Source organism: Archocentrus centrarchus, chromosome 13, assembly GCF_007364275.1.
Source record: "Archocentrus centrarchus isolate MPI-CPG fArcCen1 chromosome 13, fArcCen1, whole genome shotgun sequence".
NCBI lineage: Eukaryota > Metazoa > Chordata > Actinopteri > Cichliformes > Cichlidae > Archocentrus > Archocentrus centrarchus.
This window is the reverse complement of record NC_044358.1, coordinates 2,717,721-2,789,809: the sequence shown is the minus strand read 5'-3', so window position 1 is coordinate 2,789,809 and position 72,089 is coordinate 2,717,721. Positions and strand designations below refer to the sequence as shown.

General features: G+C 42.9%; 1 protein-coding gene across 4 annotated transcripts; it reads right to left on the bottom strand.

The window, feature by feature from the left end:
- Positions 1 to 23,572: 23,572 nt before the first annotated feature.
- Positions 23,573 to 32,452, bottom strand: LOC115791264 (uncharacterized). 4 transcript variants are annotated; one of them, XM_030745441.1, is made up of 8 exons: positions 32,293 to 32,448; positions 31,444 to 31,477; positions 30,011 to 30,087; positions 28,752 to 28,857; positions 27,660 to 28,643; positions 26,827 to 26,979; positions 25,945 to 26,037; positions 23,573 to 24,664 (listed from the first exon to the last, which is right to left on the bottom strand). In XM_030745441.1, exons 5-8 carry the CDS (start codon positions 28,641 to 28,643, stop codon positions 24,344 to 24,346), a joined length of 1,551 nt encoding a protein of 516 aa, XP_030601301.1. In that variant the 5' UTR covers positions 28,752 to 28,857; positions 30,011 to 30,087; positions 31,444 to 31,477; positions 32,293 to 32,448; the 3' UTR covers positions 23,573 to 24,343. The 4 variants fall into 4 exon arrangements, with proteins under 4 accessions (XP_030601301.1, XP_030601298.1, XP_030601299.1 ...); XM_030745438.1 differs by lacking the exon at positions 28,752 to 28,857 and having other exon boundaries at positions 32,293 to 32,452; XM_030745439.1 differs by lacking the exons at positions 28,752 to 28,857; positions 32,293 to 32,448 and adding an exon at positions 31,657 to 32,271.
- Between the last annotated feature and the right edge of the window lie 39,637 nt (positions 32,453 to 72,089).

The following is a 72,089-nucleotide window of genomic DNA, read 5'->3' as shown; positions in this document are numbered from 1 at the left end:
AGAGCAATGTACATATATCTTTGTGTTTGCCTCTGTGTTCTATTGGTTCAGTCCTGCCAATATTCCAACTGTGAGTGAGTACATCTGACTAATATACATCAGCTACAATCATAGATACCCCTGACACACACACACACACACACACACACCCAACCAAAACACACACATGTGCACATGTACACAAAATGCTTCTTTCTGCATGCTGCTCCTGCCTCAGTTGCATTATTGATTGTGTAACAGAGAATTACATACATTATTATTATATATATTACACACACATGCCTGCAACTTTGGTAAAGGGAACACATGTACATGTCTTTTTAGAGCAGTACTGTGTAACTGTAGGTATCATTGGCCTTAAAAAGCTGCAATAAAAGGCTAAATTTGACTTAAATGCCCAAGATAGTTGATCAGTTTCATTTTCACTAAATATCACAAAAAGAAAAAATCCCCAAACCCTGTCACCAAACATTTCTGGAGAAAGATCGTTTGATTTTCTTGTGGAACTGATTCCCATTGCATTTCCAAAAGTTGTTGTAATTTCATCAACCAGTGTCTTGTTAATGAAAAGGGTGATTTTCTTAGTGATTTCATATCATGGCAGATTCTCCATTATGGGTAGTTTCCAGGCAGATAAACTGGTCACCAAAACATTTCTTATCAAAATGGAAGGTCAGTATGTGCTTTTCAACCATCAAAGTTTTTAACCATAACCAAAATTGCTGAAGCTTTGTAAGGCACAGAGAAATTTAGATATTCTGCTAGTAGTTTTGTAATAGAGAACAGTATTCATTCAATAGTACGTATAAATATTATTTGTTGTGTTAGTTGTGCCTTTACATCTCCATCTGTGGTGTGTGACTTCTCATAGATGACATAAATGCTAGCTGGCGATCGTATTTTATAATAGCTGTTTTGAACATATACATTTGTTGATTCATTTTTACAAACTCAACCAACTTGCAAACACTTCAGTTTAAATCATAAACCAGCAACCACTTTTTAAATATAAATAACATTTCTTCTTATTATTATTACTATTCAGTATTAGTTCCTACTAACTATACTGAGAATAGTTAATGATTGGAAGTGACAAACACTTTCCAATCACTAACTCTTGCGTTTTTTGTTTTTTTTTTCCAAGGCTAGGAAATTACTGACTTTTTACATAAATATCTTGCTCCTGTTGGTCTGTATGCATGATCTTGTTTACAAGTGTATGTGTATGCAAATGCAAGTCAGCATATGTGATAATCTGTAACGATAACAATATTTCTATTTGACCTAAAAAAAAAAAAAAAGCTTAAAATATGATCAGATCTTTAATGCATTGCAGTGTTTGAATGAAATAACATTTTTCATTCTCACATCATTATGAAGTGTATCACATGAAATAAGGACATCAAAAAGAGATTTGTTGTCTGATTTCCATCTTTCACACTTTTCCCAAATCGCACTCCCTTCTGTCTTCACTCCCAGGTCTTTTTAATCATGCCCCTTTTGTCCTGATTGAATATTTATTGGCTTATTTATTCTTAATCACAGACAGCCGCATGTCTGTCCTATCAAATTCAAAAGGCCCCAACCCTCCAGAAGGGAATGTACACACATCTTCACATATGCACACACACACACACACACACACACACACGCACACACACACACACACACACACACACACACACACTTGTCCACACGTGCTCACATACACACTGTTAAATGCACAGCTGAACCCCTCTTCTTAGGTGCCCCTGGCAATCTCTCAGTGGGCAAGTCAGTAAGTCAGGAAGTGGCAGTCAGTCAGTGAATGAGTCAGTCTGTTAGCTAATCAGCTCTCAGTCAGTGTGCCTTTCAGTATGTCATAGTTTGCACATGTCAGTCTGCTTTAAAAAGTAATTTATTAATTAATTAAAAAAAAAACTTTATTACCAAATTATATTAAAAGAGTTGTTTTTTTCTTTTTTTTGAAAAGGGACAACTGAAGGATCTTGGTCTTGAAAGTATCTAGCAAGCAATTTGTAACACTTTTAATTTTAATTTTTTCTAGCATATTTTAGGTTAGTTTACAAAGTTTTTGTTTGTTTGTTTTTTTGGTTCTGTTTGTTTGTAGTTGTTTCATGGTACTGTTTGTGTAGGTATTTGCGACAAGAAGGATTTTAAACCTATGTGAATGTTCTCTCACCGAGTCCTCCAAAAACCCAATAACACATAGTCTGATATAGATGACGCTGTTCAAAGGTCAAATGCTGATTGGTTGTCTGCTAGAAGGGAAAGGAGTTACAAGGGAGTTAACTGGGAATGGGAGAGCGCAAAAACCCATCAAAGATAAAAAAATAAATAAATACAAATACAGCAAGAAAAGCACAGAGAGTGGCTGAAGCAGACACTTTAAATTGCTCTTAACAGTCGGTTTCACTTCAGCTCTTTGAATTTTGAAAACTTCTCTCTTCTTCACCGCTGGCTGAAGGAACAACAGCAGCAAAGTAAGACTACAGTAGTTCACAGACCAGTTGTAACATATACTTTGGACACTGCCTCCATCTGGCAGCAAACCCTCTCTACATGTCAGGCAGTCCCTAGCTCCCTATGGTGTCCCAGCACTGCCAACAGAGAACATGTTCAACCCGTTAATTTGAAATTCCCCAATATTTTTTAGTAAGAATCACACTTAGAAATTTCTCAGAATGTTTGTGAATATTGACTCAGATTTGTAAGGAGACTGCTACTAATAAAATACTTTAAATGAAAGCTTTAAATTGTAATAGTGAACAAAAGACATTTTTTTTAAGCTGGAAACTGCAAGATCCTATTTAGCTGCTTCATTACATTATGCCTTGATCAGATATGGTATGAATTTAAACCTCTATGAACAGTGTGTGTCTATTCTTATAGATTTCATTTACACATTTTAGCCTCCCTTACAGTAGCTCTTCTGACATGCCCAGAGAACATTATCCCACAAAAAAAGAAAGTGTGTCTGTCGGGTCCTGTTTTCTCCCAACTAGAATAACACCACCTAAATGACACTCTAACTACACTCATTGTGTCCCCTCTCTAACAGCCTGTCTTTTCCTCATGCTGTCCTGCTCTAATTGAATTACCATAGTCTCAGTGTATCAATTCTAACTTTGCTATTGAGATTTAATCGGGTGTGCAGGAGACCGGCTTGGCGGGCCAAAGGGTCCTTTTGTGAGAGGCCCATCTGTTAGTGACACAAGGGCTCTAGATTCTGCCTGGCCCAGAAACAGAGTGGGGGGTGTGGGATGGATGACACGAAGGAAGGATGGACTGCTTCTCTTGGTGCAATAAATATATGAATAAATAAATACTCCCACCCCATGATTCCTGGATGTCTGTCTAGACTTCTGGGTTTTCACCTTGGTTGTCTTATGTTTGTGGCCTTGTGGGGTTTTTGGTTTTTGTTTTTGTTTTGTTTTGTTTTCAGTAATCACATGACTTTATAAAACTTTCAAGCAATTACCTTGAATCATTTAAAAATAAATAAAACAATGGGGTAATAAATGAAATACAGTAAAAACTACATGAAACACAAAAAAGGCACAAGTACAGTTACTGTATTATGTTTGTGGAATCATTGTTTATTATTTAATGTTCTATTTTGCTCTTAGGTTGATTATCACATTTAATATCTTGTGTCTCAACTTGTTTTGGTCAGTGGTTATTTTTGTTAGTATTCTGCATTAGGATTATTTGGTATAGTCTTCTTATTTTCATAGCCTTTTCCCTGTATCCTTCTTTGTCAACTTTGTTGGTATTTATCTCTTTGTGTAGTCACTTCCAGTTTTATTTTGGTAGTCTTTTATCCCATGTGCTTTATATTTAATTTTAATTCCCTTGTTTTGACTTCCTAGATTAGTTTAAGCTGTGTTCCCCACCTGTTTCCTCTTTCCTCATTACATCTTGTATCTATTGTCCCAGTCTTCTTTCTCCTTTGTTGTTGAGTTGTCCCTCTAGCTGTGGATTACCTAGCTCTGCATTCTCCTGTGATTGTAGTCCAGGGGTCTATTCCAGGAAGCAGGTTTAGCTATAACTCTGGGTTTGTTTTAGGGTTACTAAAATGAGGGAAACTCGGGTTTTCAGTTCCAGAAAGAGAGCTAACTCCAACTCTGAGTCAGTTAACAGGTAACAGACTCTGTGAACCTGCTCGCTGGCAGGTTTTATCCAACAAACTCTGAGTGTCTCTCTGACTCCTCCCCTCCTGCTGCACCTGAACCACCTGTCTGACACTCCCATTCATTTCCTCATTCATAAAGTCACTGCAAAGCGATCAAAGGAGCAAATTCATCTGCAGATGTTTATATTTTTACAAGCACTGAAATCCCAGTTAGATGTTAGTTCATTATTTTTGTACGTAACAGTTGTTCACTCGTCAACAGGCTGTAAGGACGGCGACAGCGATGATGTCGCAGATCTATAATGAGGCAGCTGTCAGACTGTCAGTCAGTTCCTCTGAAACATTTACTGTAGCATCACTGTTACATCACACTGATCTGTATGAAGCTTTAGACACAGAACACACTGATCAGTGATCAATGATTGATCATTGGGCATGTTGTAAAAGATCACTGATGAAAAAAATGTCTGGATCCTGGAGATGATGTAAATGTTTGAGTGAAGATGAGGCTGAAAGGATTTAAGACTTGAAAACTGAACTAAATGGATTTAAAGTGACTTAAATCGACATTTGCCCTGCCCTGCATGTTTTCAGCTAAATATGAAACTATGACTGAACTCTGACCTTTAACAGTAACTCAGTGAAACATCTCTGCTGTGGCTGTCAGAGAGCCGTCATCTATCAGTGGAGCTGGTCTTAGATCAGATTAAAACGGTTAAACTGGAAACATTAAAATGTTTTTTCTGTAAATCTAATTTCTCATTTTTATCCAGTAATGGCACAAATAATGAAATTCTCCATAAAAAAATTAATAAAATGAGGGTGTTATTCCATCAACAGACTCCATGTTTACTGAATAACTATTTAAAAAATTAAATGGTCATAAAATGAACTGTCATAAACTGCAGTAAAAACAGTTTTTATTAAGTAACAAACTGACCTGAGGTCAGCTCCGCCCCCGGGGCCTGCTGCTGTCAGTCTCTAACACGGAGGTCGGTCAGTAAACTCAGTCTGAGCTGTTTCTCCACATTTTTATCTTCACTTTCTGTCTCCTGCAGTTTGTCCATCAGGCTGAATAATTAGATTTGATAAATCAAATGTAAAATTAGGATTCAGCTTCATCTGATGGAGATTCAAGTTGTGTAAATGATGACAGCAGACATCTTAAAAGCAATGATATATTTTATAACAAACTTTTATTCTGTCTATGATGCTGACAGAGTGGGTCAGGCTGATTACAGTGACTCATCATGCTCCACGCGTGCGATCCTCCATCCATCGGATTAAAATGGAGGCTCCGCTCTTTATTTACCCGTGGCCGTGGTGAATCCTGGCCCCTGACCTGTGAGACATAGTTTGATAACATTGCCAACTGCTGTTTAACTTGCAGAGGTGCTGATTGGTGGAAATGTTTTTTAGGAAGTGGCCACTGATGCAGCACCACTTTTTTACTCACAAGAATAGTAGGTTGGTGTTTCAGCAGTTTGGAGCCTGACATTGTGGAAGCACAAGGGGATGATGATGGTGATTATGGCGGTGATGGGGAATAGGGTTACATTTAAGTCAGTGGTAAAATTATAGTAGTGACATTAGTGACAGTAAAAGTGATCGAGTTTAATTTTACTGAACATGCTAATTATGTTCATGATATGCACTGAATCTAATTTGGGTAACTGAGTTACTGTTTTTATTGTTTATTTCTCTGTGCAAAGATCTTTGATGGTCTGAAAGCATTTCTTACATCACTAAACAGTTTCCCAATAACAACAACCGTGCACACACTACAACTTAGCATAATGCACAGGCAGGGCACCTCAGCTGGCCTCCACACCCCAGTTGACACAGACCTGACCTCTGTTTTGTGTGTTTGTGTGTGTCCAGCCGGCTGGCTACGCTTAGGGTGAGCTGTCACTCTACTCACCTCTTACTGCCAACAACAGAGGAGAGGGGAGAGTTGTGGGGGTGGTCTGGCATGGCTTAAAGACAGAAAGGGAGGATGTCTGGAGAGCCACGTGAGGGTGTGTGTGTGCTTGTCCTTGCCTCCTGGAGTCACTTGGTCAATTAAATTTGCACTGAGGATAAATGATTTGCAAATGATATACAATCAAGTGAGTTTCCCATCCATATGTGGTTGTCAGAGGTTCAGAATTAAAATATACAGGCACGGGCCAGAGATTTCCATTCTGAAAAGAATATTTAGAGAAGAAGAAATTTAGCCAAAAACAAACAAACAAATGTAACACAACTGTTACAAAATACCTTTCCTGCTTTCAAGGTCTCACTTTAGAGGTCACCACAACAGATCATCTAACTCCATCTGACCCAAACCCTGGCATTATCTTCTGTCATTTTTTAGCATCATGTATTAAAAATGGCCATCATAGTCATAGGTTTGTTGTGCAAGTTATGTGTTTTTATGATTATTTAATGTCACAGCTTGACAAATTCTGGGGAAAAGTGCTTAAAAAGTATCCAAATGTTTGTAGAGTATAATCTAAAGCCCTTAAAAAAATCTTTTTATTTATTAAACTGTACTGTTGGTTTTAAATCTCATCATTTCATGGCAATTCAATCTAAAACAGAGATTTGTCAGAGATAAATATGTTCTTTAGTAAATTACTCATCAGCACTCTGTAGACTAATTTGAAAAGTCTGCCACTGTTATTGTTTATGTGCAGGTAGGGGGATCATAAATCTGGAAGTAGGTTGCTTCAGCCCTCTAGCACTGACAAGTGCTTTTACAACATAAACCTAAGATTATAATACAAAGAGATGTTGTGGAAACTTGAATGTAAATCTGTTGTAAAACTTTATTCCTTTAATAGGTAACTGTATGACATAACTAAAATCAAGGGCGTAGGTTTGGTATAAACCTTGGTAAGGACATGGGCCAAATCAAGGTCCATTACAGCAGTAATTACAGCCACATAGCACACAGTGTGGTGGTATCAGAAATATTGGTAGGGACATAACAGCCATCATTTCCCCATCTCTGTGTAATTCTATGCCTCTGACTACAATACATCATTATCCCTCCAGCACCAGTGACATAAATATATATACACATATATCTGAATATACTGTAGAATTGCTACATTTTGTAATTCCTGGACCATGTGATCCTTTGGCACTACTGATCCTATGCATTTGTTCCTGTATTGTATGGTGTTGTATATTATCAATATAAAAAAAAACTGTGGCCTGCTAGCATGCATTTACATTACTTTGATGTCATACACAGCCCATGTTCATGAATACATCTTTAGTGTCAAATCTGTGGAAAAAGTCAACTTAAAAATAATCAGTGATTATAATGTGCATCCACTTTTATGCACAACCATTTCTAGAGTTCAAAGAGAATGGTTAAAAAAGAGAGCATAACCACTAAGCAGCAGTTCTCTGGGTAAAAGTTCTAATAAACTTGGAGACAACACCAAGTTTAATATATGTAGATGGTTATGTAAATGTATGAATTGTCAAGACAAAGGTCTTGAACCACCCATCATTTATTTATATCTTGTGCTTCCAAAATGGGCTTGAGCAATAATTGTCTTTGGACATTTGCGGCTTTCTCATTCATTTTCATTCCATTCCTTGTACATGACCATTTTCAGAAGAACAATTTGCTCCTTTTTCTTTTGTTAAATCTTCAAAAAAGAAATGTCAAAGAAAAAATGTAGAGAAGACAGACAAGCTGAAGATGGAAGAAGAATGGCAAGCTTGAAAGTATACTATAATAGATGAACAGTAAATTCATGTCCTCAATAAATAGGAAAACATCCAGCAAAGACCTGTGTGTGTGTGTGTGTGTGTGTGTGTGTGTGAGAGAGAGAGAGAGAGAGAGAGAGAGAGAGAGAGAGAGAGAGAGAGCGAAAGAGAGAGAATGAGAGTTAGAGCATCGGGCATAGAGGAGATCCCCTTCTGGCTATCCTCTAAGGGGTTGATGATACTAAAGACACTGGAGAGTGCCCCGGCTGTGACCCATCCCACCTACCCACACACACACACATACACACACACACACACACACACACACACCAACCCTCCAACCATTCTGTTCTCTTTACAACTTTACAAAATAGGCTTTTAATTTAGCTGGGCGGCCGGGGCGTGTGGGGCCCGCCAGCATCAATCATCATGAGGAGGTTGAGGAGACTAGGCCATCCCCTGGGCCCTCTCACTGATGAGGACATCCCTGCAAACACACACACACACACACACACACACACACACACACACACACACACACACACACACACACACACACACACACCCAAGCCCAAGAATATAACCATCTTCCTTCTGCTCTTTTATACAGACACTCATTCTTGAGACCCCAAAACCTTATCATTCTCTCAAACACACACAAGCTCATGCTCGTGGACACACATACACACACACACACAGACAGACCCTCTGTTCCCTCCAGGCTTTAGATGATTAAACCAGAATAAACACAGATGGGGAAATTGAGGGAATATGTGGAAATAAACATTGCTTGTTCTAATCTTTTATTTTATTTAATCATTAACAAAACCAGACTAAACCATTTGACAATACATGTACGTGTGTTCATTTTGCATGCAGCCCAATCCAAGCCTGTTTTCTAGATCATATTTTATTTTTCTTTCTCTTTTTGTCATCTTTTTGGAATCCTTTGTACAATCATGTTCTCCTCTAAGCCAATTTGTATTTGCATTGCAAACATTCATTTCCATTTTGGGTTCATGTGCCTACCTTCTTTGTTAATTGGATTTGGATCATTTCCAAATGTTCAGTGTGTACCCAGTAATAATTATATTCCAGAAGAGATCTGTATGAATTTTGTCACAGACTTTGATGGCTTGTCAGCACATCACCAACATGACATTGATATTTCATTGCATGTGAACGATGCCTAACGTGTAGCAAAATGTCACCAGGACATTATTTTTGAGAGAGAATTTATTCCTTCATTTATGCTTTACACTGAGGCTTTCTATTAGTATAATGCAGACTGCAGAGTCTGCATTTAATAAAATACTGCACCTAAATTACATTTTTAGGTGCTGTTGACTTGTTTTATTATGTTATTTATTCTTACGCAACTGATATATTTCAGAGCTATACTTAAATCTGCTACATTAAAGCTACAGTAAAAACCTGTGCATCAAACACCAGTGTATTATGACTTCTGCTACCTGATACTACCTCTCTATATCTGTGTGCGATTGTAAAGATGTTGGTGACATATGTTAATGCATCGTAGCACCTTCCCAGGCTTTGGCATTTGTAAGAAAACTTTATAATTATTGCCATCGTTAGTACTAATGTCAATGTTGGTGTCTTTAACAATAATTTAAATATAAATTAAAAATACAAAAAGCAAAAGTTTATGAGTCTCCATCAGCTGATAGTCTTTCATTTGGTAGATAAAAGAACAGTGAAGGTGCTCTGGACCTTTAAGATTCAGTACAGTGTTACCTAAAATGTATAGTTTGCTTACATGAAATCTGATAAATTTGCTAAATCCAGTTATCATTCATCATAAAGCATTTGCAAAACCTTTTCTTTTTAAAAGTCTGAATCTATATCCATTGACCTCTTGGTCGTGGCAGATGACTGCCCCTCCCTGAGCCTGGTTCTGTCGGAGGTTTCTTCCTGTTAAAAAGGAGTTTTTCCTTCCCACTGTTGCCATTTTGTCTGCTGCGTTTTCTCTGTAATTATTAAGGCCAATACAGTGCGCCTAGAGGCAACTATTTGTTGTGATTTGGCGCTATATAAATAAAATTTACATTTAATTGAAACAACTACCACGAACAAAGAAATGCTACATAGCACTTACTAATGTACCTTTGACTGAATATGGAATATCAACCTTACAAATGTTCACACTAGGCCCAACTTGATGATTTGGCAGTTGGCTAAGGTCTATTAGTTTCTCTTCAAAATATTCCCCCATTATTGTGGTGATCAAAAATAGCTGGAAAAAGGATGGGTAGAAGGAAAGAATTCAAGGTAGCAAGGACAAATTTGCATAAATAATAGTTAAACACAAGTCTGGCATGGCATACTGGGCTTTGGTAGCTAATGTGACTTTGTTGCATAACATCTTGTATATTCTCGACAGCGTGCAGTTAATGAGAGTGGAGTTTGGAATGAGTTTGTCAGCTCTTACATTAATGAGCGAGCAAAGGTAGTTTTGCACATTACCACTATTAATGGCTCAAACACATAAAGCAAATACAAACTCTATTTAAGCCCACATCATAACCAATTTTTCCACCCAATTTCTGATCTTGAAGAAAGTAAGGAAGCAAAATTTGACCAAGCTGGAAAATCACCACCAATCAATCTACTATATGCTATGTGCATATATATCTACATCTCTCACCCTTTCTTTATCCCTCTCATCTCTGTCTCTCACTACCTCGTCATGTGTAATCAGATAAACTGAGCCGAGAGGTGCGATAAGAAAGGGGCTCCCTGGGGTGCTATGTCGCTCCCTCCTACACCCCTCCCTTTCCCCCACCCCTCATCCCACCCCGTCACTATACCCCACCCATACACCCCTGTAGCTCTATCTTTGCTGCCAGTGGTGATGGTGGTTTTAGTATGCATAGAGCTGAGCTATCTGCTCCACTGCACCTTGACTCCCCCCCTACACACACACACACACACACACACACACACACACACACACACACACACACACACACACACACACACACGCAGTATTCACCCATGCACACACACAGACTCACCCCTATTTTAACACAATGCATACAGCATGTCACACATGCTGCTATTAACGATACTTGGAGAAGGTTGCTCATAGCACTTATAACAAAGTGTCAAAACACACAAAGACAAGCACATACACAATAGATTTACCTCAAAAACTTGTATTTTAAGTCACAGCTGTGATCTATCACTTAAATGGATCTGGTAGGGAGTGGCAGTAAAGTGGCAGAGACTCCTTTACATGTCAGAGGACTGCCCGGTGATGTTGAAAAGAGAGGCAGTTTGCATCTGTCTTTCTCTCCATCTTTCCTTCTGGATATTCCACCTCTTCTTTGTCACTGCATGCTACAGGGGTTGGACAATGAAACTGAAACACCTAGTTTTAGACCACAATAATTTATTAGTATGGTGTGGGGCCTCCTTTTGCGGCCAATACAGCGTCAATTCGTCTTGGGAATGACATATACAAGTCCTGCACAGTGGTCAGAGGGATTTTAAGCCATTCTTCTTGCAGGATAGTGGCCAGGTTACGACGTGATGCTGGTGGAGGAAAACGTTTCCTGACTCGCTCCTCCAAAACACCCCAAAGTGGCTCAATAATATTTAGATCTGGTGACTGTGCAGGCCATGGGAGATGTTCAACTTCACTTTCATGTTCATCAAACCAATCTTTCACCAGTCTTGCTGTGTGTAATGGTGCATTGTCATCCTGATACACGGCACTGCCTTCAGGATACAATGTTTGAACCATTGGATGCACATGGTCCTCCAGAATGGTTCGGTAGTACTTGGCAGTGACGCGCCCATCTAGCACAAGTATTAGGCCAAGGGTATGCCATGATATGGCAGCCCAAACCATCACTGATCCACCCCCCATGCTTCACTCTGGGCATGCAACAGTCTGGGTGGCACGCTTCTTTGGGGCTTCTCCACACCGTAACTCTCCCGGATGTGGGGAAAACAGTAAAGGTGGACTCATCAGAGAACAATACATGTTTCACATTGTCCACAGCCCAAGATTTGTGCTTCTTGCACCACTGAAACCGACATGTGGCATTGGCACGAGTGACCAAAGGTTTGGCTATAGCAGCCCGGCCGTGTATATTGACCCTGTGGAGCTCCCGACGGACAGTTTTGGTGGAAACAGGAGAGTTGAGGTGCACATTTAATTCTGCCGTGATTTGGGCAGCCGTGGTTGTTTTTTGGATACAATCTGGGTTATCACCCGAACATCCCTTTCAGACAGCTTCCTCTTGCATCCACAGTTAATCCTGTTGGATGTGATTCGTCCTTCTTGGTGGTATGCTGATATTACCCTGGATACCGTGGCTCTTGATACATCACAAAGACTTGCTGTCTTGGTCACAGATGCGCCAGCAAGACGTGCACCAACAATTTGTCCTCTTCTGAACTCTGGTATGTCACCCATAATGTTGTGTGCATTGCAACATTTTGAGCAAAACTGTGCTCTTACCCTGCTAATTGAACCCTCACACTCTGCTCTTACTGGTGCAATGTGCAATTAATGAAGATTGGCCACCAGGCTGGTCCAATTTAGCCATGAAACCTCCCACACTAAAATGACAGGTGTTTCAGTTTCATTGTCCAACCCCTGTATATGTAAAGGTATTATTCAGTAAATATATTTAAACTGGGTGAAGTATAAAACTAATTATTCAGCTAAGTTATTCTTTAAAATGCAATAAGAATACTGATGAAGTAGGCTATGTATTGTAAACCAACAATCAAAGTCGTTTCTCCTAAAAATTATTCTCCCATTCAACTGATTCTGAGCATTCCCAAATATGTTGTAAACATATTTTCTTGCTTCACAAATATATTTATGATCAACATATCTTTTGTACTTTCCCCCTGTCATATCTTTTCAGGCAAAAAAATTGAATTATGTATTAGGTAAACTTGCCACCTAGTAACACAGGAAGTGGAAAAGCTTCTAACAGTTTATTTCATTAACGTAATGAATGTTACATTTGTTTTAACCACGGACCTGTTCCTAAATCTAACCAAGTAGTTTTGGAGCTGAAACCTAACCAAACAGTAATAAAATAAAAGCAAAAAATAATACCAAACTAATTAAAAAAAAGAAAAAAAATCAGACTCAGTAGTTGAACCCTAGTCTGCTGAATGTCTTGTCTACACAACAGTTTATAACTAGAACTGACTGAATCAAACACTTTGACAGGGAGGTAATGTCATGTTTATTCTGAGCATGGAATAAGCCTAGCCCAATTGGACACAGTCTAACACAAATTTGGACACAAACAAGTAAATTGGAATTGTCAGGTGGACTCAGTGGGCCATTGGGGAAGTAGTTGTTACACTTTGCAGCTAACAGCTGCTGATAAGACAAAGGCAGGTTGTTTGCTGTCGCCTTCTGTGTTGCCTGCCCATTAATGGTAACCTGCTATCTGATGGAGGATAGGCTGGACACAGCCTTTCTGACTGACCCACTGGACAAGCTTAGGCTCTTTGTGTGTGTGTGTGTGTGTGTGTGTGTGTGTGTGTGTGTGTGTGTGTGTGTGTGTGTGTGTGTGCTTCCTCCTGTCTGAATATGTCAGTCTGCGCTCACCTCCAGCCCTTGAACCAATAAATTCATAGTATTTGATTGTGTCAGTGGGTGCATTCAGACCTTATAATTGTCTTTGTTCATACTCAGCCAGCAGAGTGGGGCTCCAGCAATCATCCTGGTGAATTGCTTTGTTCTTATTCCTTGTGACTAGGAGTGGGCATTTGTGTTATTTTAACACTGACTGATCTTATCAAGTAGCTCTTCCTATGTCTACTGGTCCCACTGTGTTTATGTGTGTTTGTCTGTGTTGAGTCATCAAAAGTCCAGCAACGTAATTCAGTAACTCAATCTTGGTTATGCACAAGCTGGAATACATCAGGGTTTAATGTTTCTCTTTCCACATTTATTTGTAACTTCTTCATCCCCATGATTTTATAACATTTAATAAGTGTATCCTGTGAACCCATATCTATTTATAAAATATTAAGTTTATTCAATCATACACACTGTATACACTGTGCTTGAAAACAAAGGTGTTTAGGCAGCTCTGTTGTCAGAGACAAATGATCAGTATATTTGGGGTTGAGTGATCTGCTATCTCTCAGTGTCTCAAAGACAGCCAACAATTTTCACTTCACCTATTGTGTTCTGGCAACCACTCAACTCTATCGTCAACTTCAAGGATTCTTTATTGGCATTCGCATCACATGCAGTGGAACAAAATTTCTGTCTGAAGTCCCAGTGTTGCCCTTAAAGAAGAATAAATATAAAGTAACAATAATATAAAAGAACAGAAATATATATATATATATATATATATATATATATATATATATATATATATATATATATATATATACATACACATATATGCATACATACATACATACATACCCATATACATTCATGAATAAATATAAATACAAACAATATACAATAACTTCTCTTTATTAAAAAAGGGTATTTTCATAATCCCTTCCAATTCTAATATGGGATGAAAACACCAGCATTCAAATAAAAAAATACAACAGAAATCTTTTTATTTTTTTCTATTTATTTCTTCCAAATATCTCTAAAATCATCACTTGATTGATGCAGTGGTAAGCACCTGTGCAGTACAAGAAGTGTAATTAACATGCAGCCACTCACATTCTATAATAAATTTTCCAGTTCAGGAGGTAGTTCCTACTTTAATTGTGACATGTGCTAATACCAGTGTACTGCATATGAGCTTGTTCTTCAAGAGCTGATGCTGAATAAACAATGTTAAAAAAAAAATTAATAAATGCAGTTTATATGTTGTTAATAAACAGCATATTACAGACTTATGTTTGCAACAGATTGTGCACAAGCACCATGGAAAACAGTCATATATTAGAAACTTTTTTAATACTGACTAGTAAGAGTCAGCGGGAAAAAAAAAATCTTGGTGTCATTTTAATGCTGCATTTGACCCAAAAATACAGTACATTTATTTCCTTCATTTTTGTAGGACTTTACCCTTTCTGTTACTGTGATGACAACAGGGAACAATCTTGCAATTAATTCCATGTTGATGTTAAATAAACTCTTTCTACTTTTACTCTTTCTGTTAATCAAGGGTCACAGGAGCCTTTAACGTTCACCTAAAGTAACATAGCAGGACATGTCGGTGTGTTTGGTTTGACCCAAAGCCTCAGTAAACACACAAAACTCTCAGTGCTTTCTGGGTGCTTTTCTTTAAAGGGTTAATGTGCAATGCACACAAGGCATTGGCTGTAAACTTTAAAGAACATAAATATTACCAGAAAAAGCAGGGTGAATATCAGTATGCATTTGTCTACATCAAAAGAGGCTAGATTTTAGCAAGTAAGAAGTATCAAAAATCTCTTCATGTGTACCATTCCAAGCAGCACTTTGAACCAAAGCTGAGCCTGCAGCAAGTCTCACAACAGGTCCTGTAGACAGCAGAATCCAGGCTGCCACTGACCAGAACTAAATTCTAAAAGAAACACACACACACACACACACACACACACACACACACACACACACACTCATAGGCACGACAGAAAACTTGGACAATGGCAACAGCTTCTTTGTAGCCTGACAGACTGTAGCAGCTACTGGCTGGGTCTGATGCAAAGCTGCTTAACAGGACTCATCTGGGATCAGTGACAGATGGATAACCTGTCCTAGAGGCCTGGGCACAACCAGAGTTCCAGGAGACAGGTAAACCTGGTCAGAGCCCCATGGAGTCCCTAGGATGTCTATAGTTTAATCGCAAGATTTAACAGTCAAGGTGCACTTGCATACATTCAGAACTCAAATGTACAGCTGCAAACAAATGTTGCCTGGCAATATTATTCACAAATGCCTTGACTACTAAATATGTTTCTTTGTCTTGTCCAGGTTGCCTGAAGACTAGCTGAGAAGTTCCTAAAATGGTTGAAAGAAAAATTGGTTTAATTACAGCATAATTTAATTCTCTTAGACGAAAGACACTGAAGTATAGTGTCAACCTGCAGGACATTTACACCAAGCAGTGCAGGCTGAGGGCCATGAAGATCCTAAAACAGCCCAGCCACCCCGGACACTCTCTCTTCTCCCTGCTCCCATCAGGCCGGCGTTACCGCTGCCTGAGGACTAAGACTGAAAGGTTGAAGAAGAGTTTTTACCCACAAGCCATCCGTCTGCTCAACTCTGAGCCCTAACTGGACCATTATTGCACAGTGTAAATATTATAATTTAAAAACTGTGTATAGTGTATAGTATATAGAGTATAGTGTATAGTGTGAATTACTTTTTTTTATTTTTATTCTTCTTATTTATATGTGTGTGTATATAAGGTTGCAGGTACAAAATACATTTCACTGTGCATTGTACTGTGTATAACTGTGCATGTGACAAATAAACACTATCTTATCTTATCTTATCTAGTTTAAGGTTTACATTGATTATATTCATAACCTGCAGAAAAAAATGACTTTCTCTAACATGTCTGCAGAAGAGGCATAGTATGTTAGCAGAGCAGCAGATTTAGTATCTTTACTAGATGGGGTATAAATAACCCATGTTTTTATAGTGCTTCAAGCCTGTTATGCGAATCACATTATACTTGTAAGATGTTTGACTGATTAAACAGGGAATATCTGTATGGATACTTATATACCAATGAGCCACAAAACTGCTTATGCATATTCTTAAATTCAGTACTCATCTTAAAGTTATGAATCAAAGAAATATCTCACCTGCACTACATACGTTCTCCAATTATCTAAATAACAGTGGTTATTACAGTTGCTTAAATTCAGATCACAGAGACAATAGCAGGGAAAAACTGGCAGATATTTAGCAATGTACAATATATTACTTTTTGAGTAATGACCCCAAATCTTCCTGTAAATTGCAAAGTGAGACATTCACTTGATGAATTTTTATCACACTGTGAGCTCAGTAATTTGAAGTAAACACTTGAAACTTGTTCCTCAAACCATTCCTGCTGTGAGACAGGGGCCACTGCCATTACGGCATATGTAGGCTTATTTTTAGATTGGTGGTATGTATCAAGGCAGCCATATTAATGGCAGGACCAATGTTTTCCAATAGAATATCACCCAACATATCACATTGCCTCCACTAGCTTGACTTCTTCCTTGATGGAAATTAATTAACAGAAGAAGATGGCTGTAACATCATTGCTCTAGTCAAGCTCACTTGACAGTCAATTTGAAAATTAAAAAAGTGACCTAACATAACAGAGGTTGAAATTATGCCAGAACATTCTGATAGTACATGTGCACACAATGTAGTTCAGGACTTTAATTCACACAATATCAGCATGATAACTTTTGTGATTTTTACACTATCTATAATTGCTATTATATTTACTGATATTAAGCCACATTTCACACATGAATTTACAAGCTTTAAACAAATTAAGTATATAGGCTATAGGCACTGATGGCATAGTTACCTTGAAAAAGTAATCCAATTACTGATTATTGATTACTCCTTCAAAAAGTAACTTAGTTACTTTACTGATTACTTAATTTTGGAAGTAACTAAGTTAGATTACAAGTTACTTTATTAGTTACATGCAAGAGCTGCCGGTGTTGTCCCAAAACGTGATCGTCTGCCATAAAGTGATTCTGACATTTCTGTGTGCTTTGATGTGTAATATCTTTGCTTATATTGGTAGAGTGCAGTCAACATGATTTATGAAGGTTTATATATAAAATGAAGAAATAAACTGTTTTTCAAGAATCTTTGGGAGTCCGTGTTATTGTACCTACATTATAATGAATCCAGTGTTTTTCGGCCACTAAAAATATCTTTATAGAACTTTGATGTCATATTTGTTGGGATTTCTGCAGCCTTCTGAGCCAGATTTCTGTTTAGAAAGACATTTTTAATGTCAATCACATTTTTTAGCTTAATAAAAAAAAAAAAAAAACTCACTTTGCCAAAAACTGATTGCAGCTTCTACCTTGTGATAGAAATGCTGTTTCTCACAAAAAAATGACCTGAAATCATTCACAAGATGTCATGGCGTGTGTGTGTGGCAGGCAGAATTGGACCCCAGGATGCAGACTCAAAAAAACAGGATTTATTGGAAAAATACAAAACAAACCTATACTGGGAAGGGACTAAACCAAAACCTGAGGAGGAGCAGGGAGACACACAGCGAGGGAACACTGAAGACGACGCGACAGAGAACAAAACAAAACTGAGGGCTTAAGTACACACTGGGTAATCAGGGCAAGAGGAAACAGCAGGGAACAACAGGTGAAGCAAATGAAACTAACAACATGGGAAGCAAAACTAAACACAAAGCACAGGGAACATACGACTGTCAAAATAATACAGGAAGTGACTAACCAAGGCGCACGCAGACTACATACGGGGGACTGGCACACAGACACGGGGCAGAGACACAGACTAGTCACAACACTAGGAATAAACTCAACATGAAAACACAGGAGGTCAGGGACAAGACATCATGACAAGAACATGGAGCAGGGGAGACAGGGACGAGGGGAACAAACGTATCAAAACAACTGAAAAACAACAAAACTCAGGGAAGACAGAACTAAACACAAAATGCTGGGCAGACGGCCCAGGACCATGACAGCACCCCCCCCTCAAAGGCCGGCACCCGACGGCCAAAACAGGAAACAAAACCAGACCAGGGAGGGAGGCGGGGGACCAGGACGGAGGGACCGGAACAAAAACAAAACCAGGCAGGGAGCAACAAAGGCAGGGAGCAAAACATCAAAAATCACAATGTCAGAACAAAAACAGCAGGGGCACAAGGCCGGGACAAAGTCCAAAAACAGGGACAAAACACAGGAATGAGAAAAAAAACAACTGGATGAAACAAAAAGCGACGGCACAAGGCCGGAGAGCTCCAATGTCCAAAACGGGGTCAAAACAAGGAACAGTTCAGGAGCTATGACAAAAACAGAAACAAAAAGAGCAACGGCCAGGGGGAACAAACAGTCCATAGTTCAGGGGGCCGTCCAGGCCAAGGGGCCAAAAAGCAGAGTCCAAACCTCTCAGGCGGGCGACCGCGGCTCCAGCGGCGGCGACGAGGAGTCGTGGCAGGGGGCCGACCGCGGCACCAGCGGCGGCGACGAGGAGTCGAGGCAGGGGGCCGACCGCGGCACCAGCGGCGGTGACGAGGAGTCGAGGCAGGGGGCCGACCGCGGCACCAGCGGCGGCGACGAGGAGTCGAGGCAGGGGGCCGACCGCGGCACCAGCGGCGGCGACGAGGAGTCGAGGCAGGGGGCCGACCGCGGCACCAGCGGCGGCGACGAGGAGTCGAGGCAGGGGGCCGACCGCGGCACCAGCGGCGGCGGCGAGGAGACGAGACTGGGGGCCGACCGCGGCTCCAGCGGCGGCGGCGAGGAGACGAGACTGGGGGCCGACCGCGGCTCCAGCGGCGGCGGCGAGACGAGGCTGAGGGCCGACCGCGCTCCAGGCGGCGGCGGCGGCGAGACGAGGCTGAGGGCCGACCGCGCTCCAGGCGGCGGCGGCGGCGAGACGAGGCTGAGGGCCGACCGCGCTCCAGGCGGCGGCGGCGGCGAGACGAGGCTGAGGGCCGACCGCGCTCCAGGCGGCGGCGGCGGCGAGGCGAGACTGAGGGCCGACCGCGCTCCAGGCGGCGGCGGCGAGGAGACCAGACTGGGGGCCGACCGCGCTCCAAGCGGCGGCGGCAAGACGAGGCAGGAGGCTCGAACCGAGCCCGACGCTCCAACTGAGCGTAACCCTTGGGCTTCAAACACGGCTCCGACTGAGCCGGACCCTTGGGCTGAACGGGGCCTACAAGGTGAGGCTCCGAATGTGCAGGCTGGGTCTGCGGTGTAGGGCACACAGCTACTTCACTGAGCAGCTGGGGCTGCTTGGGGGATGGACCAGGTGCATGTGATGGTGGGTGCGTGGAAGCTAACACTATGGAGGGCGAGGGAGCTGACGCTATGGAGGGCGAGGGAGCTGACGCTATGGAGGGCGAGGGAGCTGACGCTATGGAGGGCGAGGGAGCTGACGCTATGGACTGTGACTGCAGGGAGGCTGAGGGACCTAGGGGGACCGAGGGACCAGGAATGGAAGTACAGGAGGGAACTAAGGCTGACACTGAGGGAGCTGACACGGAGGGAGCTAGGAGTGTGGAAGCTGAGGACGGGGAAGCTGACACTGGGGAAGCTGACTGCGGGAGAGGTGAGGGGACCGAAGCTGACTGCGGGAGAGGTGAGGGGACCGAAGCTGACTGCGGGGAAACTGGAGTCGGGGGAGCAGGAACAGAGGAGACTGGGACTGAGGCTGCAGGGGGAACCACAACGAAAGGAGCTGAGGGACCAGAGGAGGGAACAAAAGGGACCAAAACTGACGGGACTGAAGCTAAGGGAACTGGCACTAGGGGCCGCGTGGAAGCAGGCCGGGAGACGACTGGCTGCGTGGAAGCAGGCCGGGAGACGACTGGCTGCGTGGAAGCAGGCCGGGAGACGACTGGCTGCGTGGAAGCAGGCCGGGAGACGACTGGCTGCGTGGAAGCAGGCCGGGAGACGACTGGCTGCGTGGAAGCAGGCCGGGAGACGACTGGCTGCGTGGAAGCAGGCCGGGCGCTAGGGAGAGCCGGCTGCGTGGAAGCAGGCCGGGCGCTAGGGAGAGCCGGCTGCGTGGAAGCAGGCCGGGCGCTAGGGAGAGCCGGCTGCGTGGAAGCAGGCCGGGCGCTAGGGAGAGCCGGCTGCGTGGAAGCAGGCCGGGCGTTAGGGAGAGCTGAAGGGACTACTGGGAACTGAGGGACTGAGGGACCAGAAGTGGAAGTAGAGTAAGGGACTACGGGGACCTGAGGGACTACGGGGACCTGAGGGACTACGGGGACCTGAGGGACTACGGGGACAGAGGGCACAGAGGAAACCGAGGAGACTGCGACTAGAACTGAAGATGAAACTAAACTGATTGGAGAGACCAAGGGAGTTAAGGGAAGTGACGCCACTGAAGGGGGCAAAGCTGAAGCACTGGCTGTGGGGACCGGGGAAGCTGACTGGACTGAGGTGACTGAGGAAGAGGGGACTGAGGTGACTGAGGACGAGGGGACTGAAGCTGAGGAGGATGAGGGGACTGAGGTGACTGAGGACGAGGGGGCTGAAGCTGAGGAGGATGAGGGGACTGAGGTGACTGAGGACGAGGGGGCTGACGCTGAGGAGGATGAGGGGACTGAGACTAAAACTGAAGATGAAGGGACTGGAGGTGAAACTAAACTGACCAAGGGGATCACAGAAAGAGAAACCACTGGAGGGGGCAAAGCTGAGGCAGGGTGAACTAGAGCGGCTGGAGCTGCTGCTGACTGAGGGCGAGCAGGCTGAGAGCTAGGGAGAGCTGACTGCGTGGAAACTGACTGAGAGCTAGGGAAAGCTGAGGCTGAGGGAGCTGAAGCGGGGAGAGCTGGCACTGGGGAAGTTGAAGCGGGGAGAGCTACAGAGGCTGACTGAGGGAGCTGGGGCTCTGATGGGAGTGGCTGAGGAGCTGCTGCAGCTAACACTGGGGGCTCTGACTGCTGTGGCTCGGAGGCTGCTACAGTGGTCTGTGGTGCAGGCGGCGTGGGTAACTGTGGTGCTGCTGCTGGTGATGCTGAAGACAGAGAGTTCAGTGCTCTAATCTGTGCCTCCACACGAACAGCAGAAGCCATCCAGCCGGCAATAGTGGGTGACAGCAATAAGCGAGGGTGGGTGTCTAAGAGACTGAGCACAGCAGAAAATCCAATGGAAAAGGCTTTCGAGTCAGTACAGTTATAAATCCGGGAGGAGATTCTGAAGAATCTTCGAACCTCTGGCCCAAGTTCCCGGTCCAAGAAGACGGAAGCATCTGCAGGATCCATTGGAGGGCTGGCAGAGTCAATACAGGACATCTCTCTCACAGTGACTGATTCCTGCTTCTTGTCATGGGTTGCTGGCTCCGTGCTCCTCTTCCTGAATCGCGAGCGCTGCTTCCGCGTCGTAGGGAGAGGAAGGGAAGCAGAGCTGGCAAGAGAAGCAGCAGGCAAAGGACTGTCTGATGAGGAAGTGAGCCCGCCCAGCCTTTTCCCGAAAGGTTCGGGCGGGGGCGAATCTGATGCCAGGGAGAACCCGCCCAGCTTAATCCCTAAAGGCTGGGGCAGAGGTGGGGCAATGGTATCGGGCGGTTGCTGCAGTGCGGCTGATGAACAGGGCTGTGGCGGCGGAGGTGGAGAGAGCGGCAAGCTCTGACGCGGAGACCCTTTAACCCAGCTGGAGTCTCCCCAAGCGCGGTGAGAGCGGCGGAGCTGTCCCTCATACTCGGGAGCCAGCCACGGCTTCCTCCTCACCACTTCCTGCAGGTGAGCTTGCACAGCTAGCTGCCGTTCACGCAGGTCTGAGTCCGCGGGGTCTTTGAAATGGTCGCGTCGTTCTGTCATGGCGTGTGTGTGTGGCAGGCAGAATTGGACCCCAGGATGCAGACTCAAAAAACAGGATTTATTGGAAAAATACAAAACAAACCTATACTGGGAAGGGACTAAACCAAAACCTGAGGAGGAGCAGGGAGACACACAGCGAGGGAACACTGAAGACGACGCGACAGAGAACAAAACAAAACTGAGGGCTTAAGTACACACTGGGTAATCAGGGCAAGAGGAAACAGCAGGGAACAACAGGTGAAGCAAATGAAACTAACAACATGGGAAGCAAAACTAAACACAAAGCACAGGGAACATACGACTGTCAAAATAATACAGGAAGTGACTAACCAAGGCGCACGCAGACTACATACGGGGGACTGGCACACAGACACGGGGCAGAGACACAGACTAGTCACAACACTAGGAATAAACTCAACATGAAAACACAGGAGGTCAGGGACAAGACATCATGACAAGAACATGGAGCAGGGGAGACAGGGACGAGGGGAACAAACGTATCAAAACAACTGAAAAACAACAAAACTCAGGGAAGACAGAACTAAACACAAAATGCTGGGCAGACGGCCCAGGACCATGACACAAGAGATCTGTTTGACACGTTTCACAGATATACACTCTTAACCCAAATTAGTTGAGTTTACTAGAAAATCGCGTGGAAACTCGTTGCCTTAAACCATTCTAGTTTTTACACAAAGATGAAACTAAATATGTTTAGTAGTCTTTACTAAAATTGATTACCTCATATAAATTTCTTCCCATTTATGTGAGCTAATCAATTTTAGTAAATACTACTAAACATGTTTGATACATTGTACTAAGGTTCTAAGTTAACACAACTAAACATGTTTAGTAGTCTTAACTAAAATTGATTACCTCATATAAATTTCTTCCTATTTATGTGAGCTAATCAATTTTAGTAAATACTACTGAACATGTTTGATACATTGCACTAAGGTTCTAAGTTAACACAACTAAACATGTTTAGTTTCATCTTTGTGTAAAAACTAGAATGGTTTAAGGCAACGAGTTTCCACGCGATTTTCTAGTAAACTCAACTAATTTGGATTAAGAGTGAAAATTACTTTTAAGCTAAACTGTAAAGCAAATAAGCAATTTAACATTTAAAGCTATTTATATTTTGTTAATATAATTAATAACATTTCCTCTTACCCTCTTCCTATTACCCTTTTTATGTTCAAGTTGTATTGAATGTAACACTAAATTGTAAAGAGAATAAATCAAATACATTTCAACATTCCAATATTTTATTTTTTGCAGAATACTTACGCAAAAGACAATTTTAACTGTAGTTTGTCATGTTTTTCAGAAGTATAAAAAAGTATCAAAACAGTAGCCATTCAAAAAAAAGTTTGCCATACAAAAGGCAAGTAAAAATAGGCATATGTGCTTGAACTCAATTCTAACATGTTTAGAGAAGGAATACAAATGCAGCAGCATTCAACAAAAATATTTGCATCCTTTTGAAAAAAACTGGACACCTTAAAATAGGACACAATCTCCAACTTGGAAAATGAACAGATCAACTATGTTTAAGGGAAGATTTTGCATGTTTTATGTAAATGTACAGTCTGTGTTGTTAGTAAATGTAATCAACTGAAGCAATAAATTCCTGTGCTGCTATTGACTGAAAAAACCTGTAAAATAAGCAGTAATGTTGCTGTTGAGGAAGAATTACATTATTTTGAATTTACTGCTTCAAATGACTACATTTACCATCAACACAAACTGGACGTTTACATGAAAAGTGCTGAATTTTCCTTTAACTGTATCAACTAAATATTACTATGGAGCCCTGAGCATACACTTCTAAATCCTGTTTTTTAGAGTACAAGTGGCTGGACACTGATGTCTCTTATAACACTGTAAGCTGAACATTACAAACTTTCTTAAGAAATAAAAGTTGTGGCAGTACTGCTGCACTGAACTGCATTAGATAAGAGCAACTTTATCAACTCCATCTGCATTGAGTATATTTTCAACCCCCTGACTGTTCACTGACAACACACAAGACATTTCGTTACATCGCAAGCTGGTTTTTCAATGTTTGTAACTTTGGTTTTAGTTCAACGTGGCCCAGCTCAAGAAATACCTGTTGGATGAACTGGAACGTGAACTTCATAGAAATGGGGTAACTGAGATGCATTGCATATGCAAGTCCAAAGAGAAGACACATAGCTTTTGGCAGGTCTTGAATGTTGTCCATCACCACTTCTCCCTCAATGACAATTTTTAGTGAGGCTGGACTGAGATGCAGGGAGGATGAGGGCACAGCACCTTCAGGTTCAACAAGGAGGATCCCAATGTCAATGTTGCGGAAAGAGTCATCATCATCTGAGTCCTTTATAAATGACAAGAGCACAACAGTGATATTTCAGTGACCATCAATAATTGATAAAAAAAAATAACTTCCACAATCAAATTGAAATTTCTGTCATATCTGTTTTATCATGCTATGCAGCCCTAGTTTCCTAGTGTAAATGTTGAATGAGTTGGAGCTCCACAAAAGAACATCTATCCAGCATCTTCATGTGCTAGTGCTAAGTGGAACAATACCTTATCCTTTGAATTGTTTAAAACTATGCTCACAAGTTTTCTTCAATCACTGGAACTGCCATCTGTTTTCCCACGCCTGTCTGTCTATGCCCAAATCCTGACATGAACCCAACACAGCATAGCATAAGATATAAATTAAGATATATATATAAAAAAAAAAAAAAAAAACTATCCCTTTAAAGTGGGTTGCATGAGGTGCTTACAGATGGTCAGCATACTTACCTACAGTAGATGGTGGTCAGCCTTTCCCCACTTTGGAGAAGCAGCAGGTGGATCAGTGTAGGTAGATAAGCAATGTACTGCTGCAACTTGTATTTTTAGATAAGTCAAAAATTTATATCAGTTTTAGTGGACGCATACTATTTTCAGCATCTCAAACTGCTGTCCAACGGACCTATCTGACTAGAAAATTAAGTTACAGCACTCTCTTCATGCCAACCAAATGCCATAGGAAAAATTAGTAATTTTACCTCACAGAACACAAGAGTTGTTAGTCTAGCATGTCCTTGATCCTTAAATGTGTGCTACTGTGTGATTTTAGTGAATCCAAACCAATCAAATAATAACACAATCGAACAGACTGAGGCAGCAGTAGAAGAGCCGTTCCTCTGTTCAGCAAAGTAAACAGATTTTGTCTATGAAGTTTGGCAGGAGAAATCTATATACAACTTATATAAAAGTAATTTTATGTCAGAAGTCTGACTGACAGTAAGGTAATGCAGTGAAAATATTCTGTGTATAGTGTACATTTCACTGATCTAGATTTTTTAGGTGGCTAAAATAATGTTGTTATAAACACTGATCACAGCAGTATATTGCTTAGTTTCCTACACCAGTACCTCTGCTGCTTCTCCAAACCGGGGCCGTGTCAAATGGCACTTAATTCAAGTAATACACTGACTTTGGATAAATAGGTCATACAACACAGCTGCAAAACATTATTGCAAAGTAAATATTAAAGAATTTAAAGTATTTCAAAGACCCATGAGAACCGTGTATAAGAGTGAAAATTCAAGATTGAGTTGTTATTGTTCCTTTAGGTAGTCTTTAAGTAAAATTACTTACAAAGGCTGGTTTGTAGAAGTCTGTGGGGTTGTCACCAAGGATAACAGGAAGTCCTCTGAGCACCAGTGTTCGAATATCAGTTGGCTCTGCAGTCTTTTGGGCAGTAAAATGACAAAAATAAGCAAGTAACTAAGCACAATTGATTGTATCAAAAAATATAAAGTCCCCACATCTTCTTAAGCATCGTTATTACGAATGTACAATATATCGGCATTAACATCGGTATCAGCCAATATTAGTCATTTGTTAACATGTGAGTATTGGTCCGATAAACAAAACTGGGCCAATATTAACAACCCATATCTATTTCCATCTTCTTGTCATTTGATTCCGGACGGGCAGGGGAGGAGGTTGGTCATGTGGTATTTGTTTGGTCATGTGACAGCAATGCAGCGCAAGATTGTGAGGAGTTCATCTGAAGCAGAGAATCAATGTCAGCTGTGGGATTGTTTTGTTTTTTCCAAGGTGTCGAAAGGGTAGTGAAATATATATATTGTATACATTATCAGTTATCTGCCATAACAGCAATATTAATATCGGGTATCGATATCATCCCACATTTTAATATCAGTGCATCCCTAATGGTAATCAAGGACTTTTGAAGGCACATTCCCTAAAATTTAAGAAATACATGGCTCATGGTTAATTAACCGACTGAGACAGTAACACCCTTAACACTGAGAAGAACTAGCAGGTTTTACTGAAGTTCTCTGAAAGTTTAAGTGAAGTTCAGAAACTCAGCCTTGTTTTTCCATCCCTAAATTCAAAATCTTTTAATCATTTCAACAATCTATGTGAAGCATGAAAATAAATACAGTTGGACTTAAAGCCAAGTCATTACATGAGCTGTTGCACACAATGCAAGTGATTAATAGGACCAACCTTTGTTTGTTGGGAAAGCTGTGTCAACATTTGGCCAATGTTCCCTCTCTTGGATCGAAAAATCTCGATAAGACGAGGACTGTGCCGATCAATGCTCTCATAGAATTCCTGTTTGAGATTCTTGCCAACAATCCTGTTGAACTCCATGCATACCTGCAAAATACAGAAAATGCTCCAATATTACATCTTTACAGCTAATAACTGAAGGTGGAAGCACCAGAGTGAGGACAGCAATAAAAATTGCACAGGTGTGGACATGGTCAGCTGTAAAACACAAAGCCCCCTTCAACTCACTCACTTAACACTTTAAATTTGGGGATATTTCAGTTATTCTAGTCAAACTTCTTTAACAAAACTTTGTACCGCACACAACACAGGAGTTGCTTTTCTACTGCCCTGATTGTTTGTAGTATTGTGTTACTTTTGTGTAGCAGACCATTGCTACATATAAACAGACTATTAATATTTTGTGTCAAATTATATATTTTTGTTGGCAAGTAACCTTTTAATAAGCAGGATAGCGTACCGTGAATAGGGAATTAATAGATGATAAACCTCTTCAGAATAATCTGAAATCAGAGTTCTGCATCAGGGTGTTGATTTCACAATAACGACCAACTCAATATACAATATTCCTTACCAAAAAAAGATAAAGGCAGCTGTAGATAGCAACTACCATGTCCTGCATGGTAAAATTACTTTTTTTTTTGCTGACAGTGGGAATGGCTAACAGATAAATATTTTTAGGTTTTATAAAGGCAGTTTCCTAAGAGAAACACAGACACATATTTAAAAAAAAAAGTTCTCATTATTTTATTCATGAATGAACTAACCTGATCTTCTGTGAAAAGAGCAGGCCAACGTTCCACCATCTCACATACGGCAGGTTCTGACTCCACCACCTCTTTTCTTCTCAATGCAAACGTCAGATCCATCTTCTCTTTTACAAGCTGTCCATTTGGTGTTCTCTTCTGCATTTCATTAACCAAGTCTTTGCGGGCACCCTCAAGGGCTACCTGATTAAATCCGTCTGGAAAGTTGGGTAAGAAGTTGATCTCGCCTTTCTTTGCCTTCTTGATGTTCTTGTTGGCTGGTTCTCCTTCAGTTGAATGCCCTCCTCGTTTCCCTGCATTTACTGCTACATCAAGGCACCCTGATCTTCTGCGCTTTGTTCTGTAATTAGCCATTTTAAATTTTAGACTATTTTTCCAGCCGCTACAGCGACTGGTTGAGCCTCGCTCCTGGAGAGAGGGGTGCTTGCTTATGAGGGCTTGTGCAACACTTTCGAACTGAGCATTATTTGGGTATGCTGTGTAACTATACATGCTCTCTGCCAATCTTTCAAGAATCTCATGTTTCAGCTCTTTTGTTACTTTCAGGTGCGTACCATCACGAAGAAACTGAAGATCTGCTTGCCTAAGTCTATATGCTACATCAACAGAAAAATCTGGGATATCAAAACAATCTGGCCACTGTTTCTGTCGCTCCTGCGAGGATGTAGAGAGGATCTCTGTATCTGCTACACTGGGTGTGCCACTCAAAATTTCTTCAGATGTTGAGACAGATACCAACTCAAGTAGAGGGATGACCTTGACTGTTGGTTTTTCAGGAAGATCTTCGATATCTGTCAGATTGCACACTTCATAATTGAATTCAGGATCTTGGTACTGGAGACTGAAGTTGAAATTAAGTCCCAGTGATTCTTTAAGCTTGCCTATCAAATCCTCCACTGTAGTAGGTCTTGTATTCAGAACAACCTTTCTTATATCTGTCTCTGTGAAAATTACTCTCAAGGTCATCTTCTGGTGTGCTGCCATCTTGGAAATAAAAAAAATAGCTTATTAGAAATATATACACAAAGACATAGATATTCAGTTTAACATATGGCTTATCAAAAAAGATACAAAATTACCAATTAGGCTTACATTTAGACTCTATCCAGAGCAATGCTAGTACTGACAACACTTGTGGTTTCTCAACACAGAATATAGCGAGTGAGTGTCACTGCTGAATTTTCTCCAAATCTGTATGCTGACAGAGGGAAAACATCATTCAGCTCTTTTAGTTCCACCACACACAAAGAGGGATTTGCGCTGCCACAGAGTTCAAATGATCTGAAATGTTCATGGTACCATGCCGTCATTGTATTGCACACAAACAAGATCTCTGTGTTTATTGCCACAATCTGCTTGATCTGTTTGAAATTTGGGAGGCCTGAACATGAACCGACAGAGAGTATCATATCAGCACAATATCTAATTCCATCTACAGAGACTGATGATGCAACCAGAACCTTTGTAAGCTGGGGTACTCTCTTGCAGAAAACTTGTTGGACATTCTCGGGGAAAGATGTGATCAGTGCTGTGGTAACTTTGTCCAGCTCAACTGAGGGCTTGAAAAACGAACTTGTGTCCAAACAGTAAGCCATCATTTTCTGATGCTTTACAGCCAGTGTAAGTGCCACATGTCTGAAGTTGTGTGCATTACGAATGACCCGCTTGAAGAATTTATGTTTTCCCTCGAAACGCATTGTCCAGACATCTGACAGTGGGCCAAATGCCTTAATCATCTCAGGATAATGCTCAATGAAGTGGTGTTTTGGACGCAATTTGAAATTTGGGAATGTAGTTTGCAACAGTTCTCTGTGTTCTGACACTTTGCAGTCAAAGAAATGTATAGACTCTTCAGTGTGCCTTGTTGCTACAGCCAATTCAACAATATCTTTAAGGAGCATCAGAACGTTCCAGGCATCGTCCCCTTCAGGCACTTTATGGCCAATGAGAAGTGGGAGCAACCTGATTAGAGCCCAGTTCTCATGGCCATTTCCACCTATGGTCCCTTTGGTAGAGAAGCCTTGGGCAATAGGCTGAGGCTGGTCAGTTTTGTCATGAAAAGCATATGCAAAAGATTTGATAGCATGGTTCAGTGTTTCTAATGTGAAATATTTCTTAGAAATCAGTTCTGAAATGCAGAGTGATAACTCAACAGGAACAACCCCTTCAAAAAGGTCGTGTAGGATGTCAGGGGGATAGCCACGAGCAACATGAAAGTGCTCCAGACTGTCAGTTAGTACACATCGTCCCTTTACACCATACTGTTTTGCCAAAGTGGGATCCTGCTGTACCTCCTGTACCTGTTTGTTGTGAATGTCTGCAGTTCGGGGTTCAAAAGAGCCCGAGCTTACCTCCTTGTCTTGGATCTCACTCCTCGTTGCCATGCAGAACCTGCAGAACTTGTCCACTCCAAAGCTCTCAAAGAATCCTGCAAAAGAATGAGCAGCCAAGTTATCAGCAGCCACATACAACACTGTGCCTTTGACACATGCTCCCAACTTCTCAACATATAGGCCATCTTGCTCCAAAGAAACCAGATCCTGGATCAGAGGATGAAGAAATTTAGCATAGCCATATTCTTTTACATCAGAGGCTTTACATAAAAGAGCAAGTTGAATGGACTGGAGTGTGGACCTATATTTTGATGGCACATTGGCAAGCACCCAATACACTGCACTCATTTTATGTTTCTTCTTAGATGTCCCTAATGGATTGGACACTTCAAAATCATCTGTGTAAAGTCCAACAGCGATTCTGAATTCCTCGCTGTTAAGGAGGCCATTTCCTTTACAGTACAAACCATCTCTGTATGTACTGTACTCATGTGGCACATGTTTTTGTACTGGAAGAGCTTTATCTAAAATGTCTGCCCTGTTCAACATTTTCTGTAACATGGCATTTATAGGAACATATACAGCACTAGATTTCTTTTCCCTGGCAATAAAGTACTCAACTGGCATAACCACATCAAAGTTTTTGTTTACATATGCTGCTCTCCTTTTAGAGGTTGATAAGGAGCCACCCTTGCCACAATACTTTAGTATGATATTGCTCTCTGAGGCAGCCCTGACTACCTGTTTCACAGTTGAATCATCTACATCTGTGTGTAGCTTCAAAATGTCCTTGACTGAATTGTGCAGCAGTGGTTGGGACAGTTCACTTAAATGTAGGAGCTGTTGTATAACTTCATCGATAGAACTTTGTGGAATGTGGAGGATGGTTTGCATCTTTAAAAAAAGAGCAGCTAGGTTGTGCTCCAACTGTTTCCCAAGATCATGATGCTCTTCATTGCTGGACTCTTCGCTGCCTTCTAAATCAACAGTGTTGTTTGGGGGCCCATGTTCCTCTTCTGCCACTTCATTGGTTTCACTACCAGACACTATTTCTGGTTTGAACATCTTCCAATTGCCTGTTCTGTGCTGTTTACTTCTGTGTGCATTGAATGTGGAGTACACAGTAGTATGAAAGTTACACCCATTATATGGACAGTGGACTCTGTGATTAACTTTTAAATGTGTACTCCGCAAGTGAGTGATAAAAACTGCCTCTGTGCAAGCAGCAGAAAAATCACAGGACTGACAGTGAAAGGTCAGTGTTTCACACAGTTGTGCATCTTGGTCTTTCTGGTGAATTTTGGATAAGTGGACCCTAAGTGCACTGATGGACTTAAATGTGCATAAACACTCTTGGTGTAAGCAAGGAAATGGTACAGTTCTGGTGTAGCTTCCATGTTTTAGCCTGTAATGTTTTAAGAGGTAACCCCTTTTCTCTGATGTAAACTCACAGTATTTGCACTTCCACTGCATCTTCACACGGACCTGTAAGAACAAAAAATAATAAAATTTTAGCACACTTGTCCACAACCATGTCATCAGTGATCAAGGAAATATGGTACTTTGAAATACTGTCTCCCTTTGAAATTTCTGTTCTCAGCCTGAAAATTTTGTTTTCCCATTTCACATTAGAGTTAAAATATTGCCAAATGAGTTAGGCTTACCCTTCTGTCTGCAGACAATTGACAGGTTTAATAACGTTTCTAACTTGTTGTCAGTTCTGTATTTTAAGAGTCTGGAGATCAGAGGTGGAGAAGAAGAACTGGCGATAACCTCAGCTTCAGCTCTTTAGTCATACAAGATTTCAACCTTTGTGTCCGACCATTACATTTCAGTACATACGAAACCGTATAGAAAAAAAACGTGGACTAGGTTAACACAAGCACATGCTGTTACGAACGATGTGAAACGCTAAGCTAACGATAGCATTTAGCTGTCTTGACACTACTGGAGCGGCTTTTTCGATTAAAAAAAATTACCCTCAGAGACAGGATACACTCGGCTTAAACTTGGTGTAATAAAGGTTTATTTCAGCAAAGTACATCTCTCCTAAAGTAACTGTCCGTTATAAACTGAGACTCGTCAGTATGCTAACACTAAGCCAATGCTAACATTCGCGCTCGCCACTCCACTCGCGATATTTAACTTCGATTCCAAAACCCCTCACTTTACCAAAGTGTCGATAATGGTGGCGGTAGGCTGTAACTATAATTTTCAGTTATATCTGCACATGGAACTCAGCTATCTTTTAAGCAAAGAAATAGCTAGAATTATTTAAAATAGTTATTCTTCACACTTACCAGTCAGGAGTCGTTGAACTTGCCACGGTGCATGTTGCAGCAGGACTGAGTTTGAATATGCCCCGCCCCTTCACTTCAAAAACATAATATCTTTAGTAATCTCTGCTTAACAAGTTCATTACACTCTATATTTGTGTAGAAAAGTACAGTTAACTAATTTGATTTAGTAATGGGACAACATTTTTACCAAACACGAAAGAATAAGTAATGATTACTAAAACGTTTAATTACAATTAATATCTGGGTTAAGAGTGTAGGTCAGCAAGTCATTTACAGCTGTTTAAATACATTTAAATCATTTTTTGGCAAATACCATAAATCACTTTTTGGCAGACGATCATTTTTGGTACAACAACACAACCCCCCACCGACCCCACATAAAAATGGCAACCATGAAACGAGGTCGAGTCAGCCGTGTTTAAGGGCAGAATTTCCTCTACTACATACTGTCTGACCAACTGATTCAACTCTCCCCCACTTACCGGTTTTGCACCGAAGTCCAGCTTTTGTTGTTTGGGTGCTGGGGGGCCTCCTGCATTAGCCGCAGCTCTGCTTTGCTCCACCTGGAGGGATTTGCTCTGTAAGTTTGACTGTGCCGTGCTGCGACTCCAAATGTTTCTTCAAATTTGACATAGTGTTTTTGAAGCTAGATAGCACTTTGTCACCAGCACAGAGTGCACATCTAACCTTGATGTTGTCATCTTTAGCTGACACAAACTCAAAATAGTTCCTGTATTTCCAGCTAGAAAACATACATCTCTCTCCTCGCTCCATTGTTTATGTTTGTGTCGCTGTGGACTATTATTGTCCTCATGCTGAAAACGGAACTTAATTGTCGCATTGGCCAGACGTCACTCCCCGAGATGCAAGAAGAAAGCAAAAATACACTGCTCAAAAAAATAAAGGGAACACTTAAACAACACAATATACGTCCAAGTAAATCAAACTTCTGTGAAATCAAACTGTCCACTTAGGAAGCAACACTGATTGACAATCAATTTCACATGCTGTTGTGCAAATGGAATAGACAACAGGTGGAAATTATTGGCAATTACCAAGACGCACTCAATAAAGGAGTGGTTCTGCAGGTGGGGACCACAGACCACTTCTTAGTACCTATGCTTTCTGGCTGATGTTTTGGTCACTTTTGAATGTTGGTGGTGCTTTCACACTAGTGGTAGCATGACTCTACAACCCACACAAGTGGCTCAGGTAGTGCAGCTCATCCAGGATTGCACATCAATGTGAGCTGTGGCAAGAAGGTTTGCTGTGTCTGTCAGCGTAGTGTCCAGAGGCTGGAGGCGCTACCAGGAGACAGGACAGTACACCAGGAGATGTGGAGGAGGCCGTAGGAGAGCAACAACCCAGCAGCAGGACCGCTACCTCCACCTTTGTGCAAGGAGGAACAGGAGGAGCACTGCCAGAGCCCTGCAAAAATGACCTCCAGCAGGCCACAAATGTGCATGTGTCTGCACAAACGGTTAGAAACCAACTCCATGAGGATGGTATGAGGGCCCAACGTCCCCAGATGGGGGTTGTGCTCACAGCCCAACACCGTGCAGGATGCTTGGCATTTGCCAGAGAACACCATGATTGGCAAATTCGCCACTGGCGCCCTGTGCTCTTCACAGATGAAAGCAGGTTCACACTGAGCACGTGACAAATGTGACAGAGTCTGGAGACGCCGTGGAGAGCGATCTGCTGCCTGCAACATCCTTCAGCATGACCGGTTTGGCAGTGGGTCAGTAATGGTGTGGGGTGGCATTTCATTGGAGGGCCGCACAGCCCTCCATGTGCTCGCCAGAGGTAGCATGACTGGGGTGGCTGTAGCTCAGTAGGTAGAGCAGGTCACCTACTGATCGGAAGGTCAGGGGTTTGATTCCTGGCTACTCCAGGCCACATGCCAATGTATCCTTGGGCAAGGTACTTAACCCCAAGTTGCTCTCCGATGCAACCGTTGGAGTACGAATGTGTGTGAATGTTAGATAATTAAAGCACTTAGCTTAGTTAATATGGAAGTGCGTGTATGAATGGGTGTGCATGGGTAAATGTAAAACGTGTTGTATAAGCGCTTTGAGTGCTCTGACTGAGTAGAAAAGCGCTATATAAGAGCTAGTCCATTTACCATTTACCATTAGGTACCGAGATGAGCTCCTCAGACCCCTTATGAGACCATATGCTGGTGCGGTTGGCCCTGGGGCCCTCCTATACAGGACAATACTAGACCTCATGTGGCTGGAATGTGTCAGCAGTTCCTGCAAGATGAAGGCATTGAAGCTATGGACTGGCCCGCCCGTTTCCCAGACCTGAATCCGATTGAGCACATCTGAGACATCATGTCTCGCTCCATCCACCAGACTGTCCAAGAGTTGGCGAATGCTTTAGTCTTGGTCTGGGAGGAGATCCCTCAGGAGACCATCCGCCACCTCATCAGGAGCATGCCCAGGTGTTGTAGGGAGGTCATACAGGCACGTGGAGGCCACACAGAATACTGAGCCTCATTTTGACTTGTTTTAAGGACATTACATCAAAGTTGGATCAGCCTGTAGTGTGTTTTTCCACTTTAATTTTGTGTGTGACTCCAAATCCAGGCCTCCATTGGTTAATAAATTTCATTGATTTGATTTTTGTGTGATTTTCTTGTCAGCACATTCAACTTTGTACAGAACAAAGTATTCAATGAGAATATTTCATTCATTCAGATCTAGGATGTGTTATTTGAGTGTTCCCTTTATTTTTTTGAGCAGTGCATATCTTTGTACTGAGGAAAATGACAAAAATAGTAATGCACAGTGACTTGCATAAGTTACTTTAATCTGATTACTGGACTGCAAATAGTAAGGTGTTAGATTACTCGTTATCAAAAAAAGTAGTCAGATTAGAGTAACGCGTTACTAAGTGATGCGTTACTGACATCACTGGCTATAGGTGTGAAACCAAATGTTAACGATGCCACCCAGGATTCAAGTAACCAGGAATTATTGCTGATAGTTGAGACACAGTCTAAAACCTACAGTAATTCTTATGTTAACCCTCATATTAACTTATTGTCAACTTACAGTCAGGGTTCATATGGGTGCTGGAAACCCTTGAAAATGTTTGGATTTTAATATTGTCCTTTCAAGGTTTGAAAAGTGCTTGAATTTCGGATATAGTGCTAACCATTTTTTTTTTTTTTTATTAAAAAAAAAACTATCTGATTAAATAGTTCGCTTATGAAACAGAGAAATAAAATGAGTCGGAAAATCAAAAATTAAAATGTCTGCATGTGACCTGTCAGTCAGTTTGTGACCCCTCTGCAGCCAGAGAGTCGCCGTTTTAATTAGTGTTTGCTGGAAAACTGCAAATTCCAATTATGGATAGGACGAATATGGAATTATATTTAGGTCAAAAGTCACGCTCGAGAAAAAAAACATAATCAGCACAAATAATGTCATTCCGAAAGCGCAGGTATTCATTCCTCGCGAGTAAATTCAACAACGTAGAACTCAGCAGCTGTGCAGACAAAGAAACATCACGCACACGAGTGTCTGCTGTGCGTGCGCTGCTGCAGGTTCACACTCTGATGAGGAAACTTTACACTGAGGGGCATGTCCCCCTTGGTTCCGAGGCCATAGACCCATTTACTTTTTGTAAACAATGATGACGTAGGTAGCGATGCGCGCGCATTTTGGAAACGGAAGTATGGTGGAGTTCAATAGCATTTCAATCTACCTGATCTGAAAGATCGTGAAAACTACCTGCAAAAATTCATTTTGACCACCAGCAACCGACTCCGATCCCTGTGGTATGTTAGCAAGTGGCCCAGTATCCGTGGGCGGATATATACGTGTATTTGGTGGAGAAACTCAGCGTACACACCGGAGAGAAGTTGCAGCGCATAGAAGTCACTGGATGCTTACAATTATGTTTGCGGCTGTGTATCGAACATCAAATATCATGACACAGACTCGGAGTTTTGTGTCTTGAAGGCAAAAATTCTTCCAAGTCAAAGACAAGGAAACAGGAGCGCTGTGTATGAGGCTCGGGTCATTGTAAACAAGTCAGAGAACTACATCCTAGCAGCAGATTGTACCTGCATGGCAGTGTGAGTACTTCATCAAATTGCTTTTCTAGCTTGTTAAGAGTTTTCTGGCTGCAAAAAAGTGTGCCAAAAAGTGATTTATGATTTTTTTTTAAAATGTTACCTTTGTTTATACCAGTAAATAGACTGTGTTGCAGGATTTATAAAGGGCTTATTGTCATGGTCCTGGGTCCTATGACCCAGTGTTTTTGGTTTATGCTTTGTTTTTTATTGTTTTAACTGTTCTGGGTTTCTTTTGTTGTGGGGTTTGGTTATGTTTTGATTTCTAGTTCCTCGTGTTCCCCGGGTTTCAGTGTCTAGTCTGCGACTTTGTTCCCTCATCTGACTTCCTGTTTTATTTTGATAGTCTTCTGGTCCCTGTCTGTTTTGCTTCCCCCTTGTCATTAGCATTATTTGGTTCACCTGTGTTCCCAGCTGTTTTCACTCCCCTCATCAGCCCTCTTGTTTATTTAAGTCCTGTGTTTCCTCTTTTTGTTGTTGTACCCTTGTGAGTAGTTCCATCATTGTTTTGGCCTATGCTGCCTTCCGTCCTGCTGTGTGCTACCTGCTCTGGTTTTATGGTTTTCGCCTTCTGTTCTGCACCTGAGAAAACAAAGCTTTAATTTAAGTTAAGCTTTCCATGTGTGTATCCTGCATTGGGATCTTCTTCCTTGTCTGCCACAGCCTTACATGACACTTATATATAAAATGACGAAATGACTTGTTTAGCAAATATATTTATGACTGCATTATTGTATCTACTTTATAATCAATCTAGTCTTTTTTGGCTACTCTTTATAGAACTGTAATATTATATTTGTTGCAATTTCTGCAGCCCTCTTGGCCAGATCGCTTGGGATAAAAGACATTTTTAATGTCAGTGATAGTTTTTACCCTCATTAATAAAGAATATATGAAATTCACTTTGCCAAGAAGTGATTGTACCTTCTAACCTTGTGATGGGAGCGTTGTTATTTGCTCAAAATGATGTAATGTCAATCATGAGAGATATGTTTGACACGTGTTTCACAGATTTTAGGCCAAAAATTAATCTACAGCAATTTAAATATGACCAATCTTCTTTTTTTTTAAAACCAGAAATCACTTTTTGGCACAACACAGGCATATCTCCAAAACTCTCCAAAAGTCCCTAATGACACCAGAAAAAGTTGCTAAATTTGTTGCTAGTCGCTTTTTTGGGGAAAAAAAAGTCGGAGGGTCTGAAAAGTCCTAACGACAAAGTCACTAAGTTGGCAATGCTGGCCGCCGGTGTTGCCAAAAACCTATTGCAGCTTCTACCATGTGGCAGGAATGACTCAAAATGAGTTGATATTATTCATAAGAGATAACATTTGAGATATGCTTGACAGATTATAGGTCCACAAGTCATTTACAACAATATAAATACCAGCAATAATTGTTTTGGCAAATACTGGAAATAACTTTTTGGCACAAGACCGGCTATTCAGATGACAAATTGCTCCAGTGCCACTGTGTACAGTGTGGCGGTGTGTACATTTTGTGTACACACAGTCCAGTACAATGTTTTAATAGATGGGAAAGAGCATATTTGATACCAACATTTACAGAATTTTTCAACACCAGGATGTTTTTAATACTTCCTACTACATTAAAATACCAAAGAACCAGGAGAAATTAAATGTCATGAAAAAGATCAACATTTTCTTTGTACACTATTGGGGAGGGGGGGGGGGGGGGGGGGGGGGGTCTGAATAAGAGTACTCTTTGTACTCTTTGGAAAATGTTGATAATTGTAAATGACCCCTTAATGTGCTGAAAAATCTTGTAAATGGACCTTGAAAATGCTTAAAAGGTGCTGGAAAAGGTTTTCAAACCTGGTACAGTTTCATCTTCTTTTTTTAGCTTGCTGGTAATCAGAAAATGCTAAAAGGTATTAGAAAAAAAAATGAAGAAAGGAACAAGAAGAGATATACCAAAGGGTATGTTTGATTTACACAGGATTGTTAAAAGCTGGAGTGGCTCACTGTATTGAGGATGGCCTGATCATCTCACCATGCAGTCTTTCTCAGCATTGTGTTCCACGTTGCATTTCACACTTGTTTTGCAGCCAGCAGTTGATTCATCAACAGCTAAAGGATGGAATTAACTCCACTGCTGTTGTATTTGGCCTTTTGTCAATGGCTCTTCACTCATTTGTTCTTATTTTCTGTTGTTTTACATACAAAATGGCATGTTTGGCAATATCAGGGTGGGGTTGGAATAACACGTAGGTGGGGGGGCAATAATTAGTGTTGGTATTGAAAAGTAATAACAGTATGGATTAATGTGGGAGAAGTGGAGTGTAGCGCATCATCGAGTGAGACAAATCCAATGCTGGGAATTAGCAGACAAAGCAAGAGGGAGTCAATAGGGATTATGCGGGGGCTAAGCCGCCCCACTTTGGCTAGGGGAGGAGGAGAGGTGCAGGATGCCTTGATGGCAGTGGTGGCAGCTTTGGGACTGACACTGATTACACTCATGCTGGTCGACTTGCCATTGCCACCTCCTCAACAGATGATGCACTGGTGAAGAAATAAGGAAGGTTGGAAAATGGCACAGAAGGGTTGACAAGGAGGACAGAGAGAGAAAGAAGAGAGAAAACTTACACTTTTTTTAAGCTTTTATAACTCCTCCCACTACCCATGCAACTGTGCCCCGCTAGATCCCTCCTCCTTTGAGGGGAGTTGGTGCTGCAAGACACTCATTCCTTGCCGCTGAGAAAGGGACTGAGGGTGAGACTGGCATATCTAGTCTATTTATGTGCTGAGCTGTATATATATGCAGGGGTGGCTTTGGCTCAGGAGGTAGAGCAGGTCCTCTACTAATTGAAAGGTGGGTGGTATAATCCCTGGCTGCTCCAGTCTGCAGTATCCTTGGCCAAGTTGCTCCCAATGCATTCACTGGAGTGTGTATATGAATGTTAGTTATAAAGTGTTTAGGTGTAGGAAGTGCTTGTATAAATGAGACATGTCTATAGAGTGCTCATGTAGAGTAGAAAGGGGCTACATAAAAACCAGACCACTTACCATTTTTACTGTGTTGTGTTGTCTGGTTTCTGCTTTGGTACTTCTAATACTTACCAGGAGACTACAGTTCTTGTCATGTGAAAACTTTGATTTTGCTCTCAATTTCACTTTGATTTCACTTACTGTTTATTTTTTATTCACTGCTTTGGTTTGCTCTCTCACATTGTTTACTTAGTAAACCTAACTTTATTAATTTTATGAAAAGATGATGGTTTCCAATAAAATATGCTTTTCCATAACAATTATCCTGGACATAAAACAAACAAAAAACTGGTACACAGTTAGTTTGAATGTGATGCCAAGCAGTCCTGATCGACCCTCATTATGTGATTAGCTTGGAATGAGCACGAGCTGGATACCAATGGATAGGAAATCGCACAAAATGAAATGCAATACTGAACATTTTTCATCAATTTTTTAGACTTAAAAAGCAGCTTTGATTTTATATATGTGAAACTACAATTTATTCACAAAAATGAAGGCTTAATTGTGTTACGGGGCATAATGCTTACTTAATTCACTGTTAATTCTCATTATGTAGTATGAGAAAATTTGAGTGTCCACTTTCATTGTGCAGCTAAATCATAGTGTATGACACATACATACATACCAGAAAGTTTCTGGGGAAAACCTGGTCTTGTTAGGAGACAGCATTCATCCCACTTTGGATGGAGAAGCTCTCATTTCTCGAAATCTGGCCAAATTTTTTAAACCCCCAAAATGTGACTACCCAAGGTTGAGGCCAGTCCTGTTAGACCTCATTGTAGCTTTTGATGCTGTTGACCATAACATTTTATTACAGAGATTAGTAGGTATTAAAGGTACTGTGTTGCAGTGGTTTGAATCATATCTACCTAATAGACTCCAGTTTGTTCATGTAAATGGGGAGTCTTCTTCATGCACTAAGGTTAATAATGGAGTTCTCCTGGGTTCTGTGCTAGGACTAATTTTATTTACACCTTACGTGCTTCCCTTGGGCAGTATTATTAGTAAGCATTGCATACATTTTCATTGTTATGCAGATGATACCCAGTTTTATGAGCAACACAGATTGCAGCAAAGATGAAAGCATGTGGCCCAGATGAAGTACTAATGGAGCTATTTCAAGCTGGACGAGAAAAAGTTATCGAGAAAATGCACGAAATCTGTATTTCCTCATGGGAGACAGGCAAGTGGCCAGAGGATTTGATAACGTCCCTCTTTGGTTCCCTGCCAAAGAAAGGCATTTTGAAGCAGTGCACAAATTATAGAATAGCACTGGTTTCACATGCCAGTAAAATTATTCTGTGCATCATACTGGACAGAATCTGCAAGAAAGTGAGACTGCAGTAGAGCAGGCTGGATTTCAGCTGGGGCGTGGTACAAGAAATCACATTACAAATCTGAGAATTCTTCTTGAGAAAGCCCACGAACATCAGCAACCATTATTTCTATGTTGTGTTGCCTTTAATGAGGCCTTTGATTTAGTCTCACATGACAGGTCTGGATAACCATCTTAGATATGGTTCATCTAGTTAGGTTATTAGCGCAAATGTATAGAAATCAAAGGGTGAAAGTTGCAGGCACAGTGTAATTGGTTGGAGTAAAAAAAGGGAGTCAGATATGGTTGTGTATTATCACCGTACCTTTCAAAATCCTGGCTGAGCTGATTATGAGAGAAGCACTGGATGGTTAGGTGGTGTGCAGATTGGAGGAAGGTTGTTAACCAATCTCAGATATACAGACGACGAACTACTTCTTGCCTCCTCTGAAGCAAAGCCCCAAGAATTGGTAAACAGGGCTGACAGAGTGAGCAGCAGATATAACTTAATCATCATTGAAAAGACAAAGTGAAAAGACAGCTGCAAATCAATATTACAGTACAAGGCATCACCTTGGAAAAAATACTTTTCCATATCTGGGATCAATCATGGGTGATGCTACTTGCTGGAATGGACATCAAGAACAGGATTAACAATCGGGACATCATTGATTGTGGAAAAATCATTGCATAGCGATGGCAACAAAAATATGCCTGATGAGGTCACTTGTATGGTCAGCAGCTTGCTATGGATGTGAAAGTTTGTTCTGGCGGATGTTACCTCCCACCAACAGGAGGCGCTATTGTTTTGGTGTTCATTATAAGTGTGTTGTAATAGCCAATAGGAATGATGCAAGTGAGCCAGTAAGCAGGAAATGGATCTTAGTCAGTTATGCTGGAGAGAATGACAAGTGTTTGACGTGTGCCTTAATCCATCCACCTTTGTTGCTTTACGGAAAGCATTGTCTGTGAGTAATATTGTTGTTTAGCATATCTTCATGCAATATTATTATTTTTGGTATAGAAATGTTTAAGATGATCACAGTTAATGATGTTTACTCTGACAGCATGCTTACATAGTGATGCTGTGTGATTTTGGATTTGCATCTTTGCACCTTGGTTGCCTTTTGTAACTAATATGCAGCTAGGATTTATTTGTCAGCTTCTGCTCTATGTTAAAAGAGTAGATTACACAGTACCTATTCAAGGATTCTGGTTTATATGCTATGTGCAACTGGTGTTTCCATTTTCTTTATGTTTGAAATGCGTTTAAACGTGTAACATTTGTATTGGAAGTATCTGAAAACTGTTTTATTATTTGCTACAGTTTCACTCTGTCACATTTGGAGGGAAACATCTCAATAAAAGAAGACCGTACACCTGTGATTTGTCGAGGAGTTTATCTGTCTGCTTAGCAGCATTCAGGTTGAACAGTGAGAGCAGAACAAAGTTGGACACTGAAAAAGGAAGCAAGAAGACATAACCGTAATGAATGATGAAAGTGCTGAGACAGAACCCATCTATATGGAACCATCTACAAACATATCCACACACACATGCACAAATCAGATCTGCATAAAAAATAAATAAAAATAAAGGAACACTTTTTAATCAGAGTATGGAATCAAACTAATTAAACCTATGCACTATTAATATGGTCAGTTAAGTAGCAGAGGGTTTGTTTCAGTTGAGGCATATCCATAGAGGGAAACAGACCTCTACAGGGTAGGCTGACTACCATTGAGTAATGTATACTTGGATTCACTGTCAGACCCTATGCTGGTGCACTGGGTCCTGGTTCCTCCTGGTATAAAACAATATCTGGCCTCATGTTGTGAGAGTATGCATGCAGTTCTTGAAGGATGAACGAACTGATCTCATTGACTGATGAAAAACTGATTTTCTTAGCACCCCCGCACGCACCGCCATGGTGCATTGTGTGTGCATTGTTTGTGCCTGTACTTGATAATGAGGCTGAGAAGTCACAACAACCCCTGGTGCCAGAGGCAGACAGAGAAAGACTCAGGTTGTCTGCAGCCCCCCAAGAGCACTGAAGACCTGAGACCACACATTCCAATGATACCCAACCCCGAAGAAGGAAGAGGCCACAGCTGGAGTCCCCACGACCAAAGGCCAGAGGCGGTCAATCCCTGCATGAGCCCCAGGTGCCTGAGAACCACTCATCATCCAGCACAACTACACCAAAATACCCAGCCACGCACCCCGGAACTGCCCAGTGCCCACCTCCCAGGTGGGCAGTAATGATCAGTGTGGAGCAAACATATCCCACAAATGCCAAGTCACAGCAAACCCAGGACCAGCAATATATGCACACACTCACACACACATAGGACATTCGCAAACCCGCATCCAAAAACAAAAACAAAGAGACACACTCATTCACATCGACCCACCCTCCGTGGTGTGGATGAATAAATTCCCCCAGAGCCAGCAGCAATCCTGGAATGCAGTCAGACTGGCCTCTAATGTGCCAGCTAAACCCCAGGCCAGGTGCAGGAAACAGGGGTGTAGGAAGACCTGCCTGCTCCCCTCCCAACAAATTTTAATATTAGACACTGATAGCCCAAATAAATATAAATATTAAAAGGATGATATAATTTATTAAGGAAAAAAAAATATCCAAACCTACATGGTCCTCTGTGTAAAAAGCAATTGAAAAAGCAATTGTTATGAAGCAATTACTAAATAACTGGTTGTGCCACCCTTGGGAGCATGGACTGCAACAAGCATGCTATGGGTAGTGACAAAAAGAATGAGGTCACAGATAAAAGCAGTGGAAATTATTTTCCATTGGAGGGTGGCTGGGCTTTCCCTTAGAGATAGGGTGAGGAGCTCAGTCATTTGTGAGGGACTCAGAGTAGAGCCACTGCTCCTCCACATCGAAAGAAGGCAGTTGATGTGGTTTGGGCATCTGACTAGGATGCCTCCTGGACGCCTCCTAGGATGATTCAAGGTCACTTGATCCAGCCCAAACTATGAGCTTCATCAAAAAGGAAAGTTATAAGACTGTTCTTAAAAATACAGAAAGTGTCTTCTGGATCCAAAACTGGAGGACAGTTCCATTACACCCCTCTACAGAGGGGTGTAATGAAGGTCTTCATTACATGTCCAACAGTAGTAGAATACACATAGATCATTTTAACTGGTGTACAAAATATGCATTCACATTAAAAAGATTTATTTGTTTTGTAGATTTCTGTTGGCAGTCTCCCAGCTGGTACTGGTGAAGCCTAGGAACAAATGTTGATTATTATAGCAGGTTTGGTAAATCAACAAGAAAGTACATCTTAATTTTTGTAGAATGTGTATTTTAATGGTTAGAGTGACAGATTGATATTTTAAAAGGTACAAGAAATTCTTACCTGTGCTCTCTCCTAAAAGGTGTTCCAGCCAAAAGAGTCTGTGGGCTTCCTGAGGGCCTTTTGAAGGTTCCAGGTTGTACCAAGAAATTGAAGAGGGGACTGAATAGGTACTTATCAGTTTTATTGTATATTTTGGGTGGTAGGCCTAGTGGGGAAATATTTTATTTAATAGTTGTTTTTTTTTGTAGTATTGTACTAATGTTAATACAGTTGATTAGATAAGTTTTTTAGGTTTTTTTGTGTATCCCAGAAAAATGTTTTGGCTTAGTGAAAAATTATCAGCAGTCTGTAAAAAACTGCCAGTTAATATCAGACAGTGGCTGGAACCCTGCCCCACCATTGGTCTGTATTGTTTGTTTGTTTGTTTTGTGGTTATGTTTTTGTTTGGTGTAAATGTTCATGAATAAACACTACTAATGAGAAAATGAAGCTTTTGTGAAGCACTGAACCACTTGAAACAATTGTTTCGAAAATAGTTTAATTACTCGAGACTTCAATTATAGCTGGAAAAGTGCAATGTTTTCAGTTACACACCTGCATGCACACACTCACACACCTCAATGATCTGAAGCATCTTTGCATTGTTTGAGGCACGCACCTTATGACCGAATATCATGATATCAGGTTCTATTTACAAATAAAAATGGATGAATGTGTGTTGTGTTATTGAACAGAGTGCTGGGAAAACATGGCATTAACTGGGTGTGCTTGCGTAACTACCACTTTTGCATTAATCATAATACGACAGCGTCCGTCATCACTTTGAAAAGACGAGCCAGCAAAGGTTGTCTTTAATTCATAACTCAGCAGTAACTGTTGGCCATAACAATGCCTAAACTGCGCGAGTATGAACCTGGCTGACTGTCTCGCTCTTGCTCCTTCACTCGTAACCAGCAAATCACTTGAACCAGTTAAGTGATTCATTCCAAGAACAATGCAGTTGCTGCTTCAGACGTCGTATGTCACGTGAATTTTTTTCATCCTGAAACAAGCTTCGAAGCAGTGGTTCTCTGGAGTTGTAAGCCCAGGGTTCGAAGCATGTATTGAAGCTTCAGTTTCACACTCTCATCACTAATAAACACCTGTCGGGTCAGCATTTCACCTCCACCTCAAGCCTCCTATTTTAATTTCGCCATTACAGCCATTCTAACAAGGTGCCTGATAGCTGAAGGCTGTGCTCTACTTTTGAAAACTCTAGGAACCACAAATAAGCCTGCTGTCTGAGAGTGAAGCGCTCTTTTGGGGTGACATGGTACAATGAGGTCTTTAAGAGTATGTCGAGACCTAATTATTCAAGATTTTGCATGTGAGGAGAAGGATTTTAAATTTAATTCTGAGTTTAACACAGAGCCAATCAAAATAAGCTAATATGGGAGAAATATGCTCTTGCTTTCTAGTCCCAGTTAATACTCTTGCTGCAGCATTCTGGATCAACTGAAGGCTTTTCAAGGAGGTTTTAGAGCAACCTGTTAAAAATGAATTACAGTAGTCCATCCTAGAATTAATAAATCCATGAACTAGTTTTTCAATTCAATTTTATTTATATAGCACCAAATCCCAAGAAACAGTCACCTCAAGGTGCTTTTCAGCATCACTTTGAAACAAGATGTCTATAATTTTAACAGTATTGTGCAAACGAAAGCAGTTCTACATATTTGTTTCATATTTGTGTTGAAGGGCAAATCCCAATCAAAAATTTGTCTGAGAGTCCTCACAGTGTTACTGGAAGCCAAAGTAACGCCATCTTGAGTAAATATCTGGTTAGACACTGTAAAATAACTTCAGTTTTATCTGAATATACAAGTAGGGAATTAGAGGAAATTGAAGCCTTTATGTATTTGAGACATGTCTGTATGTCTGTGTAGATTCTCAGTCATCCAGGTCATAGTAGTCTCTGGAGCTTGAAAAAGGCGACTGGACTTGAAAAAAAATATTTTTTTTTCAAGCTCCAGAGACAGACATGTCTGTAGTTTAACTAGTTGAGTTGTATCATCTGACTTAATGGATAAATTAAGCTGGGTATGATCTGCATAACAGTGAAAATGTATGCAGTGTTTTCTATTAATACTACCTAAGGGAAGCATGTATAATATAAAAAGAACTGGTCCTAGCACTGAACCCTGTGGAACTCCATAATTAACCTTAGTGTGTGAAGAAGACTCCCCATTTACATGAACAAATTTGAGTCTATTAGATAGATATGATTCAAACCAGTGCAGTAGAATACCTTTAATATCTATGGCATGTTATCTCTGTAGTAAAATATTGTGGTCAACAATACTGAATGCGATGCCGAGGTCTAGCAGGACAAGCTTACAGATGAGTGTACTGTCAAAGGCCATAAGATGGTCGTTTGTAACCTTAACTAGTGTTGTTTCTGTTCTCTGATGGACTGAAGTGCTTCAAACAAACCACTCGTTTGCAAATGATGAGCAAATTGTTTGATAACTGTTGATAAAAGGAAGGTTAAAAAATCAATGTATAATTACTTAAGACAGCTGTATCAAACAAGGGCTTTTAAAGTCTTGGTTAATTAGCACCATCTTAAAAGCCTTTTTTGCATATTCTGTTAGATTAATCATATTTAAAAATTAAAGTATTAATCAATGGTGAAACTTCTTTAGGCAGTTTTTTTTAGGAATGCCATCTAAAAGGTACATTGATGGTTTAGAGCAGTGGTTCCCAAAGTCAAGAGTGGAGTGCTGCGGCCCACTTAAAAACCATAAAATCCCTCCGGTAGTCCAATAGCACCAGCCTGTTTTCCTGGCTAGAAGCCTGTCTTCACTCTCATCAAAATACAAGAGAAAGTGATATTTTTCCTTGAAAATGTCATTCAAAAACCATGATCAACACAGGCTGTTGGCTATAAATTACTAACACTACCCAGTCATATGTAAAGTGGTAAAGCCAATATGTGTCCCACTTGCCACTGGGACACAAACTTCAGTGCATGACCAGTAAATTTAGGTCAGAGTAATGAGTAATATCACAAACTAACAACTTCCTATTACCAGTTTAATTCACTTTTTACATAAATAAAAACATTTATATAAATATATAAATCTGCATACTTCGTGGCCCACCAGGAGGTGGTGGCCCACACTTTGGGAACCACTGGTTTAGAGGAAGACAATGACGTTAACTCAGAAAGATGTTAGGAGGAGAGAAAGAGTATAAGTAAATATCAGCAATTATGAGAGTACTTAATGACACATCTGTGAGATGGTCACAAATGTTTTTTTTCTCTCATATTTAAAATTTTATTTGTGAAGAAATTCATAAAGTCTTGCTCGTTAAAGTTATACCTGGCTCAACAAAGCTCCAACTCTTTCTCAGGATGTCTATAGTGCTGAAAATAAACCTGGTTGTTCCTGCTCTCTTAAATTAGTGACAAATAGTAAGATGTCCTAGCTTTATGGAAGGGTTTTTTAAATAGAGTAACAAACGAACACCAAGCAAAAGTCTTCTAAATTAATGAAACAAGATTTCCTTTTCAAATTCTGTTTTATGTGCTTTAAGATGCATGTTTGAGTGTTATACCAACACTAACAATACTAACAAGATAATCAACCAGCATGGTGGTTAGCACCGCTGCCTCACAGCAAGAAGGTTCACCTCTACCTCTGCCCAGGCCTTTCTATTTGTATGTTCTCCCTGTGTCTGCGTGAGTTTTCTCCAGGTATTCCGGTTTTCTTGCACGGTCCAAACACATGCAGTTACTGGGGTTAGGTTAACTGGTGATTCTAAATTGCCCGTAGGTGTGAATGTAAGTATGAACGGTTGTCTGTGTGTTAACCCTGCGACAGGCTGGCGATCATTTACATTTTGAGAGGAGCCAACTGAGGTAATAAAAAAATAAAATGTGGTGTTGAGTCTGTGACTGAATTAGATGAAGCCCAATCATCTGCAGTGACAGGTGCACCTACTGAGCTAAAGATTGTGGCCACACAGCCAAGGGAACAACTCCCTCCATTCACTGTCAAAGTCCCATCAAAGGAGATGCTTGCAGAGGTGAACACACCTCTACTCACCATCCCAACTACCATTATCACTGAAACCACTGAGTTCATTTATGCCACTTTCACAGTAACCCGAGAATCACTTGGGTATAAGGGTGCATGTAGAGAAAGCCACCTGTGGCGAAGCCAGAATCAGAGAATCCCAGAAGGATGTGAGGCTGCGAGAGAGAGGCATCACACAACACCAATGCCAAGTGGCTGGTGGGCGTAAGAGAACCCCACAAGCAACCTCCACAAACATGTCAACATCACAAAGGCAGACATCCAACATTGAGTCTCCGGAATAAACTGGACAGCACCAGGACCTGATGTGATCCACGCCTACTGACATGAATGCCTAGCAGCACAAATAAGTGGCCTGCAGATACTCATCGAGACTGGCTAACGCATGGCAGAACAATCCTGATCATGATTGTTACAGGATGCAGCTGAATACCTGCCTCTCCACAACATGGGAACTCCTTTCAGGCATCATAACAACAAAGCTGAGTAATCATATGAGTCAATATATGAGTATAGCTCAGAAGGGAACTGGAAACAATACCAGAGGGTCACAGCACCAGTTACTAGTTGATAGACTAGTACTCCAAGACTCTAATACCAGGCAGACCAACCTGGATTGACCACAAGAAAACTTATTACTCAATGTCCCACAAATAGATATTGGAGTGCTTGGCACTGTACAAGGTTAATCGTGTGCTAATAACATTCACCAGGAACTCAATGGGACTGTGGAAGAAAACAATGGCAGCTAACTCCAAGGCAATAGCACACGTTACCATCAAGTGTCAAATATACCAAGATCACTGTCCCCGCTGCTGTTCTGCATAGGTCTCAAAACCCTAAGCCAGCTCATCGCAAAGAGCAGATATGGATATAGAGTCAAGCTGTACACCAAGAGTGAGCAAGATATTGACTCAATGATCCCACCCACCACAAAACTTAACTTAAAAAGTTGAGGATATAATTCCTCCACTATTATCTTCTTAAATGCCATGTGCCAACAAAGTGTAGAGCAGCTACCTAAACTGTACTCCTGCAGAGGTCAAGCCAAGCTATCAATACATATGCCCTACTGGTCCTCAGATACTGAGCTGGAATAAAAAGGTGACTGCAGGAGGAAAAAGATGCTGCTGATGTCAAGACACTAAAATTTCTCATAATGGATGGATGTCTCCACCCAAAGCACCCAAAGCTCCAGCACCCTGAGGCTCTACAAACAAAGTAAAGAGGAAGGGAGAGGATTAGTGGGTGTCAGAGCCACAATCCAAGATGAAACAGAAAGTATCCATAAATACATCAGGAAGATGGCCCCACAAGATGAGCAGCTCAAGAGTGCCTTAGGGAGCTGAAGAGCATCTAGGAGAGAGAGACGTCACACAATACATGTCTCTGTGTTGTGTGACACACAGAGAGGATCACCCAACACAGTGAGGAGGAACTGTCATAGAAGACCAACCCTCTGCATGGGATGAAACTGACAGATTGAAAAGTGACTGACATCCAGAAATCCTGCCAATGGCTAGGCTGGCATTTTCACTTGGTGCTAGCTCTCACTGTGGTATTGTATCACTTCCTGTTCCTGTTACAGAGTACAGTGATGTTTTTGTGTAGCTTAATCTATGTAGCTCAATTATTCTAGAAAACGACTTATTTCATAATGTAATCTTCATGTGCTTTAAGCAAAACACACTTTCTGCTGATTCACTTGTAAATTATATTCACTGTATTGACTTAGTGTGTTTTTAGGGATTCGCTAGCTATTAGCTTAGCTCTCTGCCAGGTCACTAATGCTGCGTTTCCACGAGTACCTACTCAGCACGGGTCAACTCGACTCGACACGACTCCCCACAACTCGCCACGGTCTTGTTTTGTTTCCATTACAGTTGATTACCACATCAATGTGGGTGGAGTCGATATTGCAACACGGGCACTAGTCTCTTGACGTAATTTGTATGCGACTCAAAACACAACACAACAATGGATGAGATAGAGGCAAGCTAATGGCAGCTAATGCCAGTTTAGTATCGTCATCATGCATAAGTCCCCCATACAGTGTTTTAGTGGATGAAGGTTATCATTGTTAAGTATTAAAATATGCATGCTGTGTGCATGTTTCAGATGACTCTCTTGTTGCAAAACTACTGCTGCAAACTACCATCGTAGCTCTCTGTTCTGAAGCATGTAGTACCTGAAAGAGCTAAGATACTGTGGCGAACCCTCAAACTCCCAGGCTTTTGGTAGAAGTCTTGAACTTGAGGAACACACACAGAGAGAGATTTTTTTTTTCATTACGGTACCAGTCAAAAGTTTGGACACACTCATCCATTCATTTGAATGGGTGATATGCACATTGCTTGTTTTGTTGCTTGTTTTGTTCCCACCTATGTCTTCCTGTAAGGTAATTATTGTTGTTGTCTCAGTTCTAAACAAACAATCCAATAACATATGAACAGCCTCATTCCATTCCTTTTTTTTAAGCAGTAAAAAAAAAGAAAAGAAAAGGAGATAGCTGGCTGGGAGGAGTTTGTGGAACTTAATTTTTTTTTATTTATGCATTCATTCATTTATTTATTCACTGCTTATTTTCCTTGCATCTAATTCTTTAATTTTTATGTTAATGGCCACATTGGGTAGTGGCCGGGTTTTCATGACATATCTCCAGTGGAGCTCCTTGGATGGCTTAGCCCATCCAAAAATAGCTGTGAAATCCAACAAAATAATAGAAGGGTGGTGGTGGTGATAGGAAGGGAGGGGGATGGATTTGAAGCAGCTGAGGCTTTGCATTCGAATGGCATGGTCTGTCTGGAGTGATGCCCCCCACCCCCAAGCACTCCATCACCACCACCACAACACCCAGGAGAGAGATGGAGAGAGGAGGTGTTATCGGGTCCTTGCAGCCACAGTCCTGACTTGTTTCTGAATATGGAACATGGCAAAGGACCAGAAAAGTGAGTTGTCTTTGTTTTGTCAAGTGTGCTATGACAAAATGCTGCAGAGCCTCCACTGTGACCCCTCCAAAACCACATATGTAGAGACACACATGCAGGTGATGTACCTTGGTGGAGGGGCCTGCTTGTTTGACCTGCTAATCATGTTTGCATAAATATAAATACACACGCACACACACACACACACACACACATACAAAGATTAGGTTTGGAGGGCACTACGTTGTGTGCACACACATATAAAGACACACAAACCACACATTCCTGGAAAATATATTTGAACATGCAGTCATGCAAACACACTCACAACAAGACTGTCTTCATTCCACCAAGTCCTACTAAATATTCATGAAGCTCAATGACAATAATGTCTGTCCATTTACCTTGAGCAGGCTCTCATTCTCTTCCTGCTGGTTTTTGTTTTAGTCTCTTGTCCATGAGACTGCTGTGTGTGTTGGACTCTGTGAGTTGTCCCGCTGATGACTTGATTCAGGCGTACACAACCTATAGTATTTCACAAATCCTATTCTTTACACATACACACAGGCTACAAAGCATGTAGGAACACATGTTCACACAAGAAATCAATCTGAAGCTCTTACAAAACATCAGTAGCACACCATGTACAGCTTAATGTAATGTATTGGAGGTGTAAAGACCTGGTGGGAGTTCATAAGATATGTCATTCAGTGTCTGAGAGAAGTTTGCTGTCTTTCTCATCTCCGCACACTAATCACTTCCTAAAATAGACATGCCTTTCAGATAATTTTTAGACATGGACATAGCCATAGGTGAGGTGGGCAGTGATTTTCTACATTAATGCCTTAAGATATTTCATTTGCAAGTTCTACACTTTAAATGTAGTGACTATGATTGGTCAAGGGAGAGAGTTGGCTGATATGTTGGAGAGAAGGATGTAGATATATTGTGTGTGCAGGAGACCAGGTGTAAGGGTGCACTGGAGGTGGATTCAAGCTGTCATACCACGGTGTTGATAGGAAGAGAAATGGGAGTAAATGGACTAGTTCTTATATGGCACTTTTCTACTTTACTTGAGCACTCAAAGCGTTTTATACAACATGTTTACATTCGCCCATTCACACACACATTCATGCAAGCCCTTTTTTTTCTGTATCTAAATGCTTTTTATCTAACATCCACACTCAGATGAATACATCAAGAGCAACTCAGGGTTCAATATCTTGCCCAAGGATACTTACATACAGACTGGAGCAGCCAGGGATCCAACCACCAACCTTCCATTTAGTAAATGACCTGCTCTACCTCCTGAGCCACAGCCTCCCCAAAGTAGGGGTAATCTTGAAGGAAGCGCATGTAAATAGTGTTGTGGATGTGAAGAAAGTGGTGGTAGGATTACATCAGGGATCAGCTCTCAGCTCCTTCTTGTTTGCAGTGGTGATGGACAGGTTGACACATAAGGTTATGTAGGAGTCTCCGTTGACTATGATGTTTGCAGACAACATTGTGACCTGCAGTTAGAACGGGGTGCAGATGGAAGAGAGCCTGGAGAGGTGGAGGTATGTACTGGAGAGAGGAGTGAAAGTCAGAATAAGCACGACAGAATGCATTGTGGGTGAATGAGAGGGAGACAGGTGTAAGACTAAATCTGCAAGGAGCAGAGCGAAGTGAAGGTAGATGAGTTTAATTACCTGGGGTCAACCATTCAAAGCAATGGACAGTGCACAAGAAAGGTGAAGAAAAGGGTGCAAGCAGGGTGGAGTGGATGGAGATTAGTGTCAGGGCTGATTTGGGGTGGCTGTAGCTCAGGAGGTAGAGCAAGTCACCTACTGATTGGAAGGTCAGCGGTTTGATTCCTGACTACTCCAGGCTGCATGCCAATGTATCCTTAGGCAAGATACTTAACCCCAAGTTGCTCTTCGACGCAACCGTTGGAGTGTGAATGTTAGATAACTAAAGCACTTAGCTTAGTTAATCATGGAAGTGCTTGTATGAATGGGTGTGCATGGGTAAATGTAAATGTGTTGTATAGTGCTTTGAGTGCTCAGACTGAGTAGAAAAGCGCTTTATAAGAACTAGTCCATTTACCATTTGTCATAGAAGAATAGCAAAAAAGGAGAAAAGGTAAGATTTATAAAATAGTAGTGAGATCTGTTGTGATCTTAACATCTGGCACATGTGATGTGCCAGATGTTAAGATTTTCATTGGGAGTTACTATAATGGACAAGATTAGAGAGTACATTAGAGGCAGCTCAGGTTGAACGGTTTAGAAACAAACTTAAAGAGGCAAGGCTGAGATGATTTGGACCTGTGCAACGGAGGGATAGTCATTATATTGGACAAAGGATATTGAAGATGGAGCTGCCAGGCAGGAGGAAAAGAGGAAGACCACAGAGTAGATTCGTGTGCGTGAGAGCTGGCAACAGAGGAGGTTACTAGAGATGTGGTGAGATGGAGGCAGGTGATCTGGCGACCCCTAAAGTGAGCAACTGAAAAGAAGGTCACAGGACCAAAACAGCAAAGTCAATGTGTGTCTATGAAAAAGAGACATTTAGCAGAATTTCTAAATACAAAAAGTCTGCCAGGCCCCGTGAACTGGCCAGTGTAAGTTTGGAAGATCTGAGATTTCAAATTGCAACTCCAGATGTGGTACATTGCAATCAAAGCACAATAATGCTGTACCAGCAGTCTTTTTACTAAATACTCATAACCTTATACAGAAGTGTAGTGCTATTAGTTGAAGTAATGAAGCACATGCACACACACATTTGAGTTGTTTCTTTCACCCTAGTGCTAAGTTTAAATGCATTATTTAACTATAACAGAGCAAAACTGGTCAAATTTAGACAGAATTGAAGAACAAATAAAATCATATGTCTAACTAGCCTGTCTGTCTGACCATCTTTATCAGTTCTTACCTACTGTATACAGCTCTGCCCTGGGTATTTCTCTCTTTCATTCTTTGCTGTGAGATCATTGCCTCTCTCTCTCTCTCTCTCTCTCTCTCTCTCTCTCTCTCTCTAACTTTGCTAACATCTCACTCCTTTACTTATTTACTACTTATTTTCTGGTGAATTTTGAATTCTACCACATTTCACAGAGTAAACATCAGACTTATAGCTGGATATAGGCCTATTTGATAGTCTAGGTGGAGCACAGGATTCTTCCACAGGAAGGCGGCTTTATTACAAAGGAACCTGTAAGGTTGCCCTGTATAGTGTGCAGAACATCCTTCCATCCATCCATTTTCTTCAGCTAATCTGGGGTGCAGGGGCAGCAGCCTAAGCAGTGAAGTCCCTCCCTCTGCCATGTCACCTTCACCAGCTTATCCGGGGGAACACCGAGGCATTTCCAGGCCAGCCAAAAGATATAATCTCTCCAGTGTGTCCTTGTTCTGCCCCCAGGTCCACTCCCGGTAGGACATGCCCGGAACACCTCAGTGCCTAGAAGGCATCCTGGTCACATTCCCAAACCACTTCAACCGGATGCTTTCAAAGTGGAGGAATAGTGGCTCTACTCTGAGCCCCTCTTGAATGACTGCACTCTTCACCCTATCTCTAAGGGAGAGGCCAGCACCCTTCACAGGAAACTAATTTCCACAACTTGTATCCACAGTCTCATTCTTTTGGTCACTACACAAAGGTCATGGCCATAGGTGTGGGTAGGGATGTAGACTACATGTCAATTCAATTCAATTCAATTCAATTCAATTCAATTTGATTCAATCAAACCAAATCACAACAGTCACCTCAAGGTGCTTTATATTGCAAGGTAAATACCCTACAATAATTACAGAGAAAACCCAACAGTCAAAACGACCCCCTATGAGCAAGCACTTGGAGACAGTGGGAAGGAAAAACTCCCTTTTAACAGGAAGAAACCTCCAGCAGAACCAGGCTCAGGGAGGGGCAGTCATCTGCTGCGACTGGTTTGGGGGAAGGGCAATAATTAAATGCAGAGTGGTGTTTAAACAGAGTAAAAAAAGACTGACTATAAGATTGCTCAAACAGGTAAGTTTTAAACTTAAGCTTAAAAATAGAGAGGGTGTCTGTCTCCTGAATCCAAGCTGGGAGCTTGTTCCACAGAAGAGGGTCCTGAAAGCTGAAGGCTCTGCCTCCCATTCTACTCTTAAGTATCTAATGAACCACAAGTAAGCCAGCAGTCTGAGAGCAGAGTTCTCTATTGGGGTGATATGGTACAATGAGTTATTTAAGATAAGCTGGGGTCTGATTATTCAAAGCCTTATATGTAAGAAGAAGGATTTTAAATTCTATTCTAGAATTAACAGGGAGCAAATGAAGAGAAGCCAATATGGGAGAAATCTGCTCTCTCTTTCTAGTCCCTGACAGTACTGTAGCTGCAGCATTTTGGATCAGCTGAAGGCTTTTCAGGGAACTTTTAGGACAGCCTGATAGTAATGAATTACAGTAGTCTGGATTCGAAGTAATAAATGCATGAATTAGCTTTTCAGCCTCACTCTGAGACTAGATGTCTCCAATTTTAATGGTACTGAGCAAATGCAACAAAGCAGTTCTACATATTTGTTGAATATTTGCATTGAAGGACATATCCTGATCAAAAATTACGCAGAGTCCTCACAGTGTTACTGGAGTAGAAGAGAATGCCATCAAGACTAAGTATCTGGTTAGACACTGTGTTTCTAAGATTTGTACAATATCTTCAGTTTCAGCTGAATTTGTCAGGGTGCGGGGTGAGTGGTGTGGCTCTGTGTGTCCTTTTCCTCTCGCTGTAGGCTGGGCCGTTTGTGGCTGGGCGGAGCAGGCGGCTGTCCTCGGTTGGTTGTCGCACGGGATGCTCATCCATCAGTGATTCTTTGCTTTTAAGACCTGCTGAATCCTCCAGTCCTCGCCGGAGTGTTGTTTACCTGCATGACCTCGGACGACGCTTTTCGACCCTCCCAATCCTGCCTGTCCTCCCGGACCACTGCGCCCGCATTACTCACCTCACCTCCCTGGGACTATACTTATCAAGCATTCTAGTAAGCTATTCCACTCATCTCCTTCTCCTGTCGTTACTTAAGACCACTTATCCCTGTCAGGTTCGCTAATCGTTATTTCCCTCTTTTTAGACTTACTTCCCGGTGACCTATGCTTGTTGTGAACGCCGCCTGTGACAAATCCTGCACGCGCTCCGTAGAGACCTTGCATATTCAGCTGTTTGCCTTTTGTAAATAAAACCTTTCCACGTTTGTTGTGACACTTGGCTACCGAGTCTGCTTTTGGGTTCCTCCTTCTGAGTTTTTCCCCGGCCATGACAGAACACTCCGGCCAAAATATGGACCCAGCAGACCCGGTACGAGCAGCACTAGCTAAACAGGGCGCTAGGTTGAGTGAACATGAGCAGGTATTGAAGTTTCTAGGAGAACAGCAGCTTGAATTGAAGCAGTGTTATGAGGAGTCACTCAGCGTACTTCGAGCTATCGAGGGAAAGTTGTCCCCTGTTTGTTCACCCGGTCAGTCTAACCCCACCGGTTGTGTCACCGAGCCTACTAGCGAGGGTCCTTCGGCCGGTTCACTGTCTGTGCCGGTGGGGGGTATGAGGATCACCCCACCTACCCCTGAGCCATTTTCCGGCGACGCTGATTGTGTGAAGGGGTTTTTGATGCAGTGTTCGCTTGCTATTGCCCATTCTCCCAGGGCGTTTCCTTGTGATGTTCTTAAGCTATCCTTCTTTCTAAGTTTGTTAAGAGGTAAGGCTTTGGCTTGGGCAGAGGCTTTTTTTGTGCATAACGATATCGACACCTATCCTTATGAACACTTTTTGAGGGATTTTCGTTTGACCTTTGCCCATCCCGCTTCTGAGGGAGATGCAGCCCGGAGACTGTTAGGGCTCCGGCAGGGATCGCGGAGTGTAGCAGATTTTCAAATCGAATTTTGTACCATCGCCGCCGAGACGGGGTGGCCGCCTAACGCCTTGCAGGGAGTTTTTTACCAGGCCCTGAACGACAAGATGAAAGATCAGCTCGCTTCACGTAATGAGTCGGCTTCTTTTGAAGCCTTAGTTTCCTTAGCTTTGCGCATAGACAACCGGCTTTGGGAGCGCGCCGACAGTAAAAACTCCAATTCCCAGCAACCCGCGAGGAGCTCAGGCGCGGTCACCGCCTCCCTGCCTCCTGTTAACATTGCCGGTCTCACATCACCACCTGTGCCAAATGAGCTCGGACAGGAGCCCATGCTGCTAGGCCATGCCAGACTAACACCGGAGGAGCGTCAGCGCCGTTTCTCTGCACGTTTATGTTTATACTGTGGTCAGGGAGGACATTTTGTGGCTAGCTGTCCCCGTCAGTCAAAAGGAGGGGCCCGCCGGTGAGCTCGGGGATCCTGGTGGGTGGGGTTAAGCAGTCTTTTCCCCGTTTGGTTTTACCTGTCACTCTCTGCATGAAACAAGACACATACACATCCCAGGCCCTGATAGATTCTGGCGCTGAGCAAAATTTATTGGACAGAGGGTTTGCTGAACTGTTAGGTGTAATCTTGTGCCCTCTTTCCACCCCTGTATCTGTTTCTGCGTTAAATGGTGAAACCCTTGCCCACATCATCAGACTGAGCCCTTGTTATTAGTTTCTGGTAATCATCAGGAAAGCTTCAGGTTTTTTGTTTTTGACACTCCTAACACCCCAGTAGTCTTAAGTCATACTTGGCTGCGAACTCACAACCCCCACCTCGATTGGGTGGAGGGACGGGTAGTGAGCTGGAGTCCCTTTTGCTTGGCCAATTGTATGTGCTCTGCTGTTCCACGGGGAGGTTCTCTGAAGTCTCCTTCTAGCGTTGCCACTCCTGATTTGTCCTCTGTCCCTTCAGAGTATCATGACCTACAATTGGTGTTCAGTAAGGAGAGGGCTTTGTCCCTTCCTCCGCACAGACCTTATGACTGTGCCATCGACCTGCTCCCGGGTGCTCCTTTACCTTCTAGTCGGCTTTACAATGTGTCTGGTCCTGAGAGGGAGGCCATGGAGACGTACATTAGGGAATCCTTAGCAGCAGGGATAATTCGACCCTCTTCCTCTCCTGTGGGGTCGGGATTCTTTTTTGTGTCAAAGAAAGACGGTGGTCTTAGACCCTGCATAGATTTTAGGGGTTTGAACCAGATTACCGTGAGAAACAAGTACCCCCTGCCCCTCATTAATTCAGTATTCGAGCCCTTACAGAAAGCCTCCATTTTCACGAAACTAGATTTGCGCAACGCATATCAACTTGTCACCGATTCTGTTCATAATTTTTATGGACAGAATTTCTAGGCGTAGCCAGGTGGCGGAAGGCTTCTTCCTTGGTGGCCTCAGAGTCTCATCTCTGCTTTTTGCAGATGATGCGGTTCTGTTGGCTTCATCAGGGGGGGGCCTCCAGCTCGCAGTGGAACGGTTCGCAGCCGAGTGTGAAGCAGCTGGCATGAGAATCAGCACCTCTAAGTCTGAGGCCATGGTCCTCAGCCGGAAAAGGGTGGAGTGCCATCTCCGGCTCAGGAACGAGTTCTTGCCTCAAGTGGAGGAGTTTAAGTATCTCGGGGTCTTGTTCACGAGTGATGGGAGAAGGGAACGGGAGATCGACAGGCGGATCGGGGCTGCTTCTGCAGTGATGCGGACGCTGCACCGGTCCGTCGTGGTGAAGAGGGAGCTTAGCGTAAAAGCGAAGCTCTCGATTTACCGGTCGATCTACGTTCCTACCCTCACCTATGGTCACGAGCTTTGGGTAGTGACCGAAAGAATAAGATCGCGAATACAAGCGGCAGAAATGAGTTTCCTTCGAAGGGTGGCTGGCCTCTCCCTTAGAGATAAGGTGAGGAGTGCGGCCATCCAGGAGGGGCTCAGAGTAGAGCCGCTGCTCCTCCACATCGAAAGGAGCCAGTTGAGGTGGCTCGTGCATCTGATTAGGATGCCTCCTGGCCGCCTCCTGGGTGAGGTGTTCCGGGCATGTCCCACCGGGAAGAGGCCCCGTGGTAGACCCAGGACACGCTGGAGAGATTATGTATCTCGGCTGGCCTGGGAACGCCTTGGGGTCCCTCCGGATGAGCTGGAGGAGGTGGCTGGGGAGAGGGAAGCCTGGGCTTCTCTGCTTAGGTTTCTGCCCCCGCGACCCGGCCCCGGATAAGCGGAAGAAAATGGATGGATGGATGGATATCAACTTGTCAGAATCCGAGAAGGGGATGAGTGGAAGACAGCATTTAAAACCCCCCTTGGTCATTTCAAGTATTTGGTCATGCCATTTGGGCTAACTAATGCACCAGCCGTGTTCCAAGCCTTGGTGAATGATGTCCTGAGAGACTTTTTGAACCTTTTTGTGTTTGTCTATTTAGACGACATCCTGATCTTTTCTAAATCCCTATGAGACCACCGCGTTCATGTACGCTGTGTTCTGCAAAGACTGTTGGAAAACCGCCTCTTCGTTAAAGCCGAGAAATGTGAGTTTCATTCTTCTTCAGTGACCTTCCTGGGGTACATCTTAGAGGGAGGACTGGTAAAGACAGACCCGGCTAAGGTCAAGGCGGTCATCGACTGGGAGACACCCACCTCCAGGAAGAGACTTCAGCAGTTCCTGGGTTTCGCCAACTTTTATCGGCGCTTCATTCGGAACTACAGCCAGGTAGTAGCACCTCTTACACTCCTCACCTCTGTTAAAAGACCATTTATCTGGACCCCTGAGGCTGAGACCGCATTCAAACACCTTAAGAAACTGTTTTCTACAGCACCCATTCTGGTCCACCCAGACTCCGCTCGACATTGTTGAGGTGGATGCCTCTGAATCTGGGGTAGGGGCAGTACTGTCACAAAGATCAGCACACGATAACAAACTGAGGCCGTGTGCATTCTTTTCCAGGCGATTCACGCCAGCGGAACGCAACTATGATGTGGGAGACCATGAACTTCTGGGGATAAAATCTGCCTTAGAGGAATGGCGGCATTTACTGGTGGGGGCTAAACAACCTTTTGTTATTCTGACTGACCACAAGAACTTAACTTACTTGCAGGAGGCCAAGAGACTAAATGCCAGACAAGCCCGCTGGTCCTTGTTTTTTAGTCGTTTTGATTTTCATATCACCTATCGCCCAGGGTCCAGAAATATTAAGGCTGACGCTTTGTCACGACAGTTTTCCCACACACATAGAGTCGGCGGAGCCTGAGCGCATTCTTCCTCGAACCTGCAGAATTGGAGCCATCACTTGGGAAGTGGAAGAAGCAATTCGGGAAGGACTGAATACCGAACCAGATCCTGGCACAGGCCCTACTCACCTACGGTTCGTGCCCACGCCGCCACGCGCAGCGGTCATCCATTAGATACACACTGCGAGGTTTTCCTGTCACCCCGGGGTGAGTAGAACACATAATTTTTTTAAACGTTATTTTTGGTGGCCCACGTTGGACCAGGATGTGAGAGAGTATATCTCAGCCTGTTCGGTATGTGCCCGAAATAAGACAGGAAATCAGCCTCCCTCTGGGTTTTTGCAGCCACTCACAGTCCCTCACAGGCCCTGGTCACACATTGCGCTGGACTTTGTAACCGGTCTACCCCCCTCAAATGGCAAGACCGTTATTCTGACTATTGTAGATCGCTTCTCCAAAGCTGCTCATTTTGTTGCCCTCCCTTAGTTACCCAGGGCTGCCGAAACCACCGACCTCCTGATAGAACATGTTTTTCGCGTTCATGGCATTCCCACAGAAATCGTATCGGACCGAGGTCCGCAGTTCGTCTCCCGAGTCTGGAAGGCTTTTTGCTCAGCGTCGGGGGCCAAAGTCTGTTTGAGTTCCAGTTTTCACCCCCAAATGAACGGTCAGACTGAGAGACTCAATCAAGAGCTGGAAGCCGCTCTCCGCTGCACGGCCTCAAGCAACCCCTCATCCTGGAGTTTGCAATTACCCTGGATTGAATACGCTCACAACTGTCATACATCATCTGCTACTAACCTTTCACCCTTTGAAGTTTCCTTAGGCTACCAACCTCCGTTATTTCCAGAGTTGGAACAGGACTTGGAGGTTCCCTCAGTCCTGCATCGTCTTCAGCAAAGTCGGCAGGTTTGGGTACGCACCAGGCAGGCTCTCCTGCACAACCAGGAACGAACCCGTCGGTACGCGGACCTACGTAGAACACCTGCACCCCATTACACCACTGGACAGAAGGTTTGGCTCTCTGCCAAAGACATTCCTCTGAGGTCCCTGTCTCGAAAATTGGCGCCACGGTTTGTCGGGCCTTATGTGATTGAGTCTGTCATCAGTCCTGTGTCGGTTCGGTTGCGGCTGCCTGCATCTTTTCGGATTCATCCTGTTTTTCATGTCTCTCAGGTGAAGCCGGTTCGTGCGAGCCTGCTGTGCCCTCCGGCCGTTCCCCCGCCTCCCGCCCGGCTGGTGGAGGGTGGTCCTGTGTATTCGGTCCGCCGGCTGGTGGATGCTCGTCGTCGGGGCCGGGGTTGGCAGTATTTGGTGGACTGGGAGGGGTACGGTCCGGAGAAGCGGACCTGGGTTTCTCGGTCGTTCATCTTGGATCCTGCTTTGGTTCGGGACTTTCACGCGTCCCGGCGTCGCTCTGGCGCCGGCCGATCGCCTCCTGGCGGCCGTTGGGGGGGGGCACTGTCAGGGTGCGGGGTGAGTGGTGTGGCTCTGTGTGTCCTTTTCCTCTCGCTGTAGGCTGTGCCGTTTGTGGCTGGGCGGAGCAGGCGGCTGTCCTCGGGTTGGTTGTCGCACTGGATGCTCATCCATCAGTGATTCTTTGCTTTTAAGACCTGCTGAATCCTCCAGTCCTCGCCGGAGTGTTGTTTACCTGCATGACCTCGGACGACGCTTTTTGACCACTGCGCCCGCATTACTCACCTCACCTCCCTGGGACTATACTTATCAAGCATTCTAGTAAGCTATTCCACTCATCTCCTTCTCCTGTCGTTACTTAAGACCACTTACCTTGGGTATTTCTTGGTCTTCAGGGATTGTTCCATCTAGTCCTATCACAGAACCAATGCTATGAGAACACAATGTAAATATCCATCCATCCATCCATTCGCTTCCACTTATCCTGTTCATCCTCATTTTTTGCAATAAGAAGTATATCACTAGTCTCCATGGACATGTAACAGTTGCTCAAGATGTGATCCAGATACGCGTATATATTACACAACAAAAGGCAACAGCATAAGGCTGGAAAAGGACAGTCCAAAGCAAGATACTGGAGATGAGGCTGAACAGCGGCCAAGACAGTTTAGCAGGCCTGCCAGGGAAACCACAAAGGAGGCAATGCAGTTCAGAAGACTGCCCAGGCTATGGGGCAAGATGTGGAGAGAATGTCCAAAGAAGGGGGCAAAGCAGGTCAAGAGGCTGGCCAGATGGCCAGCGGCGGAGACAGAGGAGCTCTGGTGGGTGGCTGTGTGGCCAGTGGTGGAAACAAAGATGCTCAGGAGACTGGCCACCATTGACAATGGCGATGGAAACCCCCCAGACACTGGTGACGTTGGCCAGACACCGGTGATGTTGGACCCTTGGACATAGACACAGAAGACTCGGGACACTCGGGACCCATAGGCTCTGGACACTCAGGTTCTGGCAGAGCAGGACCCATTTCAAGTCTTGCTGCCAGCTGTGGCTTGGGTAGGCTGCAGATACCTGTCAGGAGATGCAGGCAAAAAAGTCTTTGTCTGGAGCTCAGCGGTATAGGGAGGTCACAACATGCAGGCTGGTGCTGGGGTGCGCAGCCATCTCCTCTAATGGCTGGGGCTGCTTTGGAAGTTGCTTGGGTGGCTCCAGTGAAGGCGCAGGTTGCTTGGGAGGCACCACAGGTGGAGGTACTGCAGGCGCTGGAGGCTCAGGCAGAGGAGCTGCAGGAGCTGGAGGCTAAGGTGGAGGTGCTTCAGGCTCAGATGGAGGCGCTGCAGGTGCTGAAGGTTCACTCAGAATGGCTGCAGATGCTGAAGGCTCAAGTGGCTGAAGAGATTGTGCTGGTGGCTTTGAACCCTGACAAGAAGCTGCAGAAGGCTCTGATGGCTGACGAGGAGTTGCGGCAGGCTTTGGAGACTCTGAAGGCTGTGGTGGTGGTTTCGGAGACACTGAGGACAGACGTAATGCTGGAGACTCAGAGGACCAATGTGGCTGATTTATGACTGGTTATAGTTTTATTTATTGCCAGCACAAAAACAAGACATGACTTATCATCGTTAGTCTGCTCAGAAACACTACATAAAAAATTTGTTTTCCTGACTGGATCAAGCCAAGAACCTGTCCCAGAAGACAAAACAGTACTACCTTCTGTAGAGAAGTTTTCAAATGACCCGGTTCCGTTGTGATCCCAAAATATAGCAATCACACCCTCTTGTTCCTTAGAAGAAAAATTTGAGTCCACAGGGTCTATACTGGTCAGAGTCTAAAGTCCATCCATCTATCCATTCTCTTCAACTTATCCTGTTCAGGGTTACGGGGGGCTGGAGCCTATCCCAGCTGCCAAAGGGCAAGAGGCAGGGTACACCATGTACAAGTCGCCAGCCTGTCATGGTGCAACAAGCAGACTGTAATACAAAGTCCATTAAATTCAAAAACACTAGGCTACAGTCCTAGGACCGTGACACCTATGTCTTTCAAATTCAGTGTTTGGAGAATGACATATATCTGAGACGGACAATGTTCAAATCAGCTAAAACCCTGCCGGGCTGAGGGATTGTTGTTTCTTACCTGTTCTTGAGATTCATGAGATTGTCGCTTAATCTGATGATTTTTAGCTTCTTTAGCTTTGTCAGACATGCTCTATTTAAGTGATTTCTTGATTCAACGGGTCAGGCAGTAATCAAGCCTAGTTGTGGCTAGTGAAATTGAACTAAGCTTTCCAAAAAATTTGGTTAATCACATTTATTAAGATTTTATCTAATATCTAATATTTATCTTTATCTAATATTAAAATTAGATGGATGACCTGGAATGTGGGAGTGTGACAAATATGCAAAAAAAATAAGAAATCAGGAAGGGGGCAAATACTTTTTCACAGCACTACACACACACACACACACACACACAGACACACACACACACACACACGTAGGGTAAATAGGCTGCCAATGCTGTCTGCATGTGCTTGTGGGCATGGTGGCTGAGGTGTGAATGTGTGTCAGATGGTCTGGTGAGCTGCCTGGCAGACGGCAATGTAGTGGTGCCCACAACTACAGGGAGCAATACACACGCACGCCCACACACACACACACACACACACACTGTCACAGCCACACAGAATCCTGTTTACTCAACCTGCAAGCTAGGGTTAGAGTGCTCATGTTCTGCCTTTTCAACTACAATTTTAGTTTGCTTTGTGTTAAATTTATCTACAAGGAAAGTGTCAGTGGTATGCTGAACTAATGCAAATGAGATAATTTTCTGTTGTTTCTTATGCACAAATTCTTATATAGTCAGAGTGTTCTTCCTTCGATTCAAGCATCCTAACAATTTATTTGGCTTCTTTATTTTATTTAACCTTCTTTTATTTATTTCTTTAACAGAACTGTACCAACAGTTCTGTCCATGTCTGTATAAGCAGCTGCATAGCGTAGTAGCAACACTGCCATCTTTAGAACAATAGGTAAGGAATTCAAACCACTGGATCATCTGGCCCTGAATATATACATATAATTGGAGCCATACCAGCTCCATACCTGTCAAGTTTTGTATTTAAAAATATACGTGAAATTTTTTCGCTGCTGAAAATAGAGGTCACTATATGACGTCATCGTCTAATTGGATAATTGTACATTTGGATGTACTGTAGTTGCAATCGAGGCTGCAGGAGAGAGGAAAAACGTCTTTGGAGAGACAGAAAGTGAAGAAAAAAACACCATAAATATGTTTAGAACTACAAATAAACTTTATGAAATAACTTAATAACTTTAATGCCTTGCCTAGACCCACATTACATAGATCAATTTTGTCCCGTACTGTTTAATGTGGAAAACACTGTGGGGTGAGACTGCTAGCTACATTCAACCCTCCTCCTTTATCTGGGCCTCTGTTGCCAACTTTTGTAAGAAAACTCACTGTCGGCTGTCTCAAAGGTTGATAAAGGCCAAAGTGAGGACCGGGGATGGGAGCGGAGGGAGCGAGTGGGCAGGCTCGGTATTTAATTGAGGTTCGGGGGTTGGAGGGTGGAGTCGAAGCGAGGTCTGGGCGATGCCAAAGCGGCCGAAGGGACACAGTAAGAAGGATTTATGTACACAAAACATGGTGACAGCAGAGGATTTCACTGTTGCTTTTTGGGGAAAAAAAAAAAAACGCTAAGTTGGCAACACTGAGCCCTACTGAGGTCCAGTTTTTTTTACGGGGTTGTTCCGGCTGTCGGCACTGACCTAGTGATAACCTAGTGACAATTCAGTTTGGAGCGGCACAGGAATGCTTTAAAAAAAATTGAAAATTGAAAACTGAAAATACAGGAAAAATACAGGAAACTAAAAATACGGGATGACGGCGGGACAGAGGGGTAAATACGGGAATTTCCCAGCCAAAATGGGAGACTTGACAGGTATGACCAGCTCAGATGTCATCTGGTTTAATAAGGTCCTTTTGTCAGGTGGAATCAGAACACACTGATGATAAGTGGGCTACTGGAACAAGGAAATGAATATGGCATAAGTGGAGAAGGGATGAGAAAAGGGAAATGTTGGAATACTACTACACATGTAATCCCAGTGAAAGGAGCAACATGAAGAGGATGTGGAACCTATTAATTCTTCAACACCCATCATCTAGACTACCATCAAATCAACTAGTGGCCCAGTCTTCCAACATGCACAAGAAGGAACTACTATTGCAAATAAACTATAGCCAGGATGTCAGGTCAGAGAGGGGAATATCATCATCCCCACACTGTGAGTTCAAAGCCCAAGAAAAACTAGTACATTGAATGTGAGAAAGAGAAGAGCTCGAAACCTTGGCCAGACAGTCACGATTCCCAAGGATCCTCAGAAGGGACCGGTCCCATCCAACTACCTGCCAGTAACCTGCCTCAGTAGAACATAGAAGGTCCAGTCAAGAATCATAGCAGCTAAGATGAACAGGCACATGGCTCAATATATAAGTGGGGCCAAGAAAGGAATTGGCAGTAACACTAGGGGAGTAAAACACCAGCTACTGGTAGGCAGAGCAGTCAGTTGAGACAGTAAGACCAGAATGACCAACCTGTGCACCACCTGGATTGACTACAAAAAGTGTATGACTCAATACCACACACACATGGATCCTGGGATGACTAATGGAATACCTAGAACTATACAAGATCAACAGGACCGTAAGAGCCTTCATCAGGAACTCAATTAAGTTCAAACATCAGGCACGTCTTCTCCATGGATGACATCAAGCTTTATGCCAGGAATGAACGAGATATCGATTCACTGATCCACACCACTAGGATATACAGCAATGATGTCAGAATGTCATTCGGACTGAAGAAATGTAGTCGGATTGTAACAAAGAGAGGGAAAGTAGTCAAGAAGGAGGGGATTGCACTACCAGCAGGTAACATTGCAGACAATGAGGGCAGCTATAATTATCTTGGAATCTCACAGGCAAATGGGAACCATGAAGAAGCTGCTAAGAATGCTGCAATTACCAAATACCTGTAGAGAGCAGAGTCAGCTGAATGGGAAGAACACGATCCTGGATATCAACACCTATGCCCTGCCAGCCATCAGATACCCTACTGGCATAATAAGCTGGGCCAAAGGAGGAGACAGAAGCCACTGACATCAAGACAACAAAGCTCCTTACCGTGCAAGAAGGGTTTCACTCCAAAACCATCATCAAGACTGTACGCTAAGCAGAAGGAAGAAGGCCAAGGACTAATGAGTGCCAGAACCACTATCCTAGATGAAACAACAAAGATCCGTGAGTATGTCAGGAAGATGGCCACACAATCATGTGCTTAGTGAATACCTCAGGCAGCAGATACCCAAGAAATAAGAGGAGCAAGAACAGGAACCATCATGAAAGGTCAGGCACCTGAATGGCATGTACCACCAGTGGATCGAAGAAGTGACTAATGCCATCAATGGCTGGACAAAGCTGTGGAGCTGCTGCAGCTGATGCTGGGGAATGTGACTGTGGACTTGCTGCAGCTGACACTGGTGACTGAGACTTGGGAGTTGCTGCAGCTGATGCCAGTGGCTGTGACTTGGAAGCTGCTGCAGCTGACAAGGACTGTGGCTGAAGAGCTGCTAAAGTTGACAAAGACTGAGGCTGCAGAGCTGCTGCAGCTGACAAAGACTGGGACTGCGGAGCTGCTGCAGCTGACAAAGACTGGGGCTGTGGAACTGCTGAAGCTGACAAAAACTGGGGCTGTGGAGCTGTGCAGCTGATGAAGGCTCTGGCTAAGGAGCTGGTGCAGCTTAAGACTCTGACCTGGCTGCTTCCGCCCAAGGAACAGAAATGGGTGAAGGAGCAGGGAGATCAGGGGCAAGGCTCACAGTAGTTAAAGTGTCCACAGACTTAAAAGACACAGTCTTTTCTCTGAAGTGGAATTGAGTGGAGCTGAATGAGTTATTTCAGTTCTAGGTTAAGGAGGGAAAAGAGTCCATAAGCCAGGGGTACTCTAACATCAGTTTATGAAGCCTGTGTGCTATGGCATCCACCTGATTCTCACAGGGTTGCTGAAGCCACAGCCTGGAAACTAAGCCACAAATGTCCGACCTGGCAAAACAGTCTTACTCCTAATGTGAAAGGAGTTTGATTAGATGTTAGATTCAACTCATTGTCATTGTTCACACAAGGCACACAACAAATCACTCATCCAGAGATGTGCATCTGCAGTCATTCAGCCAGAGACCGGCGCTACTGTTTAAATAGGAAATGTGGTTTAAGTGTCTTGCCCAAGGACACAACGCCAGCGCAGGGACAGGCGCTTGAACCAGCAACCCTCCGGCTGGAAGTCCAGCGCCTACTCACTGTGCCGCTGCCTCTAATATGGGTGGGTTCACAGTGTCATTATCCGTGGCTGACACTAGCATCGTTTTCCTGGCTTGCCAACTCTGTTTTCTTTTTTACTGCACCAAGAGCTCCGCCTCCATGCCCCTGTTGCAGGTTGTGAAAGGGGAGTGGTGCTCGCAAGTGACGCAGCAGGAGGTGGAGAGTCCGGTGATTGCGTGAATCCACCAAACCTAATCTCTAGAGGCTCGGGCGGTAGCTGACCAGCTGTCACACGGCACGGAGGAGAGCATGGCGAGTGATGACACTGACGTCCCTTTCCCCAGCCAGGACCTTCCAGGGCACGACAAGTACCGTGGAACTGTGACTCACACTCTGGGGCAAGCCACGGCTTCCACCTCATTATTTCCTGCAGGTAACCCTGCACAGCTTGCTGACATTCACGCAGGTCTGAGTCCACAGGGTCTGTGTAAAGGTTGTTTTTCTGTCATGGAGTTGCTGTGTGTCAGATGAAGGTGGACCCAGAATGCAGGACAGAGGAAGGACAGGAAGGACAGAGAACAGAGGAAGCATTGAACTTAAAGGTGTTTTATTAAAGGAAGGACAGGGATAATAACCAAGGGTATACAGGGCTGGACGGGTGCCAGAACTAAAATATAAACAGACTACCAGGCAAGGAGACAAACACCAGGGATACGGCGACAACAACGATACAAAGAACAGACTGAGGATTTAAATACACACATAAGGTAATCGGGGATCAGGCAACAAGTGAGGGGCACAGCTGAACGTAATAAACAAACGAGATAAGGGGAAGCAAAACTAAGTGCAAAGCTCAAGGAACAAGGGACTATCAAAGTAAAACAGGAAACACAGAGACATGGGACAGAGATGCAGACTAGTCCCAACACTGGGAGTAAAACTCAATACAAAAACACAAAAGGCCAGGGACATGACAAAAGGACAAAACAGACACAGCACACAGACGCAGGGGAGACTGGAACAAAGGGAACTAGGAAAACAAAATGTAACAATAACTAATATCAAGACAGAAACTAAGATGAATGATCAAAACCAAACATTTTACCTGGTAAAATAAAGGTTTAAAAAAAAAAGTCAAACCTCAGATTCAAGAGGAATAATGCTACATATGGCAGTGGCACACTGGACCAGCTTTTTGTCTTCTCGAGGATTTTCAAATGTACTCGTATGAGCTTGCCAGGGCTACCCTTTGTCACCAATTCTGTTCATCATTTTTATGGACATAATTTCTAGCTGTAGCCAAGCAATCGAAGGCTTCCACATTGGTGGTCTCAGAATCTCATCTCCCCTTTTTTCTGATGATGTGGTCTTGTTGGCTTCATCAGGTGGTGGCCTCCAGCACACACTGGAGTGGTTCACATCCAAGTGTGAAGCAGCAGGTATGAGAATTAGCACCTCTCAGTCTGAGGCCATGGTCCTCAGCTGGAAAATGGTGGAATGCCCATTCCAGGGTCAGGGATGACTTGCTGCCCCAAGTTGAGGAGTTCAGGTATCTCAGGCTCTTGTTGACAAGTGAGGGCAGAAAGGAGCAGGAGATTGACAGATGGACTGGGGCCTCATCAGCAGTGATGCAGGCACTATGCCAAAAATAGTGCTAAAATGAGTAAAAATGAGCTGAGCATAAAATGAAGCTGTCAATTTACCGATCAATCTATGTTCCCACCCTCACCTATGGTCTTGAGCTCTGGGTAGAGACCAAATCATTGAACTATGAATACAAACAGCAGAAATAAGCATCCTCCAAAGAGTGGCTGACTTCTCCCTTAGAGATGGGGTGAGGACTGCAGCCATCTGGGAGGGGCTCAGAGTAGAGCCCGCTACCCCTCCACATCATAAGGAGCCAGTTGAGGTGGTCTGGGTATCTGACTAGGATGCCTTCTTACTGCTTCTTGGGTGAGGTGCTCTGGGCATGTACTACTGGGAGGAGGCCCAAGAGCAGACCCAGGGCAGGCTGGAGAGATTATATCTCCCAGCTGGCCTTGGAACACCTCTGTGCTTGCCCTGGATGAGCATGAGGGGGTGGCTGGCGAGAGGGAGGCCTGGGTTTGTCTGTTTAGGCTTCTGCAACTGCAACCTGACCCTGGATAAGCAGAAAAAGATAGATGGATAGATGTTCTGCTGAGTATTACCAAAAATCTTTATCATTAATTTTTCTTTTCAAGATTCTGGCAGCTTCATCTTATAACTCATTTAACATGAGTTATAAGATGAAGCTCAGGAGGTCATCTGGTGGTTTGATCCAGGCTTCTCGAGTCTGCTTGCCAAGTGTCCTTGGGCAAGATACTGAACCTTAAGTTGCCCCTGATGCATCCAATGGAGTGAGACTGTGCACATGAGTGCTTTTTTAATTCAATTCAGTTTTTATTTATTTCATTTACATAGTGCCAAAACAATCACAAAACAGTCAGTTCAAGGTGCTTTTGTTATAAGGTAAAGACCCTATAATAATATGGTGCTTAAAAGAGAGAATAAAGACATCAGTTAGACTTGTAATAGCATGTTATCTTTTTTAGCAAATGTTAGGGTGGTGTGGTGATTAGCACCACTGCCTTAAAAGCAGGAAGGTCCTCTTTTCAAATCCAGGCTGGGGCCTTTCTGTGTGGTGTTTGCATGTTCTTCCTATGTTTTCACCAGGTACTCTGGCTCACTCCAAGAACCCAGAGATATGCATGAGATTAGAATGTGAGTGTGAATGGTTGTGTCTATGTGTTAGACTGGTGACCTGTTTAAGTTGTACTCAGCCTCGTGCCCTATATGAAAGCTGGGATAGACTCCATCAACCCTGAATTGTAATTCAGTAAAGTAATATTAAATATAGTTATTCTTACATGTCAATTACTTTTTTTTTTTTTTTTTGTGAGTGAGGTTACACTGGTTGAATTTGGAGTTCGGTATTTCTAAGATCCTGGGAAGGACTTTTTTCCTCTACAAATTATGTTGTGCTCATTTTAAATATATATGACTATGTCTGAGAACAGATGTGACTTGATTTATGATATGACAATCAGTTATCTTCTGAGCTTGTGTTGTGTCTGCATGTTAATGTAATGTTGCTCCACTCATTGATTTTTATTTTTCTCTAGCTCTCATTCTCACTGTATTCTTCCATCTTTATCACACCATCTCTTAGTCTCTCTATTTCTCTCCTCCCCCTCTGTTTCTCCGCTCCCTCTCTCAGCAGTAAGCCCCCTAATCTCTCCTGTTGAATCGCCTGGCAGACACATGCCCTCTATCTGTGGAGCCAGCAGGGATACTTCCTGTGCAGGTGCACCACAGAGCATGCATGATAGGTGATTGGGTTACAGAGCAGGTTGGGCTTTGCATGATGGGTAATGTGAGTGCAAGTATGGTGAGTAGAAAAAACATGGCAAGGATCTTGGATAACGTAGGTATGGGGACTCAGGGTATGGTGAGGATGGTAATAGTGGGGGGTTGGGTGATTATGAGTAGGCTGGGCAAAAAGTATGTGGAAACCTCGGCGTGTATGTCAGCCATGGTGACCACACTGGGACTGGCAGATGGTGGGCACAGTGAATTCAGTACACGGATGACATTTTCTGTATAGTAAGCATGGCAGGAATGGTAGCCTTGTTAGTAGTCACTGTGTGACCCCATGCAGGGTGGCAGGACCAGGGGCCAAGGTTGTTGGTCGTATCTGGATTCAGGCCTACGCTCTCTGACATCTAAACAGACATTTCCTTTCTCCCATTTTGCTTAGTCATTAGTAACTGCTAATAGTTGGTAGCTTTCCCCCATTGTTACTGGCATCTCTTAATCAGTGTTAATTGGCTTGGAATTAGCATATGATAATTAATGATATTTACTTCAAATTGAAGGTATGAGTGGTCCCAGAGGGTTTCCTGTTCATCTAATTAGAACCAATTAGCTGCAATTAACACGTGTAAATGAGACAGCACTGAGTCCAAAACAAATGGTATGTATGTACAGCCTGCTGCCCAGCTTCCCTTGTGTTGCTGAATATATGCAAAAAGCCTCCATTTTTGTATGTCTTATACACGTGCACACACACGCACACACACACACACATGCACACACATATATATGACTGATTTCTATTCGATCTTTTTTTTTTCACATTTGTTACACTTAGATTTCTTATATTTCAGATC

Coding starts and splice junctions, on each gene's coding strand:
- LOC115791264 (XM_030745438.1), bottom strand. CDS start 30,043: ATGGCAACGAGGAGTGAGATCCAAGACAAGGAG. Junction 26,980..27,659: donor CTCTTTTCACAGAAGATCAG/GTTAGTTCATTC, acceptor TGTATTTTGCAG/GTATGCATGGAGTTCAACAG. Junction 26,038..26,826: donor AGCTTTCCCAACAAACAAAG/GTTGGTCCTATT, acceptor ACTGCCCAAAAG/ACTGCAGAGCCAACTGATAT.